The sequence below is a fragment of the Zophobas morio genome, unplaced genomic scaffold (genome assembly GCF_036711695.1).
Source record: "Zophobas morio isolate AGI-343-1 ecotype UQ-CSIRO unplaced genomic scaffold, CSIRO_AGI_Zmor_V1 ptg000322l, whole genome shotgun sequence".
Lineage (NCBI taxonomy): Eukaryota > Metazoa > Arthropoda > Insecta > Coleoptera > Tenebrionidae > Zophobas > Zophobas morio.
In genome coordinates, this window is record NW_026972426.1 from 1 (window position 1) to 59,394 (window position 59,394).

The following is a 59,394-nucleotide window of genomic DNA, read 5'->3' on the forward strand; positions in this document are numbered from 1 at the left end:
AAAAAAAAGTTTTATGAATTTTTTTATTTTATCTATTAATTTATAAAAAAGTTATAGATATAAAGAATTTTTTTATTATATTTCAAAGTTTTATTAATATTATTATTATTAACCATACTCATAAAAAAAAACTATAAGAATAATATTTTTTTATTAGTTTTAAAAAGTTTTATGATTATAATTATTTGTTTTTTTAAAAAAAATTTTTTATAAATTCTTTTATTATAATATTAAGTTGTTAAAAAAATTTATTTATAGAAAATCTTTATTTTTATAAGTTTTTTAACTATTTTTATTATTTATATATTTTCATACATAAAAAAAGTTATTAATATATTAAACAACATTATTATAATAATTAGTATTTTGTAATAATTTATCTTAAAGAAATTAATTTTTAAAACTATATTTTTTTTATTAGTTTTTTGAATATTTCAAAAAATTTATATTTTATTTTGAAAAATTATTTATATTATTTAATATCAATATTGTAAAAAAAAATTTGTTTATAAATTTTTTATACTTACTATTTTTAAAGTTATGAAATTATTTATTATTATGGATGAATGTAAAAATGAATGTAAAAAAAAAGTTTCCATAATAAAAAACTTCTTGTTATAATTATTTTAAATTGATTATATGTAAAAAAATATATATATAAATATTTTTTATTTTTCATTATCTAAAAAAGTTTTTGGAATATTTTTTATATGGTAAACTTTTTATTAACTATTTATATTGTAATATAATAAATAAATAAAAAATTATACATAAAAGACTTTTTCTTATATATTATTAAAAATATATTTAATAAATAAGCGAGGAAAAAATACTTATAAATTATTTACTTTTTATTTTATTTAAGTTTTTAGAAATTTTTTAATATTATTATAATAAACTTTTTATTTTATTCATAACTTTTTCATATATATATTTAATTATTTTATTGAAATTAAGAATTTAAATAAAATTATTTTTTTTTATTTTGATATGTTATGAATATTAATTATAAAAACTTTTTTATTAATTTCTTTTTGAAAATTATTATAAATTTTTAATTTTATTTCTTTTACTCTGCAAGTTTTTTAAAACTATGAAATATTACATATATAGAAAACTATATATAAAAACTGTTTATTTTTCATATTTAAAAAGTATTTCAAATAATAATATTAATATTATTATTATCTAGAAAACTTTTAATTTTTTTTTCATTTAAAAGTTTTTTAAAAGTAATAAAGTTTATATTAAGTTATTTAAAAAACTTAATCATTTTTGAATGGACTTTCATATTATTATTAGTAAAAAGATATTGTTTTTTAATTTTTTTGAAATTTTAGATAAAATATATTCCAAACTAAAATTTAGAAGAAATTTTTATTATTAATTACAATATTATCATGAAATTTTTTTTTATTTACTTAAAAATATTAAATAACATAATATATGCATTTATAAAAGTTATTTAGAAAAAATTTCTTTATTATTATTAATATTCATTAAAAAAAAATTAAAAAAAGCTTATTTTAAATTTTTTTATGTATAAACTATTTTTATTTTAATAATATATTATTGAGATTATAAAATTTATAGAAAATTTTTATTTTATTTTATTTTTAAAAGTTATTTAAATTTTTTATTATATTATTCTTATAGAAAAATTAATTATCTATTTTTTAAAAAGTTTTTATATATTTTGAATATAACTATTATTAAAAAAAATTTCAAAAAAACTTATAAATGAAATAATTTGAAAATATTTTGTTTAATTAATAAACTTTTTATTTAAATTTATTATTTTACTTTCTTACTGTAAAGGAAATAATATATAAAACTTTTATTTTAAAAAGTTCTTGAATATTATAAAAATATTAGTATATAATAATGATATTAAAAAAAACTTTAATTTTTTATATTAAAGAGGTTTTAACTTTTTTTTAATTTTATAGTAATATTTGCAAAAAGTATGATACTTTTCAATTTTTATTTTCTTAAAGTTTATAAAATATTTTTAGTATAATTATAATTTAACGAAAAAATAATAATAAAATTTTATATTATAATACTTTTTTTATATATAGTTATTTTTTTTTAAACTTTTTTATATTTATGATTGCTTTTTTGAGGTTTATTTTATTATTATTATTATTACTTATATAAATGTTTAAATATTATTATAATGCTTAACTTTATAAAGTTTTAATTAAATTTTTATTATTTTTTCTTCTCAATGTTTACTTTTTTATAAATTTTATTACTATTTTATAATGTTTTGTATATTTTTAAAAGTTTTATTATTATTAAAATATTTTTTATTAGTATTACTGCTATAAACTAAAGTTTTTTTATACTAATTATTATTGTTCACTTTTTTTAATTATTATTTATTATGTATATTTTGTATTGATATTATTTATCATTTATTGTTATTGTCTATTTTATTATACTTATTATTAAATTTTTTTATACTTTATAATTATTATTTTTATTAGTAATAATACATTTTTTTAATATTACTTTCTAAAGTTTTTGAACTATTTTTTAACAAAATTTATATTATTTCGAAAAGTCTTAATGTTAATATTTACTTTTAAGATTTTTAAGATTATTTTTATTGTTACTTTTTTTACATTTTAATAATTATTATTAAAGTTTTTTATATATTTTTAAATATTTATCTTATAGTATTATTTAGCTTTTTTTTTTTTTTAAATTTATTATTGTGTGTGTTTTTATTTTTATAATTAATAATTTTTATTTTATTAAGTTTATTATTATTGTGTATTTTATAGTATTAATTTATAGGTAACTAATATTTTATAAAAATTCATTATTTTTATTTACTCTTTTATTTTTTATAATCTCTTAAATATTTTTTACTTTGTTGTCATTATTTTTAGTATATTTAATATATAATTGATATTATTTAATCTTTTTTATTTACTATTTTTTTTATTACTTTTAATTTTTTCTTAATATTATTAGAAATATTATAATTATTATCTATAAAAATTTAAAAGTTATTATAACCACTTTATAGGATATTCTAATTTTGAATAATTTTTTATTTTTATTAATTATAATTCGAAGTTCGTAATATTTCATTAATATTTAAAAAACTTTTTTTAATATAATATTTGAGTTTTCTAATATTATCTTAATATTTTTGGAGTTATTATTAAAAAATTTACTATCTATAAACTTTTACGAGTTAATAAAACTTTATTATACCAAATTTTATATCATTGAACAAGAAATATTTTCATTATCATATATAATTACCAAAAGTCATAATATTTTATCACTACTAAAAAAACTTTTTTTATTTAATATTTTTTTAAGTATTTTTAATATTTTCTAAATATTATTAGAGGTTTTATAAAATTAAATTTAAATCTTTCAAATGTTAGTAAACTATTTTATAGTAAATTTTACATTATTCAGTTAAGTTTTTTTTATTACTTAAAGTTTGTAATATTTCACGAGTACTAAAAAAACTTTTATTATTTATTATTTTTGAGTTCTAATATTTTCTTAATATTATTAGAAATATTATATAATAATATATATTTTATTTAAAAATTTCAAAGTTAATAGAACTTTATTATACTTTTTATACTTAAAAGAAAAACTTTTCTAATATTTTTATAAACATTTATTTAAAACTTTAGACCATCCTCTCGTGGAACGTCAGTTCGGGCGAAAAAAAACTTGAATTTTGCGGACACGACCACGTGGTCGAATGTGTGGCCTTTGCGCCAGTAGCTTCGCTTCCGCACATCTCAACACTTTTTTGTAGTGAAAATAAAGAGGCCTATAAACTTAACGGCAGTATATTTGCAACCGGTGTTATTATTATTATCTTGATTATTACTATTATTATTTATTTAATATTATAATCATTACAATTAATATTATTATTATTATTTATTCTTCATTTTATTTACTTATATCTTATTATAATTATATATAACTAACAATATTATTTCTTTACTCATTATTACTATCCATCTTATATATTTAGATAATACTATTAACTATTAACTATTATTATTACCATTTTATTTTTTATTTATATAAAAAAAATTATTTTTACTATTTTTTAGTGTTATTATTCATATCAAATTTATTATTATATTTATCTGTTGCTATTATTATCCATTTCATTAATTTATTTATTATTTATTATTATTAAATCCAATTTTACTTATTAACATTACTATTATTATTATTCCTTTTAAATATTTATTTAATATTATTATTGTTTCTTTTACTTATTAATAATCTTATTATTATTCGTTTTATTTTTTACTTATATGTTATTATTTATTTAGTAATTACTAATAACTATCATTATTACCATTTTATTTTTTATTTAATTTTATTATAATTCATTACTATTATCATTTATTTCATTAATTTATTAATGTATTAAGTTTTATTATTAATTATATATGTAGATACTGTTATTATTCATTTCACTAGTAATATTAATATTATTCTATTATTCCTTTTAAATATTTTTTATTTAATATTATTACATCTATTTTTTTTTACTCATTTATTATTATTATTTGTTAATTACAATTATATTACTTGTGTATTTATTACTGTTATCACTATTTTATATTATTATTATTTATGTTATTTCTTTAATTATTTTATTGTTATTTAATATCATTGCTCTATCCTTTATTTTTTTTTTAATTGTTCGTATTTATTTCCTATTTATCATAAATAATATTATTTATTTTACTTATTTAATAGTATTTAGTATTATTACTTATTTTATTTAATTAGTTTTTGTTATTTATTTTATTTATTAATCATTATTAATAAATATATAAAACATTAAATTTCTTGTTGTATTACTATCAATATTCATTTTATTTTTACAATAATTATTTATTTTATATATTTACTATTTATTATTATTATAATACACGTTATTTATTTTTTACTTTTTATTTATTATTATTATTTATTTTATTGAAAAAATATTTATATATAATCGTAATTATTAAACTTTTTAAGGTTCCAGAGATAAGTTAATAAAGTTGTGGGAGCTTTCTTCTGGCCATTGCGTAGCCACTTTGGTTCGTAATAATAGTAATAATAATAAAACCTTTTAGTTTCCTATCCTTTTATTAAATTATAATTATAATAATAATACTAGTATATAATATTATTATATTTAAAAAAAAAAAATAAAAATAAATATATATAATGAATGAGTAAGAAAAACAGTAAGGAGAAAAAGGGTAAAGAAATACAGTCTGAAAAATAAATAAGTGATAATAATAATTATCCTATAAATATAAAATATAATAAAAAAATTATAATAAACTACAAACTAATACAAAAGAAACTTTAATAATAACTGCGCTGATATTTTTATTAAATATTTCATTTACTATTAACTTTTTACTTAATTTTTATTTTAATGTATTCTCGCAAAATAACGTTTTTTTACTTAATTTACTTTTAATTATTAATAATATTTTATAAAATGTGTTGAAAAAAACTTTTGACAACGAAGAAATGATATAAATATTTTACAAAAATAATATTTTTTTTAATAATTTGATGTTATTAATTAATATATAAGAAATTAATATAATAACTATAAATTTAAAATATTATTTTTATAAAAAAAAATATAGCATATGAAATTAACAATAATTATTTTAATAAATGGAAAAAAAAACTTTTTAAGGGTATTATTTAAAATTTTATTATAAATTTTGTAAACTTATAGTAACGAAAAATTGTATTTTATTTAATAATTTTTATATTTTAGCTTATTTTATATTATAAACTACTCCTTATTGATATTTTATTAATATATTGTTATAGATTTCTTAATTACAAAGAAATCACGTGTTTTTAAAAAACTTTTAGTCCACACCCAAGTCGAGATTTATCACGTGGGTGTATAGTTTACTAAATTTATAGCAATAACAGATAGCATTTACTCCATACTTGGTTACTATTATGACGCAGGTTATCCTTTGACTTACCAGTTTACGACAAATTTTAAGACAGGGCATGATAACTGGGTGAGAGGATTATGCTTTCATCCACTTGGAAAGCTCCTTTTTTCCGTCGCAGACGATAAGGTATTTCTTAGTGGTTGTTATTATTAATAATATGAAGATTATTACATAGAAGTTTTTAGTATATATTCATTTTTAATATATTTTTAGTTTTTAGTATATATTCATTTTTAATATATTTTTATAAAATTTCATTGCTTTTTAATGATATTAATATATTTATAATTATTTATATCTTTTTATTATTTTTTTGCTTTCCTTATATTTTTTTTAAAAATAAAAATACTTTATTTTATATATATTTTTTTGGGTTTTCTTTATTGCATATTTATAAATTTTTCCATTGGTGACTTTTTTATTATTTTTTATTATTTTTATATTCGTTATTTATTTTTATTGCTATTTCTGTTTTTTTTAAACTCTTAACTTTTTATACTGTTTTATTAATTTTTTTTTAAAGAACACTTGATTGAAAAAAAAACTGGATGAAAATTGATTAAAAAAAAAATTTGTTATAAACTTTTTTTACATTAAATTATTATTATATTATTATCAAACGTTTTTTTGTAGAAATTCATATAAGGAAAATAACTTATTTTTAGAAACTCTTTTATTATTATAATTATATCTCTTTTTATTATGTTAACTTCACTTTTTATATAAATTGTTACTTTATTATTTTATTTATTACTGCACGTTTTGTTTAATTATACTTATTCTTATAGAATATATTTTTTTTAAATTTTTTAATGTTAATTTATTAATATTTATAAATAAAAGTTTTCTTTTATGACATTTATTATCTTTTGTTATGCTAATTTTATAAAATAGTACTATTTTTTTTATTCTTACGTAAATTTAAATATTCTTTATGAACTTTTTAAATATTATTTATAGTTATTTTATTAAAATATTAATATTTTTATAATATTCTAAATAATTTTCGGTTAACTTTTATTTAATATTAATATCCTCTATTTTTTATATATAAATTAATTTTATTTTATAAGTAGAGATGAACTTTTTTAAACAAAAATTTAAAATTATTTTTATAATTAATATTTTATAATTTTTTAATATTTATCGATTAACTTTTATTAAATATTAATATTTTCTATTTTTTTTATATAAATTTATTATTACTTATAATTAGAGATGCACTTTTTTTATTGTTTTTAGTTATTCATTAAATATTAATGTTTTCTATTTAAATAAAAATTTATTTTTTATAAGTAGAAATAAGGATTTTTTAAATGTTTAGTTATTGTAAAAAATATTCATATTATAAATTTTTTTATATTTTAGTTTTTTTTATAATTTTACTTAAACTTTTTAAAACGTTTTCATTACTAAAATTATTTTTTTATATAAATTTAATTTTGATTAGATTTTAAAATTTTTTAGTTTTTTATATAATTTTATTATAAATTATCTTTTTAATAGGTTTTTAATTTTTATTGTGTATTAAAAAATTTTTATATAAAAAGTTTTCTATTTTTCTCAAATATATATTATAAATTTTTTGATTATTTTTTTTTACAAGTATTAATCAACTCTTTAAAATGTTTTTGATATAAATATTTTTATAAATTTTTTATATAAATTTATTTTTTTTATTATAAATTAAAACTTCGTTACATATTAATTTTTTTAAAACGATATTTTCTGTAGTTACTGATTTATTATATATTACTAACTTTCGTTATTTAAATTTAATTTTCTATAATTATCAACAAACTTTTATATTATATTGATTTTTATTATATTAATAAAGTTTTTTAATATCTATCATTATGTTTAGTTTTATTTTTAGTATATTTTTATATATTTATTGTTTATAATAATAAAGCTAACTTCAATAAAATATTATTTTATTTATAATTAATTAATTATTATTTATCCTTGAATAATAAGATTTTTACATATTTATAATACTAGTAATACTTATTATTTAGTTTGTTATTAAAATTTTATTTAATACTTCGATTATTTTTATTTATATAATTGTACTTATAAACAATTTTTTTAATATTAATATTTTTATTTTTATATATTGAAAATTTTATATTTATTATTTATTTTTACTGTACAAGTAAAAATTTTATTTTTTTTTATATTATTTATAATTACAATTTTATATATCTATTTATTTATTTAAGTAAATTTTATAAAAATTTAACTTCCCAATAAATAATTTTATTATTTTTTATTTATTTCCTATTTGTTTTGTAATTCTGATATAATTTATATTAAAAAATATTTGTCGTATAAATACTAATTATGAACTTTTTTTTCAATATTTTTTTATTTTTATTCACTATTTTCATTAAATTTTTTAATTTATTTTTAATTTTAACTTTTTATTAATTATTTATAATAACAAATTTTTATTATTTTATTTTTTTAATATAAATTTTTATAGAAATAAATTTTACTTTTTCAAATAATTTATGTTTCATTATTTTTTATTTGTTTTGTATTACAAATTTATCTAATACTAAAAAAGATTTAAATTTTTTTAATTATAAATAATTATTTTTAAACTATTTATATTTTTATTTTTAATATTTTTTTAAAATTTTTAAAATTTATTATTTAATTTTACTTTTTGTTATACATATAAAAATTATTATTATAATATATTTTTATATTTTTGTTTTTATTTATTTAAAAATAAATTATTTTAAAGTAAACTTGGCTTTTTTAAATAATTTAAAAAATTTTAATTAATTTTTTATTTGTTTTATAATACAAAATGGTTAATATCCAAAAATAATAATAATTATTTATTATAATATTAATAATGAACAATTATCTTTGAAAATTAATATTTTTATTTTTATATATATTTTTATATAATATTATACTTTATTCTTTACTTTTTACTTTTAGTTACTCAAATGAAAAAATTATTTTATTTTATTTTAATTATTTATAGTTAAAAGTTTATAAATATTAATAAATATATAATTTTTTTCCGGCTTTGATCTTATAATATTATAAAATATTTAAAATATATATTATATATACTCATTAATTATAAACATTACTATTTTTATATTAATTATTTTTATTCGTTACACAAATTTTACTAAAATTTATTATTTTCTTTCACATTATTAACCTCAACTTTTTTAGAAAATTTTATTAATTTTTTTATTTGCTTTCTTTACAAATTTTTATTAATAATAAAATTTATTTCTTTACTGTTTTTATGATTATAAATATCCTAATATATACTTTATATATATATATATATATTTTAGTATATTTAATATTAGCAATATTTCATCAATGAACTTTTATTAATTAAAATTAATTGAAAACGTTTATAGTAATAATTAAGTTTTTTTTTGTTATTAACATTTTGTTAAGTATTATTATTCTTTATGTCCAATAAAAATTAATTATATCCTATTTTTGTGTTTTTAGAAATTATAATTATTAATTTTTTTTTAATATTATTTATTTGGTATTACAGTTTTATTATTTAACGAATAAAAGTATATTAGTTATTACCTTTTGAATAAAATTTATACTTTTATTAAAAAAAATATTTATTATTTAGTATTATCAAATTTATGGTTTTTTTCTCATAATTTATTACTTTAATTTTTTATTAGTTAACTTTATACTTTTTTTAAAATATTTATATTATTATTAATGTCTTTAAACTTTTTTTTATAATTTCATAATATTCTTAATTTTTTGCATACATAAAATATATTAGTTATTACTTTTTTATTAAACTTTATAATTTTTTTTTTTAAATATTTATTTTATTTATTTTTATAAAGTTTTTAAACTTCTATTATAATTTATTAATTTTTTTATATATATATTTATCATTTATTACTTTTTTTTAATACTTTATACTATTATTAAATTATTTATATTTCTTATTATTAAAGCTTTTCCACTTTTTTGTTATAATTTAACTTTTTACTAAACTTTTGGAATTTCTTTTTTCAATAAATTTTTTTTTAATTATATATATTTTTTTTGTTATATTGTTAATTTATTTTTTTTTGAATATTGAAATTTTTGTTATATTACATTAATTTTTTTTACTTTTTTTTTTTAAATAAGAAAAATATTAAATTTTATTTTTATATTTGTTGTATTATACGAGTTTTTATATATAAGTTAAATATTTTCTTTGTTATTATAAATTTACTTATTTAAGTTTTTTATACGTTAAATACATTATTTATTCCTTTATTTATTATTAAACTTATATATATATATTTTTTTAATTATATAATATAAAATATTAATTATTACTTATTTAATTTTTTCTTAATATTTATATTTTCGTTCTTAAATTTTTTTTTATATGTAAAATATCCAGGTCGTTTTATTATAATTTTTTTATTTTTCTTAAATTTTATTATAAACTATAAAATTACTTTTTTATTATTAAACTTTTTTTATATATTCATTTTTTAAAAAAGATTTTTTTTAAAAGTTTTTAATATAAATTTCTATCAAATTTTTATATTTTATTTAAGGCAGTTCTACTATTTTTATATTTTTTAAAATATTCTGACTTTTTTGTATTTTGTTCTTTTAAACTTTCATATTTTGATATTCATATTTTATTATTATATAATTTTTTAAATATTGTTAGTTTTTAGAAAAAGTATATAAAGTATATATTTTTTTTACCTTTTTTTATTTTCGTATTAAACTATTTTATTATACACTTTTATATATATTGATTATTAAAATTATTAAATAATTTATATTTTTTTTAAACAATTTTTTTGTCTTTTTTACATTAATTTTATTACTTTTTATATTTATAATAATATTATTAATATTTTTACACTAAATGGTTAAAAAGATTCAAAAGTAACCCATGAATTACTTAATAATATTCCCTTTTTTAAGTACTTATATTACTATATAATAAGAATTTATTTTTAACAATTTCAAATTCTGGTTGAATTTAAATTTCTTAAGAAATTTAAAATTTTTTTTTTTAGTAATAATAAAGACTTTTCTTATTATTATTTCTGTTTTTTTATTATCTTCTACTCAATATTTTTTATTAAACATTTTTCCAAAAAATTGTTGCCATCTGACTGTAAAAAAGTTAAAATTTAAAATCATTTAATTGCTTCCGCAATTTTTTTTTATAATAACAACTGGAAGCTAAAACGATATTTTTTATTTAATATAAATTATTATTAATTTTTTTACTACTATCAAATTCTATAATAAAAATAATTTAGTTTCTCCGTAACTTAAATTTTATAATAAAAAATTTTAAGTCATTTGCTTTACAAAAGCTAAAAAAGTTTAACTTTTTTTTAATTATAAAAATTATTTTTCTACATTTTTTGCAATAAAAATTTTAAAAATTTAGAATTTAAAATAATTTAATTTTCTCCGAAATACATTTTTTTAAAAAGAATGTTAACTGCTTTATAAAAGCTCTATTAAATTTTATTTATTATTATCTTTTTATAAATTTTTTTTATTCTTTTCACTATCTTCTCATTATAATAACGAGAATTAACTAAAATATATTTTTAGTTATATTTAAACTTTAACCCATGTAGAAATTTCAAATAATTTAATTTTTTTTTTCGGAAATATATTTTTTATAGAAGTAATTTTGTTTTCTTTATAAATTCAAAACTAGATTTTATCTTTTACTTTTTTTAACAAATTATGAATTAAATTAAATCTTAATATAAGCAATTAAAATTATTTGCTCCATGAATCTACACTAAAGTTTATTTTTTAACATTTTGTAACAATTAATACATTTGATTTTTTTATTATTATTAATTACTAAATTTTTTTTTACTATTTTTTTATAATAATTGGTTAATACTTTACTTTAGACATTGCGCTTGTGGGATCTTGAAACTGGCAGAAACGTTAAAGCCATCGTTGCACATTCCCACTTTGTTACTTCAGTAGATATACATAAGAAATTTCCAGTGATAGTCACTGGAAGTGTAGACCTATCTACTAAAATCTGGGGTCCCCGGTGAAATTCGAAATTTTTAATCACAATAATAAAAAAATTAAAATTATGTCAGCCTTTTTAAAAAGGGACTCCGTTTATATTTGGTTTTTTTTAATTTCTCTTAAATTTTTTGACCTTTATTACTTTGAGGCAATTATATAATAATTTTGGTATGAAAATTTAAGAGATTTTTAATCAATTAAGAAAAGATTCTCATATTCATTACTTAGGACTTTTTAAAGTTCGGTTTTGATATATTTAATAAAAAAAATTATTAAAATTATAAAACTCGGTAAATTTACAGAGGTTAAATTTCCTTATCTAAGGCTATAGAATATGTCGAATTAATTCGCCTCGGCTTCTTTGCTTATGCTGATTGTTAAATAAGAAGTCACAAAATCGAGGGATATAAGAGAATGTAAAAAAAGTATAATAATGAAAGAGAATAATAAAAATAAAACAAATTTAAGAACAAGACAAAAATGCTTTATATGTTTATAACAATAGTATAAATATTTATATTATATTTCAAGTGTAAGAAAGCGATTCACTGTTTATGTAGTTTTTGCTATTAGTTCATTAATATTAATTTTTAATAGAGAATTCTAAAGACTATATCGTAAAACTTTAACTATATGAGTCGAATAGGAAGTAATTTTATCTTTGCGGTTGCAAGTTACATTATTTAGTACTAAAGAATTTCTAAAGCTTATAAAATCTCTGCAAAGTATGCTTTGGCCATCCATAAAGAAATCTGTTTTGGTCAACACTGTAGATGCCGTGGATGAGACCGCTGTGAGCTGGCCTATTCCTTAGCTTTTCGTGATCAAGAACAAGCCGATTGTCATACAACGGAATGATAGCGAAACCGCTCCCATTTTGCAATAAATAAGAAAATTAGTAACTGTGTTGAGATTAACGAGGTATTTAATCTATTCCTGGTAACGTCTTATCATTAGTTTCTCCGTTAGCCACTGTAAATTCTTTTAAATTTTCCTTCCATGATAATCTTCGTAACACATAAGGATAGTATATATGCAAGAAAAAAGCAAAACTATAGTAAAATACTAGAGCTCTACTTTAACTGCCGGCAAATAAAAGTCGTTGTCTAGGACGTTTTGGATATGCATAAATATATTTCGCGATTTAAGCAGGTTGGCATTATCATTGGGCTGATTAGTTACACTTTATGAGCCGGTAAGTCCTTGTATAAAGCTGAAACAAATATAGTAAGCTCTATTTACAAAAAATGTTATTAACAACGGTAGTTTGTAGTTGTAATTGCCGTGTAAAAAGCATATTATTTTTAAGCTTCTCTCTTACCTCTCATTGAGGCATGCTTCGAAATGCTGTATTATGCAAAAGTCATAAACCCTAATCGTTTGCTGACGCTACTGTTGATATCCTAACTGTTTTTCTTACTGTATTTATTTATTTTCCTAAGTGATAATAAGAATCCTTGGAATTAACATTGGTTCCAGTGAAAAAATTAGTACAATACGGACGATTTTCAAAGTGAGTAGTTGCATATGAAAGCTAAAAGTCATAGAGGTTATAGTAATAAGTAATATTTAATAGTACTGTTTGTAGGCAGCTTATGTTTAATAAGTTAGTTCGGAGTCTGGGCGTTGCTTAATATTCACTGTTCCGAATAAGCTAAAATCTCTAAATTTTAAGTACCAGTATATGTGTTATTTATCATAGCTTCCGTATTGGCTCCATGATTGCGACTTAATTTTATTACTGGTTAGATACTTAAAACTATCACACCAGAGTTAAGAGCATCAACGCGTCAACTTGACCTTTTGGGTTTTTGATGGTCGTGTAGCTAAACTCGCCCTAACTGAGAGCTGATTCTGTTGCATGGGGTCATGTTATTATTTTATAAATCTAATAAAATAATGCTAATACTAGACCTTTTGAAGATAATAATTAACCTCTATATATGAACACTTTTTTACCTCTACAAAGGGTTATTTTGAGAATTAATTCTGCATAAGGAAGGAATTCAAGCAAGAACGACTGTTGTTTTCCGATTCCTTTCAAGAGGCAGCATCCTAGCCAAAGCTGGGGCCACCGCTTTGTAAGCTGTAGTTATCATTCAAAGTTTCTTTTTTAGGTAACGGTGCAGGTCTCTAGGAGGGCACTGATCGTTAGCTATAGCTTCTTTAGTTTTCTTATAAGCTAGTTCATTCTTGAGCAAAATAAGGATTTATTCAGTGGTCTATTGCCGGAAAAAAGCGGTTTTGTACCATATACGCCTCTATCATGTCTGATATGCTTCATCGTTCTTCTATTCTGACTCTCCAAAATTGCCTTGTTAAAGGACTGTGCCTTCCTCTGATGGAATAGATGTTTACTAAAGACTCTTATGAGAGGCTGTCACTTCTATGACCCACGACTTTTTTTATATTACCGGCTTTTGAAGCTTAACCTATCATAGTAATGATTATCAAACCATCAAGTTAAGATTGTGTCTTCGATCGGTTTAAATTTAGGCTTAGGGTGAGCATGCATGCGTGGACACTGTCAGAAATAACTATTATTTCTATCGGAAATCTCCGAGGAGCTCTAGCTTACCTTTTTGTAAAGGCTACGTTTGTCCCTAATTCGCTTGTAGGCTGGTAGTACTGCATACCGATATATGTTGTGGTTTCCCAGCAGCTACAGTATGCGTGTAATATAGCTTCATTGCCTGCTATCTATTCTTATTGGTAACTAAAAAAAGCCAGTAGAACTAAATGTACAGTTTTATTATTGGTCAATTTGTGTAACTGTTGCACCTATCCCCATGTGAGTGAGAACGTATGAAAGCAACGGGTGTATTACCAAATCTTTGGCTCAAGTGTTAACAAATAACTCTTTGCTCGGTTTCTAAGACTTTAGAATAGTAACAATATATGGTGGCTTAAACGTAGTATAATGTAATAAATAACCCTCCATTGGATTATTCACTATTATTAAAAAACCGGGACCTGTTTGTGATTATGCTGAGGTACTGGATGCATGCACTCCCTCATAGTGCTATTTATCTATGTATACATGTACGCGCGCGATAAGCTTAATAGAAGGTTTTAATATTGCTTAATAGTCCTTTATAATATTTTTATAAAATTTGATTTTTTATTAAATTCAGATGCTTAGTAGTCGTCTTGGGCTCCCCGTGAACGTGTTGTACTGTTTCGTGGTTTAGAACGAAGCTGGTTATTCAACTGTAAAATCTCCTCTTCTTTTTCAGAGATTTCGTTTTGGGCAGATCGTAAGCGGTTGCGAAGGTTTGATATGTCGCCTTCGGTGTCTTCAAGTTGCTTTCTTAAGCTGTCCGCTTTTTTCTTCATTCGGTCGGCCTGCATGCGAGCATCGGCAAGTTGCGACTGCACTTCCTGGCTCTCATTCTTAGCCTCTCGTGCCACGCGATCGAGTTTCTTAATCTTTCTATTAGCGTCGTCTATTTGACGCCTACTATCATCCAGTTCCTTTTGCAGGGATAATGCATGGTTGTTAGACTGCTGCAGTTGTGTATTTAATTTGCGAAGCTTTTCCTCGCCTTCCTGTTTAACAGCTTCTACAGCCTCATTCGACTTCTTTACAGATTCACTCAAGCGTTTTTCAAGATTATCTGCTTTTTCCTGGAGGCCAGAAGTGGAGGCCCGAATGTTATCCACTTCGGACTGCAGTTTAGCTTTTGCAGCCAAAACGCTTTCGAACTCTTCTGTCTGCTGTTCAAGCTCTCCTTTGGTAGTTTGTAATTCCTGTTCTGCGCGAGAGGCTTTATCACGAGTCATCTTTAATTGTGTATTAATAGTATCCAGCTGAGCTGAAAGCTCGGTACACTCTGCTTCGACTTTCTTTCGGGATTTTTCAGAGGAGTCCAAATCATTCATGGCTATTGACAACTGCTGGGATAAAGTCTTGTTCTTAGCTTCCAAATCCTTTATTTTACCCTCCTGCTCCTGATTTACAGTTCTGATACTGTTCAATTCCTTTTGGACATTCTTCAAAACTTGTTCAGCGCGTCGTTGAGCCTCGAGGGCGCGACCATGAGTACGTTCGAGTTCCTCTAAGTTTTTGGTATAATCTTCAAGTTGAGACTGAAGCTGGAAGCACTTGTTAGTGAGCGTGTTCTTCACTTTTTCCAAATCATCCATCTCGTCTTGCATGTTTCTCTGCTTCTTCAAATAACTGTTCTTTAGCTCCTCTAAAGTACTATCAAGATTGTTTTCCGTTTGCGAGAGTTTATTACGCAAACTTGAAATCTCCACCTCCTGAATTTTATTGGTCTCTTCGAGCTTATACAGCTCGTCACTCATTTCCTCAATCTCTCTGTCCTTCTCAGACAACAAACACTTGAGCGACTGCACTTCCGACTTCAACGACGCAATATCGCCGCCGGACGTTCTTAAGGACTCGACCTCGTCGTTGAGCGTCTTCACTTTTGAATTCAACATGGCCTCCGCTGACTCGAGATCCTCAATAAGCTTTCTAGCTTCGTACAACTTGGTAGTAGCATCCATAGTTTGGTGAGCAGCGGACTCGGCTTCGCCTTTGTACTTATCGCACTCGGCTCGAAGGCTGCTCACTTCGCTCTCGAGCTGACGTGCTCGAGTAGTGGCCTTCGAGACCGAGTTGGACAGCCGAGTCAGCTCAGCTTCGTGGTCCTCCCGCTCACGCTGGTAGCGTTCAGCAGTAGCTTTGTGGGCTTTGCTACTTCGCTCGGCGGTTTCTAAGGCTTCTTGGAGATCATCAAGCTCTTTCTTTAGCTTAGCCTTTGAGCGTTCCGCTTCTTCAATAGTTTCTTCCAGTTCGTGGAACTATATTGATAACAAAAAAATAAATAAAAGTTAATACTAGCAACAGTATATAAAATATATAATAAATATTAAGCCCACCTTTGACTTATAGGAAGACAGCTGGCCCTGCAGATTCGACGAAGACTTCTTATACTCGTCAATAGACTCTTCTGCTTCACGTAGTTCATCCCGGAGGGACGCAAGCTCTTCTTCGTACTGGCGCTGGGAGGCCTTCAGGTTGAGTTTTTCACTATTTTCTGCCTCGTACTTCGAATTCAACTCAGCAATTTGCTCTTTGAGAGTTTTGCTGTCGCGCTCAAGCTTAGAAGCCTCCAGTTCTTTCTTCTCCAGTTCAGAGGAAAGTCGAGAGTTTTCCTTTTTGGCTTTGGCGTTTTCAGTCTCCAGTGACTGAATGCTATTTTGCTTCTCTGCTAGCTGAGAATTGACAATGTCCAGTTGTTCTTGCAGTGCTCGATTCTTCTTTTCCATATTTCTGGCGCTATCTGCACACGTTTATAGAAAGCATTCTATATATATTGTAGGAAGTTAAAAAAGTGACGTACTCTCTGATCTGTCCAGTTCTTCCTGCAATTCACTAACATTTCTCTTCAGCGACGACGCCTGGCCTTCTGCCTCTTTCTTCTGCCTTCGTAGGCCGTCCAGGTCGGACTCTAATAGGTTAATTTTATCCTGCAATGACTTTCGAAGGGCAGCGGCGGACTCTTCAGCGTCTTCTCTAAAGTTCGCAAATTCCTTTTTCAAGTTTTCAATCTCCATCGACTTATTTTTCAGTTCTTTTAATTTTTCCTCATCGCCCTTGAACATTTCTTCGTCCAATTCTTTGATCCTTTCAGCCGATGAAGAAATTTCTTTTTTGTAGCGCTCAACAGCAACAGACTACATTTGCCAGGAAAAAAAAAAACTTTTAATATAATAAAAATAAAAGTAAACATAAAATCTCAACTTTTTCTTCGAGTTGCTCTTTGAGGTCGTTAATCTCGCCAGACAATTCTCTATTCTGCTTCTTCAGTTGTGCAATCTCATTATCTTTAGCTTCAAGCTCTTCAGTTTTCTGCTGAAGCTCAGTTTTCGCCTTCTCAAGTTTACTTTCCAAGTCAGCTATTTTGGCCTCCAACTCGGCGATGCGTGAGTCCGAAGCAGCCAATTGGCCAGAGAGACCTCGCTTTTCTCCTTCTAGATTGGTTCTAACTTTTTCAAGCTCCGACACTTTTTCTTCGGTTTCCTTTAGAGCCTCTCCTAACTTTCCAGAATTCTTCTCGTATTTCTTGACTTTTTCTTCGAGCTTGTCAAAGTTCAAATTCTAAAAATAAAAAAATAAAAACGTATAACTATAATAAAAAAGTTCCAAGCAGAAAAGGTTGATTATAGTGAATACCAATTCGCTGAGCTCTGCTTCGAGCTTGCCCTTCTCTCTTGTAAGTCTCTGATTGGAATCTCTTTCCTGGTCCAGCTCGGAGTTTAGCGAATCAAGTCTTTCCTTGAGACCATCACGCTCAGCGTTGAGGACGCAAAGTTGGGACTGTGCAGACGATAAAGAGTCTCGCACTTCCTCGAGCTGCTGTTCAAGCAAAAGGCGTTTTTTGTTTGCTTCAGAAGCTTCTAACTCCGCAGTCTGCGTGTCATTTTCCATATCTTTTTACAAAATATATTATGAATATCCCAATAAAGTAAGTAATATTTCCCTTAAAGGTTCCAATACCTTCCAAATCCTTTAAAAGACTCTTATTTGTTTCTGTCAGGCGGCTAAGTTGATCGCTACAAAAGCCAATATCCGATTCGAGCTTATCTATTTGCTTTTTCATGTTGCTCCGTTCGTCTTCCAGACTCTTTTTTTCTTGCTGCAATTTATTGTTTTCTCCGGCAAGCGCCTCCTTCTCTTTAGTAAGCGAATCAACTTTACGAACCAAATCGTCCTGCTGGATTGTCGGAATTAACACGCGCACGGAGTTGTACAGAAACCACCACGGCCACTTTCGCAGCTGCAAGTACTTCCTAACATTGACCTGAATCCGCTTGACCGCCACCTCAAAGTTAGTCAGCCGCTGGAAGGCGCGCCGCGCTAGATAGCCTTGACAATAAGCCTGAATGGCTCTAATAAATTTAGATAACTTTTCGTCTCGCATTTCTTCCAAATGGCCCAATACGGTTGGACGAAAGAATATTTTAGATGTCCCGATGCGGTAGTTGTCCTGCTTAAGGTCACACGTATTCTGGAGTTCCTGAAGCATAAGCTCGCAAATTTTTCGTCCATCCATAAACCCTTCTGGAATCGCCTTCGGAGCGAGAATTTCGTACCGGTGTCTAAACTCTGCAAACAGCACGCGGTTCGGAAATCCCTGGCGGCAAATACGAATTCCCTCCAGCACACCGTTGCAACGGAGCTGGTCTAGCACAATAGGCACCGAGATATTGCCAGGTTTCTTTTCGTGGTTGGGGATAATACATCGAACGAAGTGTGGAGACGTTTCTTTAAGCGTATTCATTAAAGAGTTCAACGAGTCTTTATAACTACTAGAAACCGTTCGAAAGATCCCCCGGCGCCTTTGGGAAGAGAGAGCCTCTACCGATTGGTCACGGAACAAGGATGCTAAAAATTTGAATTTCGAAACGGCAAATAGTGACGTAATATTATCGTTAAGCGGGTCCTGGTTTCGCACGATCCAATTATCTACTGTATAATCGACGGTGCCAGCGTAGTGGTGGATCTGGAACATGGGCATATCGCTCTTAATGGACTTTGGACCCGAGAGGGAGCCATATTTGGAATGTGTCGCCTGCACTTCCTCAAGTTTATGCAGAAAAGTTTTTTCATTGGCACGTGAAAGCCGACAGCAGTCGTCGAGTAAATCCAGCACGCCGGAAGACTTGTCTGACTTACCGCCTTCGATCAACTCAATAGTAGGCTGAAGATCGAGCCCGAAGTCAATGAAGTCCCACTCAATAGACTCCTTGCAGTACTCTTCCTGTTCCACAACAAACATGTGGTGGTTGAAAAATTGTTGGAGCTTCTCATTCGTATAATTAATGAACAGCTGGTCGAAACCGTTGACCTTAAAAATCTCGAAACCCGCAATATCCAGAATACCAATGAAAGAGTGCCGCTCGACTTTAGTTTCCAAAGCTTCATTAATTTTTGCAACAATCCACGAAAATAGGCGCTCATAGGTGGCTTTGCATATGGCCTCAATGGCAGACTCCACTTGCGCCTTCCTTTGGGCACGCAGCACAAATTCGGAGCCTACTTTCATGCGGGGCTGCAACAGTGCCTTAGTAAACTCTACTATTGGCAAGGAGAATAGCTTGCATAGCATGTTGGCAGCGACGTCGTTCGGCTGTGAGAATGAATTCATGTTATTATATTTTAAATTCATTTATAAATTCAAAAAATTTAAAAGTAAATTAAATTATATAAAATACTATAAAAAAATAAATTAACTTAAATTATATAAAATGAATTAAACTTAAAAAAAATTAAAAAAGGTGAATAGTATTTATAAAAAAGTTGCACCATTTGGGCTTGTTCTTGCCGATTTTCCGTCAATTCAATTCTCGACATTTTCATAATTCCGGATATAATCTTCCAGCAGTCGTGCTGCTCCTCTTTATTAATGCCTACAACGTCCATAGCCTGAATAGTGTGACTAAATTCTTTCACATCGTCAATGGAAGGCACTTGCGATGACTTTTTGTCACAAATCCACTTAATGTCTTCAATTCTAAATTTTTTTTAATTAATTTTTTTTTTAAAAATTTTTTATGTAAAAAATTAACGTGTCCATAAGCAGCTCTTCTTTGACTGATTCGGGAAGAGCCTTCAAAAGTTGATAATATATATGAAAGCTTCGTTCTCCAGCTTGTTGACGGACAGCACGTGACTTTTCCAATAGGTAAGTATCGATATGGCCTCCAGAAATATTGCCAGAACGGCTGAACTCAATCTTGATAAACTTTCCAAAACGAGAAGAATTATCGTTTTTAGTTGTCTTCGCATTGCCAAAAGCCTCAAGAACGGGATTACACTGAAGAAGTTGTTCCTCAAGTTTTCCTTAAATTAAAAAAAAATTTGATTTACATTTGAATTAATATAGAAAATATTTAATTAGCAAAGGTGTGAAAATCAAAACCTTGCACAGCAGATTCGCCTGAAGCCACAATGGCGATGTATTGGATAAGCTTCTTGGTATTTTCCGTTTTACCAGCGCCGGATTCTCCAGTAACTAAAATAGATTGGTTTTCTCTATCGGTTAACATATTCTGGTAAGCGGTTTCAGCGATGTTGAAAATATGCGGTGGAACTTCAGATCTTCGACGGCCGCGGTAGAGATCAACAACCTTTAAAAAAGTAAAAATTTTATAGTGTATAAAGTTGGTTAGGAAACATCAATATAGTTTAAAAATATTAAAAGCGTACTAAAATAGTTTAATGTTTTAAATTGTTATTAAAGTATGACTCAACCTCTTTACTATAAATTGGAAGTTGTTTGTAGGGGTTTACTACAACACAAAACAGTCCAGAATAAGTATAGATGAGATCGGAGTAGTAGCGCTGCCTCAAATTTTCAAGCACAGCAGGCTCATTTAGATAAGCTAAATCCGCCATGTCTTCGACTTTGTCGAACTTCGGTGGATTCATCTTAAAAATATCATTTTTATTAACAGTTTTCTTTGCATTCGTCTCATAAATCTGCACTTCACAATCATCTCCTAATAAATACATAAATTTATCATAGTAATTTTTAAACTGCTATAAAGAAGTTATAAACACCTTTATCATCGATAATATTAGCTTTTAAAAATATATTTTTCGAGTCTGGATCAGTAATCCAAACCCATTTTCGTTTATTCCACTCTAGAAGAGCTTCAGAATCGCCAACGATCTTGTCATTATTCTTAACAGATAAGTATTTTAAGTAGTCGGTCATGCCGGTGTCTAGCAAGCTATTTTCGTAATATATATTATATTATTATATTAATATTATTTGGCAAGTATATATATATAAGCTTACAGAAATAAGTGATAGACAGTTGAAACTCTTTTTAACTATAAAAGCGCAACTAGTAAAGATATTATAACTTAAGCACCCTGTGAAAGTTTTTATAAAGAGAGCAAGCAATAGGGAGGGAACACCTGTGAGCTTTCAAAACTTGTTAGCGTCCAATAATTAATTGCTTGACATTTATTTATAGCATAATATAAGTATTTAAGAGCGATTCGTAGTTTTAAAATTGCGTGTTGCCAAAATTGAATATAAAAAATACATAAAAGTTAAATAGTTTTGTGTTCTTCACTAGTGGAACTAAAAGTGACACAAGTACTATTTACTTTTAACTTTAATAAAAGATTTAAAGGAAACCCTCGCAACAAAGTTGACCTTTATTGTAATGGCAAATACGCTGAAAACTATTAACGCTGTGTTGAAAATATTATTTAGCAATTTATACACAATGAAAAGAGCCAGCTCGTCACTTGCCTTATATTATGGTGGTTAGATTAATTGATTTAGATAACAAATAAAGCAATAGAGTAACTTTATAAGGCTAATTATCGAGAGTAAAAAGCAATATATTGTGGGCTAAAATAGTCTAAAGTGTACCTTAATAAAATTTTATATACTTAGCTTGGTGATCTAATTCATGTAAGAATTAAGTCCGTAACTACAATCGCACTATTAAATTTAAAAAAAAGTATGAAATTTATATTTAAAAGTTAGTAACTCTTCAGTTTCTCAAGGCTGATGGACTTGTGCCCCTTAGTTACTAACGCTGAGGTAAAACTGTAATTTAAAAACCTTCCCTCCCCAGCACATTAGCCTATATCGATTTTTATAGACACGTTGAGGTCTAATAATGCTCATCCTTTCAAACCAATATTTATTAAGGTTTAACCTGTGTAACTGTATATATACTAATGTATATATTATAAAAATTCATAAATAGGTCACTGGAATCCACCACTAAGTTAACGCTTTCCTTATGTATTATACACCACAAATTTATAGATATTACAGTTATATACTGGTTTATAATAATGCAAAGCCTGCAATTATGAAGGCACCTTTTTACATATGATGCTCTTTATTTATTTACATTTATCGTATTTAAAAAACATCTCTTACTGCCTGATAAACCCGTTTTTTCTAGCACGATACATACAATTGTTTGGTAGTTCATAATTTCTTTTAAATGTAGAGAGTTGTAATTACTTCACCAAAAAAACGCTTTAGTTTTGCTCGAGGAGAGGGATAAGACAACTAAAATTGAAAAGAAGTTAGTTTGGCACTAATAATAGTTCATAATCTATTAAAAAATTAAAATCGTTAATAGAATAACAAAAAGATATAAATTTGTGTGTTAAACCTGTCTTATTGGTCATTTGTACGTTGCTTTGTTATTTTAGTTTTTTTTTTGTTTAAAAAAGGCAACCGTATACTTTCTGGTTGGTGTAAGTGTTTATTATCACTGCTATTGATATTTTAAAAAAAGGCTTGATAAATAGATTAGTAATTAAATTTTTGTTTTTTATTCTAATTAAATTTTACTTCGGTTATTAAAAAAGAGTTTTACAGGCCTTTTTTAAATGCTGTTTACCCCAATTTAAGGTAACAATATAGTTCCGCCTTCACCTATTAGGAACGCCAAAAAAAAATTGTAGATAGTAATACTCTCAAAGGTGCGTTTCGCAAGGAAATGCTTGTGATAAATGAAAAAACCTCAAACGTGAGTGTTTCTATTTTCTCTAAGTGGTTAAATTCTACTGGAAGAAATTTAACCACATATATACACGCAAACAATGCAGATTTTATGAACGTAATGCTATATAGCATCTTAACTAACATTAAGGAAGAGACCAAGCGTTACATGTTGTTTACCGGTTGTTTTTATTGTTTCTTGCACGTTTTTTTCGATAAGATACCTATCCTATGTACGCTCTTATTACGTTATAAAAGGTTTTCTACATTATTATTTTTCACTTTAAAATCCTTTTTAAATTTTATAAAAATCAATACTCAGTACATAGGAAGCGCTTTAAAAAAATTTTTTAATAATACTAGATGCTCATAAGTGAAAATTATAAGAACGACTCTCTTTACAAGCCCCTTTAGCAAAAACATTTCTACATAGCTTTTTGTAACGTCTATAATAAATTTTATATTAAAAATACAAATAAATTTATTTGTAAATCTCATCTATTTAATAAAAGAAATGATTTATAGCAACTGTTTAGGCTTTATTAGGACTCGAGATCTTAAAAAGGGCGTTCTTTTTTTTCTAACGTGTTAGAAAATCTAACAAACCGGTATCTTGTGACAAAAAAGGACGCATGAGAAATATACTTATAGTTCACTAAAAGGAACTTAATTTTACGAGATGGTTAGGCTGTTTTATTTAACGTGTATAAATAAAAAAAAGTTTTTTTGTTCTTGTAGGGCTTAAAATCTTAATAAATTATATTTGCAGTGGAAATCTTTTGGACTTGAGGGAAATCTAACAGTTTTACCAAAAAAAAAACGGGCGTACACATTAGTTAAATAAGTTAATTTTAATTAGCTTACCTTAACAGATTTCTGCATTTATCTCGAGTCCGCTGAGCCGCTGGCCGGGTGTCTACTTTTATATTGTCATTATTAATAGTTACAACTAAAATCTTTGCTCAAATTTTATCAACATTTTTTTTCTTTTAATTTCTTCATGTGCGTTGGAACCTCGGGTTTATAAGGCCACTTGTTTTTAATACCACATTACTGTTATTGCTGTTGTAGGCCAAGGGGCTGTAGTTAGTAGAGAAGGAATAGTTAGCACGTCGTCTATAGAGATATTAGTTAAGTAAATTGTGTTAATACAGAAGTCTAACCGTAAAAATAGTTAATTAGCTAAAGGCAACGCAGGCCTATTGGTCTAAACCGATGTTTTAGCTTGTTTAAACAAATTTACTTAGCTTTTGTGTAAGAACTTACGAGTTTAAGCAGGTAATGTTCGCTAACTACTTCGCATGTTAATCCTACAACCTCAGTAGGTGTACTATTTTATAATTGTATTAAAAAGGTGTGAAGGCAATTATTTTATTCCTAAAGCTGCTTGTAATAAGTTGAACACCCCTTATTATTCTTTTTTTCCTTCTGCATTATAACTTATTGTTTTCTTCTCTTTTTTTATTATTGTAATACCTACTCTGACTACGTTATATAGGTGATTGTATACACACAGTTTTTCAAAATATAACTTTCTTTTTTAGGTCCGTTATATTTAAAAGATATGTTTCAAAAATTTTAACTTGGCTAGTTACTTTATTAGGATACCTTCACCAGACCCAAATTAAAATAGTGGGTATTAGTGAGAAAAATGTAGAAGTATTAAGTTGGTAATCTTGCAAGGACTCGGAACTATATAGTATTGTTATTGACAAGTACTAAAAGATTTAAAACTTTTGATTAGATTTACTTATTTACTTATGTTAAAAATAGTTGCGTAGCTTTTTTAAAGATTCGATTGCTCTCAGTGCCTTGTGAATTGGTACAAATATAATAGAAACTCTTGAAAGTAAGAATGAGTTAGCCTTATCTACAAATAGATTTAGTAACTTTACTTCTTCATTTGAACAAAGAAGAAAGGATGGTCTCAAGGCGGCTGACCCTTTCCTGGTTAATAATTTAATCCTAGAAAAAGGGTTTTTTATAGTTTTTGGTCCCATTTCTAACTTTTATAAACAATTATAGTTTTAGTTGTAAGCAAATTTTCATTGGTCTTTGAATCGTCCTCACTGTGCCGTTCGATACGTGATTAGCAATCTTTTTTCTCACCGGATTTATGAGATTTTATGAGATACCTTTTTTTTTTTTTAACATAAGAGATAGTATAGTTTAGGATTTTGAAGTTGCAGAAGTTTATTTTTCAACTCTTTATCATAAGGGGTTCGGCAACAGTCCGAGCTCCAGCTTGTTGTGCAACTAAAGTTGGGTATGGGCGTTGCCTCCTTAAATCAACAGTTAACATTTAAATTATTCTTTAAAAGAAGGTATCCTTTAACAAAAGACTTTAGAAGTCATTCCACTTTATTCTTATTAAATTTCTGCATAAAAGGCTTTAAACAATTTATTATTATAAGAGAAAGATAATTAAATAAGGTAGAAATTGCTTTTCTTAAATTGTCAATAAAAAAAAGTTTGGTGCCTTAAAAAAATATTATTTAATTAACACTACATACGTTCTAATTATTGCTAATAGCCTTTTAACTTCAACGGTTAGACGCTAATATAGTTCTATAAAAATCTTTACAAGCGAGGCTCCAAGAATAAGTAACTTATAAATTCTTCCTCATCAGAACTTTTTTGAATCAATTTTACTTCCTAGTTGCGTATTATAAAAAACTTTTCAGTGAGAATTAAGAATAATAACAACTTTAAAAATTATTTTTCATAGTAGTTGTTGCCTTCTCGTTTTAGTAAGGAACTATGGAGCACAAAAATGATTTCCTGCCGTTCCTTAAATTTTTTCTTTAACAAAGTAAATGTTTTTCAGTTATAAACCCGTGGCTGGTTTTATTATATTATAAAGCTCATCTTCTTCATAGCTAGTGCTTAAGTAAATAGTATCTTTATTTGTTTTTACCAATAAAAAAGTTCCCTTTTTTCTTAAAGAGCAATTTTCCAACGTCCTAGAAAATAAAGTAGTAAATAGTTTCACTATGGTAGTTCTGGTAAAACTTATAAGTTTAAAAATCTTGAACGAGAACCATTTAATGCACTGTACTTGTTTCCTTCCAGAATTTTTTGGGCTTATTTTTAACACTTCCTCCCTTTTTCTACTTAAGCAAACAAATACTGATTTTTCGCAATGCGCCAAATGATTGTCTATTATTTATATTTTTTCTTTGTTTATTTTTTGTTTTTCTTTATAATATTTGTTATAGTTACTAATTTTCTGGTTATAACCTTAACTTTATTTATTTAGACCTTGCAAACCTTTACCTAGGAACACAGGCAACGTACTATATTTAGTAAAATCTAAAGCAAAATCTTTATTTTAGCTAACCTTTATATACTTACATAAACGTGGTTTAATAATTGGCAATAACGAAAACATGCGTATAGTAAAAGTGTATAACACAGTTGCGCTTTTTTTTGTAGACTTGTTCCTCCGCTTTTTATAATTATTAAAGTGATAATAAACCTTTATCAAACAACTCAATGTGGATTCCGATTAATTAACAAAAAAACTATAAAATTTCTATTTAAATGGATGAGTATGTTCATCTCAATTATAAAGTTTATATATTTTAAACTTACTATTTTTACAAGCAGTATAAAAGTATTGAGACTTTTAAGTCCTCAGTTTGGACAACCAACTATGAATTATAAGTGGCCTCTTATAGTAACAGTTGCGTTAATTATCATTTATAACTTTTTCTTTCCGATAAGTGTAATTTTGTAGAGGATATCCTGTTTCTTCTTTTATTATACCATTTTATTTATCTTCGTTGCACAATTTTATATATTTCTGACTATCTTTTAACTAATTAACTAAAATAATACATTTATTAAACTTTATTTTCAATTTTTTCTTAAATTATTTACTCGCATTTGACTTTTTTTTAATTTACTTTATTTAATAATAAAATATTATCCTTAATCGAAGTTTGTTAAAAGTTAACTTGAAAGTTTAAAAAAATTGAAATTATTTTTCTATAAAATTTGTACAACGAGGATGAAATCAATCAAGCAGCAGAATTATTAGACACCGTGAAGTTAGTTTCAAGTGAGTTTGAAGAAATTGCAGATTTATTTTTAGATGACATTGCAAATATTAACTATAGCGGTTTTTTTTTTATTTTTAATTTCTACTTTTTATTCTAATAAATTAGTTTTGGTGGTTGTATTTTAGGTTTATTTTTCAATTTTTATTTAACGGCTATTGTTATAAATAAGATGGAAGTTTATTATTAATATATAATTTTAATAATCTTTATAACTACAACTTAAATAATAATTAAAGATAAATTTCGTAAATTTAGTTCACTAGTTTTATAAATAATTTTTTTTTATAATTATTTTATCACGAAAAAATAAACTTTTTATAATAAATTTATATTAAAATATTCAAGTTGACCAAACAAACTTTTAAATAAATTAATTTAAAATACTTATACGTTAATATTATATAATTTTAATTAAATTTATCCGAAACTTTTTTGGGTAATTTAATCTTATTAGCGAGTAAAGATATGAAAATTTAAAAATTATTTTATGTAAATATATATTTTATGTTTTTTTGGTTTAATTTATTTTTAGATTTAAAATTTGAATTAAACAAATCATATATATAAAACTTAATAACTTAAAATAAATTTATATATATCTATAAAGTTTTATAGTAATATTACTATCTTTTTAATTTTATAAAATATATATTAATAATATGAAAATAATCTTCATTTTTTTTAAAAATTTATAGTAGAAGCACTTTGTTAATTAAATTATAAATTTTCTTTTAAATTTGTCTAAAAGACTATATATACAGACTATAACTAAATAGTATAGTTTTACTATATATATAATATAATAAATTTTAGGTTTTTTTTTACTCAATTTTAGTTAGTAATTAATAAAAATTATTAATTAAAAAATTTATCATTTTTATTACTCCTTATAAACAAAAATATATATTTGAATAATTTTATTACTACAGCCCTATTATTTATTATATAATAAATATGAATTTTAAAAATTTAAACAATTTTTTTTACTTTTAATAAAGAATTTCATGATATTTTGTTTATAATAAATTTAAATTTTAATAGAAATAGTTAATGTATACTAGTCACAATTTATATAAATTTTTAAAAGGCTTGTAAAAAAATTTCATTATAACTAATTTATAATTTACTCTTTATAAAAATAAACTTTTTTATTTTAAGCAGAATTTCCTAATAATATATTTTTAATAAGTGTAAATTATAATAGATAATTAATATGCATTAGTCATAAATTAATTTATTTTTTTCTCTTGACATTATATAAATTTTTAAAAAGACATTTTTTTTATTAAATTTATTTATTATTTACTATTTTTATAAATAATATTTTTACTTTAAGTAAAGAATTTCAATATTAAGTTTAAATTATGATAATAATTATATATTACTCATAACTTTTTTTGTTTTTATATTTTAGCAAAGTTTTTATAAGGTTTGTAAGAAGAAAACTTGAAATTAATTAATAAATTATCTTTTTTAAAAAAAATTTATATTCATATACTTAAATTAAGTTTTATTTAAAAAAATAAAAAATAATGCTTTCAACTTTTAAATTTTTAATTAAAAATTTAATTTTTTGGATTATATTTCGTATTTACTTCATTTTTTTACTTTTTTAACTATTATTATTGTTATATATTTAGACTGGCATGCAATATCTAGTTTAGTTGACAGTTACAACAGAACTCTTGCCAAAGTCCTTCGCATGCGGCGCAAAGTAAAGAGAAAAAAGAACTTTTTTCCTACTTTTTTTGCAGTTGTTTTGCAGTTTTTTTTATAACTTTACCTTTTTTGTGGAATATGAAAACTTTTATAAATAAACTTTATATTTTTACTTTTTTTCATAAGGAAAGTAAATCTTTATTGTTGTACATAAAATATAAAACTTCTATCAAAATCTTTATTATGTATATTTATGAAATTTTTTTTAATAAACTTCTGTTGTTGTTTTTTTTTATATTACTTTATCATATTTTATTGTATTTAAGTAAAAATATTAATAAAAATAAAAAATACAAAAAGTTATACTATATATTACTTTTTTATTACTTTATAATTTTTTTATATATTTTTTATATTTATAAATTAAAAACGAAACTACCGTTTTTAAAAAAAATTTTAAGTTTTCATTATAAACTTTAATATTGTGTATTATTATTAGAAAAAGTTTCAACTTTTATTAATAAACTTTTAATTTTTATTTTATTTTATTTATTGTATTTTCTGTTAATTATTTTTATTTCTTTTAAAAATAAAGAAAAAACAAAAAATTGAGATTAATTTCAACTTTCTTATTACTTTATAACTTTTTTGTATTATTTTTTTAAACAGAAAAGTTATTTTTTATTATCCCTTAATAGAAAAAATAAAAAGCAATATTATATATGACTTCTCTATAATACTCTCATATTATTATTTATACTCGAATGTAGTTTTTTAATTATTCTTCAGGAGAAAAAATAAAAAAAAACTTTTTATATTTTTTTTGGCTTTTCTTTGTTTGTTTATTTTTTTTTATAATGAATTTTATTTAAACTTATTTTGATTGTAAGAAATTATGGGAAACACAATATAAATTATGCTAACTTTATATATAAAGTTTATTAAAAAATATTTATCTTCAAAGTTTAGAAAAACACTTCCAAAATATTAATAATAAAAAAGTTTTTTTTCTTTAATAAAGTTTTTTATAAAAATAGACGTAAACTTTTTTTTGTGGGCACTACAAATATTTTAAAGTAAAAAACTTTTTAAAAGTACTGCTTTCAGTGCTTTTGGCTATTATTTTTTAAAATATATTTATAATTTATAGGCTATTTTATAAGTATTTATATATATTTTTGTTTATTATTATTACATGGAAAACTTGTTATTAATAGTAGTTATTGTTATTGTGGTTATAAGAAATATTTAATGCATTTATATTTTATTATAAAAATTTTATTAAAATTCACTTATTATTATACTTTATAAAATATTTTATTTCTTAGAAATACTCAATAATTTTTTGTCTAAAAAAAATTTAAGTTTTTTGTATATATATATTTTTTAACTTTATTACTAATAATTTATGAGTCTTATTAATCAATATTATAGTAATTATTATTATTATTTCATAAAAAGTATTATAAATTTTTATATAATATTATAAAGTTTTGACAAAACTTCTTTTTTAAAGTAGTGCTTTAAATATTTTTTAATATAATTTATATAATATATAATTTTCATAATATTATAAGTGATTAATAATTTATGGTTAAAAAAAGATAATTAAGTCTCTTATATTATTTCTTTTCTATTTATTTATGTTTATTATTTTCTATGAAACTTTTTATTAATAATATTAGTTATAGTTATTATAATAAAAGATTTAAAAACTTTTATATTTTATTACAAAACTTTTTTTAACAGTACTACTATAAATGCTTTTATTATAATTTTAATGATATATTTTTATTATTGTTATCATAATAATTAATAATTTATTTCTATTATTTATATTTTTCAATGTTTATTATTTTTTTATATTAAGTTTATTAGATAATAATATAGTATTTACTATATTTATAAACGCTATTAAAAATTTCTATATTTTATTATTAATTTTCTGTAAACTTCTTTTGAAAAGCATTTTTATACTGCTTTTACTACCTTTATATTGTTAATGATTATTATATAATACATTTTTAATTATATTATTTATACATTATGTTTTTATAATTATTTATAAAAAAATTATATTATACATTTGTTTGAAAGTTTAAAATAAACTTTTTTATATATTTATAATGCATTACTATCAACCTTTCAAGTATAATATATTTTTATTATTAAAAAGTATTGAAAAAAAACTTTTTTTATACACATAAAGAATTACTATTAAATCTTTCAAGATAAAATATTATATTATAAATATTATAAAAATTTATATTACTTTTTTTTAAGTTCGCGATTATACGTTTTTATAAGTATTTATTTTTTATAAACTTTTATTATTATGGTTTTCAGTAATTATATTTATAAAAACACTTTTAACTTTCATTATTATTACTTTTGTTTTTTATATATAATTTTCATAGCTCATATAAATGCATTAAAGAACGTTTAGAAAATATAGTTTTCTTTATTATAATACTATTTTATTATATTTTTTGGTTTTATATTATTTTTACTTATTAAATATTTTGGTAAAAAAAAATAAATTATTATTTTTTAAAGTTTTTTTGTATTTATTTTTTTTTCTGTTTTTTATTAAATTTCTTTTTTATTAAATTTTTAATAGAAAATTTATAATTAATAATTTTTTTAATATCTTAAAAACCCTTTACAAAACTTATATAATTTAAAAATATTATTAAATATATTTATTAGTAGAAATGAATATCAATATTTTGGAGTTCTTTTTATAAATTTTTTATTATAATATTTTTTATTATCAAAAACTTTTTAGAGAATATAATTACTTTATTGTTATAATTTTTTATTATATTTTTTGTAAAACTTAATCAAAAATATTACTTTTTATATATATATTTATATTTACTATTTATTTTGTATGGAAGTTTATCATTTTTTATTACTTTTTTATATACAAAGAAAGTTTTTATAGTATATTTTTTGTAAAAACTTTATTAATATATATTTTCTGAACTTTTATTATATAGCAAGTCTATAATAGTTTTTCTTTTTCATAAGTAATTAATAAAATTTTTTAAAATATTATTTCTGATATTTTTAAAAATATATTTTTATTTTTTTTATAAAAATTTATATAAACTTTTCATCTTCATTATATTTTTAGCATCAACAGTCATTATTTTTCTGAAAACTTTATTTGTTGCTATTCTCAGAGTCATCAAGTTTTATTATAATTTTAACTTTTACTATTAATGTCTTTTGCATTATTATTATATTTTTTTTTCAAACTTTACGATTTATGTTATTATTTTAAAAGAAATTTTTTTTTTGTAAATATAATATTCACTATTATTACTATTTTTATTAGTATACTTTTCTTTAAAACTTTTATTATTTGCTTTTAATAATTGTTTAAAAGTTTTTATATATTTTATATTTTCAATATCTTTCGCTCTATGATGAAATTTATTTTTATTGTAAAATATTTTAAATAATATTGTACTTAAAGTTTATTATTTTTATTTTATGCGTTTATAATAATGAAGTTTAAATTTTATGATTTTACATATTTTATTATTATCATAATTATTAATACCCTCATATTTATACATAAAAGTTTTTCCCACTATTATTAATCATTTTTTAATAGTTTAATTTTTTATTATTGGTATATTTATATAAGTTTTTATTATTTTATTTTATCACTTCATTATTTTTTTTATTTTTTTAAAATCTTTTTCTTTATTTGCAAAAGACTATTCATATAATAATTTTATTTATGTCTTAATACTTCTATGATTTATTTCATTTTTTTGAAAAAAAGTAATTTTTTCTCATTATATTAAAAAGTTTTGAACAATTTTTTTTCGTTATATCACTGAATTGTGAGATGTTCTTATTTAATATATTTTTAAAAAAAATAAAGTTTTCTTATTATACTTTTAAATATTTTAATTTTATTACTTTTTATTATCATCATATTTATTACTTTCATAATTATTATTAATATATAGAAAAAAGAGCTCATACCAACAGAAGCATCGGATCTTCTTCTCTCGCATATAACGCGACACGTTTATAATAAAGCCATCGACGACATTTCGCGCTTAAATAAATATAAAAGTTTCTCAGAAGAAGTATTTTTTTATATTAGAATATTTTTTTATTTAGTAGTTTTTTAAAAGTTTTTGTAGGTAATTAAGAAAAGTTTAATATATTTATAAATAAACAGTAATTACATAATAGTTTTTTAGAAGTATTTTTTTTATTTAATATTTATTTATAGTTTTGTATGTAATAAATAAGAAAAGTTTAATATCTTTTTTATATAAAAGGTAATAACTGAAGTTTATCGTATATATATATTAAACTTTTTTTTGTAATAAAAGAATGTTTTCATCTTTAATATATATTATATTAAACATATATTGTTTATATTACGGTTATTGATAGCCTTTATATTAAAATAATATTATAAATTTTTTAGAATAAGAATAAATACAAATATATTTAGAACAGTTTTATAACTTTTTATTTTTAAGAAAAATTATAATTATTTATTTTTAATATGAATATTTTAATAAAATTTATTAATAAAGTTATGAAAAAGTTATTAATTGCAAACAAACTTATATCATAAACTTTTTATATGTAAAATAATAATTATATAAAAACATGTTTAGTCTTTATATTACAAAAAAGTTCTTACGCTTAATGAACTCGAAAAAAATTGTTGGATACCATAATTTACTATAAATTAATGACACGGTTATTTAGTTAATAAGAAATATAAAAATTTTTTCAATATAAAATAAATCCATTTGTTAGACCGTATTCTCATGTCTGTGAAATGAAATGGAGACCATTGGTGCAGTTTGTATTGATGGTATAAGATATATTAAAACTAATTATAAGTTTTTTTTGGCAACTAGTAAACTTAAAAAAAAAAAAATTTGGTTTACTTAAAAGTAACACGATTCTTGTATTCTTGACCCATAAAAATGTACGTATGTTAAAAAAATCTTTGTAATGACGTCAACTAATTATTCTTATGAGCAAATATTAATGATAAAATATATCATTAGAATTCTTTGCATACATAAAAAATGGGGGATTTGTTGGTACGTTTATGCACTAATAATAATGATAAATTGACACAATTTTGCGGAGTAAATATTACTTTTATAAAATTGGGAAGATGCAAACCAATGGTCAGTTTTACACCTACGAAAAAAGGGTTAAGCTTAACCCTTGTTATTGTCGAGTCGTTTTTGCAATCTCTTCCGCCTAACCATATGCTTTTCTGCCAAACCAGCTTAATATTTTTAATTGTATATTTAAACCTAATTAATCATTTTTTTCAACTAAAGCCCATAACTCGCAATTTGGAGCCGATTATAAATTATTTGGTACTCAAAATTATTTTTGAACCATTTTTATTTCGCGGGAATAAGCAAAGCTGATTTTTGATAGCCTAGTTTTTTCGCCTTTTTCGTGACTATTTTTTTTTTCGTATTTAGTTTATTTCTTAGTTTCTATATGATTATTTATAACTATTTTCCTATTATTATGACCTTATTCTGTTGTTTCCTTAACAATAATCGCCAGAAAAAATATACATACATTTTTTAAATAAGAAAAGAAAACTGATAAATTTGTAGGTCAAAAAATATATTATATATAATTATCGATTGTTTAATGGCGATAGTTGATCTATAAACTTAATAATTATAATAAAGCTTAAATAATAATAATATTCTGGATAAAAAAATTAATAATAAATAGAATAATAAAATTGAAATGATAATATTTATTATAATGAAACCAATAATAAATAAAACGTTAATAATAGTAAAACTTAAATAATAATAAATGCATCTCGCCAATGTTACATTATTACTTTGTAATAGTTCATGAAATATTATATAAAAGATAATGAAAATTTTACTAATAAGTATATTGGTAAGTAAGACAAACCTTTTATTTATTTTATATAAAATAATGTAAGAAAGGAGTCACGTTTTTAGTATGTAGAAAAGTACTGTTAGAATTTTTTTAGTGTTAATACGAAACATAAAATCCATTAATATTTTAAAATATTAATAATAATAAACTAACTTTTATTAAATTTTTCTTATAATAACGAATAAAACTTTTAACGTGTTAAACTTTTTAACGATAAAATATAAAATATATTGCTTATAATAAAAAAAAAAGGTTAAAAGTATTTATAATAAACCTTTTTTTATATAAACTGTTTGTTATTTATAAAGTGAGTATGATTAGTATATATATTCCAATTATAAAAAAATATAGTGAACATTATATATAACATCAATACTTTTTAAAATAAGTAATTCTACATATATTTTTATGCTAAATATATATAAATACTTTTTTGTAGTAAATAAATTTTTTTATTATAATAAACTAAAAAATTATATATAAAGTATTTGGAGTAAAAAAATATTTATTGTAACTTATTATAACTAAGTTTTATGATAATGATTTATAAAAGTTATAATGATTTCTAAAGTTAATAATTTTTCATATCATTAAAGTTTTATTTACTTTTTTTATTTAAGAAAATTATTTTAATAAAGATAAACTGAATATATTTAGTATCGATAATTATAAATTAGAAAAAATATAAGTATTATAATTATAATTATAAAACTTTCTTTATTATTTTATAAGAAAGATTTAAAAAAGTAGTTTATTTTTTTCTAATTAATATTATTTATTATATAATTTTTTTATAAAAAAAGATTAAAAATTTTTTTTAGTAGTAATAATTTTATTAATATATAAAGTAACAGTTTTTAATATTATTTTTATTAATATTATAATTATTATTATTAATCATATAATTTTTTTAATAGTAAAGAACTTTTTTATTTTTATAGTAACAAAGTTTTTTAATTTTTAATATTTTTTGCAAGTTTATAATTATTATAATAATTATTATTTATTAAATAAATTTATTTATATATAAAGCTTTTTAATAATAGCAATAAAATTTTATTAATATATGAAATAACAATTTTTTTTAAAAGTTTAGTAAAGTTTATTAATTTTATAAAAAAATTTATTATGAAATTTTTTTTGTTATATTTACTACTATTTATTTTTTATATAATATTTGGTATTAAAAGTATTAAAAAAAACTTTTAGAAGTTGTAATAAACTTTTTTTATTAATATGTAAAAAGTTTTATTTTCTTAACCTTTTGAAAAGTCAACAGGTTTATTTGTATATATTATATACTTTTTATTTATTTAGATAAAAGTCCAAGTAAAACTTTGTTATAAGTTTTTTATTATTTAACATTTTTATAGTTTAATAAGAATTATTATAATCATTATTATTATTTATTACTATCAATTTTTGGTGCTAAAAGTCTTAAAGAATAATAACATACTCATAGTAATAAAAATAAATATAATAATCACTAAAGTTTTTTACTTTTTTACTTTATACTAAAGTCAATATTCTTATAATAATTATTTTTATTATTTACTAGATATTTTTTTTAGCATGAAAAGTTTAAGTAAAACTTTATTAGCAATATATTAAAAATAGTCATTAAGTTTTTTATTTTTAGTATTATATATTTAAAGTTATCACTTTTATTATTATTGTTATATAAATAATTTCTTTTTACGAAAGGTTTTTAAGAGTAGTGAATTGTATACTTAATCAAAAATATATCAATATATTTATAAGGAAAATTAAAAGTTTTTTATTTCTTTTTAATATTTAATAAATAATAAAATAATAAATGTAATTATTTAAATATAAATTTTTTCATGTTAAAAATTTATTATATAAAAGATGGTGAAAGTATTTAATTCTTATAATTATTATATTTATATATTTTTATTGAAAAGGAAAATAATAGTTTTCAATATTTTTGTAAAGTATATAAAGTAATTAAGATTTTATAATAAAAAAAATTTTTCTGTTAAAAAATTTTTTTTTTAGAATAATAAAAGTGTTCGAGAAAAGAAATTAAATATTCTTTTACTTATTAATTATAGTATAATTTTTTGGTATTAAAAGTTTTTTGAATAAGCTTTTTATAAGTAAATAAACTTGTAAAAATAATAATATATTTGTTATCTTTTTAAAAATATATTTTTATAAAATTTTTTATTTATTATCTAAAATTATATTTTAAATTTTTATAGTATTAAAAAATTTACTTTACTTTTTTATTATTTATAAAAAAAAAGTTAATTCTATTAAATTTTTTCAATATATATGCTTTTCTTTTAAAAATTATTAAACTTTTAATATTATAATAAAACTTAAATAATAATTATTATATCTTTATTAATATTACTTATTATCAAAAATAATTTTTAGTTATAATATATACTTTTACTTTCTTATGTAAGTTTATTATTTTTAAAAAAATTATTTCAAAATTTATACTTTATATATCATAATCTGTTAGTTAACTAAATTTCTATAGATTTATAATGACAATAAATTCGTGTAATAAATTTTTTTATGTTTTTTTAAAGAAAAAGTTATTATCACGTATTTTTACTATTAAATACTATATAAAAATAATAAATATTAAAAATTCTTAAAAAACTATATAGTAAAGAAGATTTTAATGTTAAAATTATGATAAATTTTAAATTTTTATGATAAAATATTGATATTATTAAGTTTGTTCTTTTAGTTTGATCATGAAGAAGTTTTACAGAAGTTATAAAAATATAAAAAAAAAGATTAATATTAGCATAAATTATTATTTTTAAAAAAAATTATGTTATGTAGAAAAACTTTATAGATTAAAAATTTATATAATATTATATCATAAAATGTTAATTATTATTAGTTTTATTTTTTTTTAATAAATTTTAACCTTTCTTTATTCTTTTCTACTTTATTGTTAAAAAGTTTTAAGTTTATATTAATAATACACTTACTTTTTTTTAAAATTATTTACTTTTACTTTATAATAAAATCTACAATTTTTATTAGTATTCCTCTCTTTTTAATATATATTGTTTTACTTTTTTTTTCAAATTTTTATTAAAATTTATTAATATATTTTATACTTTACTAATATAATTTATAAATAAAATAATACTGAGTGTACATATTACTATTTTATGAATCATAAAAAATTTATAAATAGTAAAAATAAATCTTTTTAAAAAACTTTTATCATTTCATATTGAAAAAATTTGCTGTATAAAAATACTAATTATTTTAATAATTGTATTAAAAAAGATTTTTTTTAAATAAAGTTATATTATTATTTTTTGTTATTATACTTATATTAATAAAAAAGTTGTATTATCAAAATATTTATAACATATTGTTAATATATTTCACATATTATAATTGCCTTTCATTAAAAGTTTAGGTTTAGAAATTCTACATTATTAAATATTAATAAATGATCAAGTGTGCTTACGCTACTAAAGTAATCTGCATTAAAAAAGGTCACGAGGGCATAGCGAGACGAATAGAAAAAAAAAATTTAGTTGTTTATAAAGCTACTCTATGAGTAGATGTGCCTTTCCACGTGTTCGGAAGCAAAAAGATATTGATACGGTTTACTAACGTGGAGGCAAGAGATGATTTACGGAGTTATTATTTAACAATCAAAGCGTTGTCTAAGAATCATTATATTTTTTATTAAAAAAATTGCTCTTATTAAAAATTTACATATAATAAACACTTATTATTATATTAATGTTAATAAATAGTTAAAAAAAAATTATTTTATAGTGTATTATATTTTGTATTGAAACAATTGCTTTCATAAAAATTTACATATATAAAAAATTATATTAATGTTTTTTTATTTATTTTTTTATTAATATTTAATAGAAAAGTTGTAAAAAAAAATTATATATTATAATGTATTTTTTATATTAAAAAATTGCTTTTATTAAAAGCTTTCAAACTTTATTTTAATATTATACTAATGTTAATAGAAAAGTTGTCAAAAAAATTTAATTATAATATTTTTTTATATAAGTAAATTGCTTTCCATCAAAATTTTAAAAAACTTTATACAATTATTATTATTATAATTATATTAGTGTTAATAAAAAAATTTATAAAATTTTTTATATATTATAATATACCCTCTATATTAAAAAAATTGCTTTCTATAAAAAGCTTACATATAAATATTAATATTATTATTATCATTATGTTAATATTAATAGGAAGGTTGTATAAAAATTTTTATAATTGCTTTCTAAGAAAGTTGACATACAAAAAACTATATTATTATTAAACTTACATAATAACACTAAAATTAAGCACTTCGTTATTTTTATAGTTAATGTATTTTTAAAAAAATTTTTGTTTCCATATCATTAAAATATTTTCCTATTATAATATATTTTTATAAAGTTTTATTTATTTATTTAATCTCAATATTAGTTGAAAAAATTTTTTAAAATAATATTTTCTAAAAATAATCAAACAAGTTATTGTTGTAATATAGGAGCCGCTAAAAATCAATAACTTTATTATTATTATTGCAATTATTTTCCATACAAATAATGCTTGTCAAATGCTTAACTCTAAAAAATATTAATATAAAATTTTAAATTACATTTATTGTATAAGAATAAGTATTTTACATTAAAAAATTTTATGATTGTAACTATAATAGTTACTATGATAATCATAAATAAACAAACAGCTCATTTTTCATTATTTTTCTGGAAATTTAGGTTTATGGAGAGTTCAACTTTAATCTCATGCAAGAAATTATAGCCACTGTCCCTATTGGGCAAAACGACCGCTTTATTGATCTCGGTAGTGGTAATAATTATTACTAAATACAGAAGTTTACGTAAATTTGTGTGATATCCCATTGGGTGGTTAAAAAAATTGTTGTATGGCCTCGGAACTTGAAAATATTTTCATATTTTTTCCTGTAAATGTATTTTTATTATTAAGAATATTATAAAAAGCATACAACTTTCATGGTCTCACTATTATTTTAGTATTCTTTTAGTTTGTTATTATTCACTTTTCCACGTCTTATTATCTGTTTAAAAATAAATTTTAACTTTTTTTTCGGTGACTGTCAATTTTTTCATAATTTTTATTGGTCCTTTATTTATTATTTCCAATTCATTTCTCTATTTTGATTCTTTGTTTATAATAAATATTCAACAATTTTATTTGTACTGGTTTTCATTCTATTTATTAACTACTATTTTTATTATCAATTGCTCATTATTAATTATTTATAATTTTTTTCTTTACTGTAGTATTATTATAAAGTACTATTATTAAATTTAAATAATTATAATATTTTTACTTGATATTTATTAATAAATATTATATCAATAGTACACTTTTTGTCTCAGTTTTTTATTTCTTCTATATTATATTTTGTTTATTTTTTTCTTTTTATTATAGCCGTAAGCATTTACTATATTTATTATCATAATAATAAAAAAATATATAACTAAAGAATATTTTGATGAATAAATTTTTTTTGTGTGTACAGGGAAGGTGTTTATTTTTTGTTTTCCTACTTATAAAAATTGTTAAAAAATATGATTAAGTTTTTTTGGACATCGAAAATAATTAATTTTTTAATTTTTTTAATGCTGCTGTTGCATGTTTAAAATTTTCATTATCATTTAACTTGTCACCTTTTTCTTATAGGCGAGACTGTTTAAAGTTTGTAAGTTTTTAGAAGAACTATTAGTGTTATTATCATAAGTAGAACCAAAAGTTGTTACGGTTTAAAATTTGTCTAAATATTTAGTTCATTGGTATCATTTTCATACTGATGAGTACAAAAGCTGAAATATTGTGTCACGTGGTAAATCTCTTGATTATTTCCTCGTGATACCTTGAAGTTAAAATAAAATTTTAACTATAAATATTTTTGTTAATTTTTAATATTTTTTGTTTCTATATGAAAACAAATTATAAATTTTTTCATTTACATTTTTTTATTTTTGCCTAAAAATAAATAATATATATAGAAATAATAGTTAAACTTTTTTAATATTTTGATATAAAATCATTTGCCTAAGGATGTAATTAATATCATAGAAAGCAACTGCTTTATTTATAAATTTTTTTTACTTAGAAAACCTCATTCGTCCCTTATGATTTTTATATATTTTTTATTGGTTTGTTTTTATTATATCCTATTTGAGGTGTTGGACAAGTAGTTTTACAAGTGGCTGGTCAAACCCGCTGTGTAAAGTCCTATGGAATCGAGAAAAGAATGGATCTGCACAACTACGCCACAGTTTTATTATTATTATTATTATTATTATTATTATTATTATTATTATTATTATTATTATTATTATTATTATTATTATTATTATTATTATTATTATTATTATTATTATTATTATTATTATTATTATTACTATTATTATTACAATTAATATTATTATTATTTTTATTATTATTGTTGTTGTTGTCGATATTTTATTGTTTCTATTATTTACTTCTTTCTATTGATATTTCTTTACTTTTTGTAGTAATATTTTATTTTTTACCACTATATATATTATTATATTCTATTTTAATACATTATTTATGTATTTCTTTTTTATTATAATATACTTAATATTATTTGTATTTTTTTTACTTTTATGATTATATATTAAATTTATATATATTTTTGTTTAATATTTAATCACTTTTTTGTATTTTTTATTTATCTTCTACCATTTTATAAATATTGTCATATTGTATTTATTAATTCATTATTATCAATATTTTTTCAGTATGGTTATTTTAATTTTTTTTCTTTTATAGATAATTTAATTGATATATTTTACTTTTATATTTTATTTTTTCTACCACTTTATATTTATATTTATCTATTATCATTTTTTTTACTACTAATTATCATTGTTACTCTATATATTATATAGTAATTATTAATATATTATTAGTTTATTAATAATTATAATTATATATTAATTTTTATACTTCGATTTCTTTTTACTATTACTATTTACTATTTTTTATGAACTTTTAAAACTTTTTTAGATAAATTATTTACTTTTATAATATTTTTTATTTTTCATATTTTTTTTTATTAGAAAATGCAAACTCTTTTTATAGAATCAATGCAGTGGCATGGCAAAAAGTGCGGCAAGTTTAAGTTATTTCAAGTATAGAACTATTATTATTTCTAATAATTTTATAATACTTTATATTTTTTTAGCTTAAAATTTATTATTAGTACTAAACTATAAAAAAATAATGAATTTTTATAAAAACTTGTTATTATTGGTTGTTCTTTTTCATAATAAGTATTGTAAAATAAATTTATTAATCGCTACAGGGAAACTTTTTTGATCCAAAATGGCTTAAAACTATTGAGAAGTGCACCATATTATTTGTAAATAATTATTCTTTCGGTCCTACTGTCAATTACAAACTTAAAGAAATATTTCGCGAACTTAAAGATGGTTAATTTATTATTGTCCAATCATTACCATCCTTAAAGTTTTTTTCACAAATAATATAAGTACCCCCAATGATTAGAAGACATGTGACTTTTGCTTATTTGTCACAATTTACCTTATTTCTACCTTTTTATTGCTATAAGGGTTCACTATTTATAGCTTGACTCTTTTAGTTAAAAACGTGTTTAGAAAAAAATATAACTGAAAACTTTTTAACTTTTTCTTATATACTTTACCGAAATTTTTGTCTCTTTCATGAAATTTTAAAAGATATTTTCTATTATTTTTATGAATTTTTATTAAAAGCAGGATTTATTATTGTTTAAATATTATTTTTATTATATAAAAATAATATTTAACTCTATAAATTACCAAAAAGATTTATATGATATCGTTTTATCATTACTTTTCCTTATTAGTTTTACAGTTACTAAGAGACTTTCAGCCTTTTCATTAAATTTTTCCTACCATACTATTGAAAAGTCTACCAGTTTTTATAAAACGAGTCTCACAAAAAAACTTATTGGTGTTTTTATAATACTTCTGTTTTTTTTAGCGTCAAAATATGACCTAAGTTACCCGTTATTAAAATGTGTAGCAAAATAGTTTATTAATATAGTTATTATAAGTGTACATGTCAATTTATTTTTACTTTTTTATTTATTACTTAATATTATTGAACTTTTTCTTTTTTTTTATACTATCATTTTGTTTATAGCAATTTTTAACAGCATAATATTTTCTTAAAATAAATGAAACATAGCAATCGAAATTATATAAATACTTTGCCACATCTTTTATTTAAGTTGCTTATATTTCTATAAATATTTAGTGAAGTTCCTTACATTTTTTTTAATGAATAAAAAATTAATCAAGACATCTCTTTTAAAGACACTCTTTTTTTATTTAATAGTTTTTAATATTCCATAAAATTATCAAGATCATTTTTTTTTATTAGTAAATATATTAGTACTGCAGTAGAAAAAAAAGGTTAAAGCAATATAATAATAAAAGTTCCGTTTTTTCGGTATAATAAAAAAGTTGAAGTTATATTGTAATTAATAGTTAAAGTTTAATAATAAATATAAAAAATTCCTTAGTAAGTTTTTAAAAATAAAAATATTATATACTTATCAATGTAAAAGGTAAGTTTATAAAATAGTAATAGGTTTCACAGAAAATGTTGTGAATAATAGTACTCTTCTTCGTATGAACTTAAAATTTTTTAGGAAAAACACGAGCTTTTTGCATGTGTAGTGCCGCCATGAAGGCATTAGAGAATGTTCTGTTGTTTTAACACGCATTCAAAAAAAATTAATAAATTTTTCTGTGTAAGAGCATTACAAGCAGCTTTTTTGTGTTTAAATACTTCCTTATAAGCACAAGTACTGGACCACGTGCGCGTGGGCACGTGACTTTTCTTTTTATAGTAACTTTCCTCATAGATTTGTTGTTTTTTTAAATAACGCGCAACTTCAACAACTTTTTGTAACAAGAAAAACTTAAGAAAACTTATTTTATTAAAAATATATTTAAAATTTACAAACTTTTATTAATAGAAATAATAATTAATAATATAAACTACATTATACAAATTAGTGTGATTATTATTTACTCTTCATATATATATGTTAATAATTTATATTAATGATGTTATATATAAATTAAAAGTAATATTTACTTACTTTCACTTAATATAAAAAAAGGAAACTAACTTACTTTATTTTATATATATGAAATAGAAAAAAAATTAACATAATTTAAATTGCTAATATGCAGCCTTACCATCTAAATTTTGTTATGAAGGCACATGGCGGGTTGCTTTCTTGTCTTGCAGAATTATAGGCACCTTTTTTAAAGACCGCCCTATTAACATTAGCGAAAACTACTAGAGAAAAATTTTATTATTACCTTTAATTACTGGCCAGCTTTCCAAATAATCTTCTCGTTAATAATAAGTTAAAACTATATGTCGGCCTCCATTGGTTAACTAATTCTCATTATATTTCTTCTCTTAAACTTTTTTGTAGGGACTCGTATTATTTCGTCGCAAGCATTCTGTCCTATAAACTTGCGAGTTACAGAAAGAAACCTAGACAGTTACTTTTTGCTAATAATGATAATAATTTTATTAATTATTAAAATATATGAAAGATTTGGGAACGATTATGAACGTCCGCCGTGTAACATTTTCGGAGGAAGGTATTCTTAACGTCCCATCGTATGTTAAAAACTCCCTCATTGGCCGCATAATAAAATTATATACGGAACACCAATGAAGCTTTTACATTTAACAACATCAAACTTTACTAGGAGTTTCTTGGACGGGTAAACCGCTTGACTACTACATTCACGTGATTGATAGAAGCAAACTGGAGTATTTTTTTTTGAATCGAACTTCTGCGCGCACTTCTGTTCTTTTAAAAGAAAATGGGTCCAAAATATACACTGTTAGCAACTATATTGTCACTATATAATAATTCTTAGCTCATCTCCGCGTTCTCTCTCAACCAATCGGAAACGGCGGAAAGGAGATTCGAAGAGGGAAGATGCTAGTTCTGTGGAGAATAATCTATCTGATGCCACACGTGTTTCTGAGAACCACGTCAAACCTCAACATTCTTTAGCAGCTGATAGCGATTCGTTATTATCATTGAACGAAAGTCCATCCACCGCGTTGTTACTAAGCTCTAGCAGTTCATGCGACGAACAAATAAATACGCCTCTTGAATGCCACATCACGAATCCTAATGACTCCTTGAGAATTGGCGTTGCAGGAAGTTCTACGAGCTCATCATTTAGCATCTCTGCTACAAGTCCTTTCTCTCTCCTTGAATCACCTGTTTTGCAGGCTGGTAACAAAGTCTTTTCTGTGGACCAGTACTTGGGTTTTATTATTATTATTATTATTATTATTATTATTATTATTATTATTATTATTATTATTATTATTATTATTATTATTATTAAATTATTATACGCAGCTGCTCAAAAAAAAAAGTTAACAAACTATATGCACTCTCCCACAACTGACCCTTATGTGACTGATAAAAAGGTTTTTGCCGTAATAAATATTAATAATTTTTACAATACTAAACATATATATAAAAAATATTTAGCCAAAAATGGCGCCATCCCAACATTACGTTCATGAAATAGAGAGAAATTTATTAGCAATAAAAAGTAATATTAGTTCGCTACTGCTCCAACAGATATGCGAGCCTTTGCATGTTGGTACTTCTCTCCACTCGACAGGTTTGAATCTTATAATTATTATTATTACTATTATTGTGGTCATTATTAATTTAAAAGTCCCACTTTCAAATTTTATTAGAAATTATTTTAATTAAAATTAACATTAAAGTTATTATACTTTATAAATCATAATTATTTACCTATTATAAATTTCACTATTAATTATTATAATTTTCTTGTTTTCCTTTTTTTTTTAAATATTTATATTTGCCTGCCGTTTTTTTTAGATTTTTTAATCGCTTCGTTTTTATTAGTTTTTAATAACAACAACTTAACGGTTCCTTGAATGTTTACTACTATTATTTATATATTATTATTATTTCTTTTGAGTTATTATCTTTATTTCATGCTATTTACTTTTGCTTCTCTTCGAGAACATTACAGCTCCCTCTGTTATTCCTGAACTATTCATGTCGGTTGACCTACATGCTCTTCTATTAGAAAAAAGCAATTTACAAAAAGAAATTCAAGTATTCCAAATTAATTTATAAATTTAAGTGACTTTTATTAGAATTTTTTAAAAAGTTGCCTTTTTATTATATATATATATATATATAAATTAGTCCTTTTCTTTTTAAAAAAACTTAAGAAATTTTCTATTATTCTTTATTTTATTATATCTAGCCCGATTCTTATAACTCTGATTTAAAAACAAATTTGGTCGCGGATTCTCAGATTGCTAAAGAAATTTTAAGCTCTTGTGAGAATAATGTTAAGGCCTACGAGGATTCTGAACTTACAGACTTAATAAAAAACAACTTTTATAGATAAATCTCTTTAATTAACTTAATTAGAGCCTGTTCAAAAATAATGTTTTCTTGATTTATATAATAGATTAAGTTCTTGACTTAATTTCAAATATTGCGATTATAGAAGCTTTTGTTAGAGCCCGTTTAAAAATAACTTTTACTTAAATTATATAAAATAGTAATAAGCGTTGTAAAAAAAATAATACTTTTTTGTTATTTCTGTATTATTAATTTATAAAGGTAAATTTAAAGATTGTAATTCTTTCGAGCAAAATTTAATTTAATAAGGGTTTATTTTAAATTAAAATTTTTTAAATTCAGGTAGCATTTTATTTTTAAAATACTGCTGAAGCTTGTAATTTTAAAATTTATCAATAAATTATATTGAAATTATTTGATATTTATTTAGCTTATACACTTTATTTTCATATTTTAGTAGTTAAGTAGAACAACAAGTATTGGTGCTTCAACTATATTATAAGTTTAAAGATCTGCACAAATTCATAAGTCAAAGAGAATTTCTAAATAAATAATTATATATAATTTATTTATAGCCCCAAGATATTATGTAAACTATTACTCAGAAAATCTTTAAGCCCGTAAACGTATTACCTTTAATTATACAGATGCCATAAGAAAAGCCCAATATCAACAAGCTAAAAAGATAGCATAAAACTACATGAAGGTAGCTAGAATAAAAACAATAGGGTAAAACTAAATTTATATTTTTCACGCTTACTTTATAAAAATATATATTTTTGTTTAAGACGCCAATATTGCAAATGTTAAAATAAAAATTCAGCAAAAATAGTTGCATCAGTAAAATTTATGGTAAAAACTAATATCCTCACCCGACTAAGTATCAAAATTCGAAATTTTCAAAATAAATTATCCTTGAAAGATCACTCATATAGTAAATTATATCTATAAAAATAAGTAAACTTAAAAGGCTTTTGAAGGTAAAAAGTCAATAACGTTAAAAAAATAATTTATTAAAAAAAAAGAACGTTGAGCAACTTCAATGTAATTTTTAGAGACGACATAATATATAAAAATAGTTAAAAAAAATTTAGCCCATGCAGTATTGCTGCTAGAAAGTACGCAATGCGAACGCTGAAAACAAAACAATAATAAAAACTTTAAAATACACTAGAAGCTTACTTTGTGAGAGGTGGTAAAGAGCTTTAACTTATTCTGCAGTCAGCAGCCTGTTGAATAAAGAGTTACCTTTTACTATTAACTTATTTTATTTTATTTAATTCTATATTATTTAATAATACGCAGCCAACAATGAAATTGCTTTTACCGTTTCTTCTCTAGTTACAACTTAGATTGGTTTCAAAATTGCTATTATTGCCATTAGCAATTCTTAATTACGGAACTGCCCGTCTTGCTCAAATTATAGGCAACGGAAAGAAAGAATTAATTCTTCAACTGGTACAAAAGTTTTTTAATTACATGCAGTGGTATGTGGAGGTAAACGGTTTAAACATACCAAAGTTATGTCAGCAAATGTGTTGCATGTCTTTGTATAAATCCTCCTTTAGGGATTTACCATAATAAAAGTCCGAATTATATAAAAAACCTTTAAAAAAGTTCTGTCCAAGACCCCAGATTTTTCTGACTTAAACGAAGTGGAGCAAATAATTCACTAAATTGCTCGAGTCCTGCCGTTTCCAAAATCGCTAGACACCCCCCTTCCAACCGCTTTTCTAAACTGTGTTATTGTCAACTTTAAGCGTGAGAGCCTCCTTCTTGCGCTTAAGGCGCCCCACCTGAGTAGCTACGGCCTTTCAATGCATTAAAAATAAATTGGCCCTAAGTAGCTTACGCCAGCACATCAAAAAAAGCTGCACATAACCTGCCGAGAGGAAAACTAACCAAGCGAAGTGCCAAAGACTGTTAACAACGGTCATACCTCCTTTTAAAAAACCCTCAAGCGAGTCGGAATCGCGCGCATACACTTCGACCATAACGACTCAAGGGAGGTACTGCTGTTGAAAGCGATGAGAACAAAGGGAACTCTTTGTTGATGATCTTGCTGCCTGGTGTTTACTTCCTCGTCAACTCTACAGTGGCCTTCAGTTTATAAACCCGTGCGATGGAAGATGGCGGTAGTTGTAATGTAACAGTTTAATTAGGTGAGACCACCCCTCCTGGGACTGGGAATTGTCTAAGTAACTCAGCGGTTAAATGCCATTGAAGAGTCTACTCAAGTTCCTAGGTTCGGCCCTCACCGACGCAACTCTCTTTTTCGGTTTTTAATGGTCGCGTATTCAACCTCGCCCTCATAATCTTTAAAAGAGATTTAGTAAGGTAGAATAAAACCACTATCCTCAACAGGTGTTACACTTACTATACGTCTTTGGTGTCTGGGAGGTCTTCCATAAAGTATAGGAGATAGCAAGAAGCCTAGGCGTACTCCTCGGTCCTTCATGCACGCTAGAGAGATAATCGTTTGACTTTTGTATGTAAGTAAACAGTTCCTTTATACCTTTGTAATAGTAACAATAAAAGATAAAGGTAATAATTTTGTGTGAGATAAAACTTGTCTTTATGGTAAATATATTTAACAATATTAAACTTTGTGCTTGAGAGCGTTTCTGGAATGGAGAATTACATTCCTGGATCTGCCAGTTTGCTTAGTGATGTCGATAGTAAAATTTATATTCTCATAATACGTTACTGTGAAACGCTATTTTTACAATTTTTTATACAGAAAAGTTTTTAATTGTTTTACGCGACAATAGAAAGTTTATTGGCCACTTAAGGTCTATAGATCAGTTTGGTATTATCTGATATTTTTATTAACTATATTTTTAAACTAAGTCATGTTCTTTTTTAGTATACTTTTTTAATAACAATAATATCAACACAAATTTCATTTATACAATTATTTTAACTTTAGCTTGCATATATTACCAGCCTAAAGATTAATTTTTTTACCCAAGCAAATATTATATTGCAAGATACTGTTGAAAGAATTTATGTAAACTCCTTCTTTAGTGATATTTTTCGCGGCCTATTAGTAATTCGCGGTGACTCTATTATGTTACTGGGAGAAAATTGTTAAAACTATTTTTGTGTGTATATAAATCGTTAATATTTTTAATTAAGGATCCTAAAAAAGAAGATCTTGTACAATTTTCAGAACTTTCTCTGGAAAATTTTATTGAGATACAAAGAAAGCAAGAGGTAAATTTATGTAATTCGATGTAAATAAATCTAAAGTTCAACTTTATATCTTTTCTCTCTGGTATAATTAAAACTTTGTTTTCCCTTGATTCCGTCAAATTTTAATTTTTCTTAAAAGAAAGAAAAACAAAGAAAGTTGCAGTTAAGAAATAAAATCATGCAAGAGATGGGCTTATATAGAAAGAGAGGCCCAACCCTAGATGAAATTTTTAGCTTGGACTTAAAATAATTAATTTGAAAGCTCTTTTTATTTATACATACTAAATAAACAATTTTTGATTTTTTAACTCACTTACTAAAGTGATTTATACGCAAGCAATTATTATAGATTAAACATTAATTAACGCTTCTTTCAATACGTATTATTAAAAATTAATAGAAGAAATCTTAAATTTTTTGGTTAATATTGCTGCAAAGAGTGTTTAATATTTTTGTGGTGTGCACAAAGTATCTATATTTAGACATTATCTGTATTAATCTTAATATTATACTCTGAAACTTTGAATTTATCAATTATTTTAATGTGTAAGCACCGCCTCTATGTATATATTATTGAGTATCACCATTGTATATGTCCCTCTACATAGTAACTTACTAGAACGCTATCTTATATAAGTAGTAAGCTCTACTCAGTCCACCACAACGAATTGTATCAGTGCCAAGTCAGACTTAGTTTAAGCCCATTCTAACAACCCAAAGAGAAACCTCTCACAAGGGCAAGGTATGCATTCTGGAATGATACTTGAAACGAAACCATAAAAATATACTAAAAAATCACTTACTTCACTAGTAATATGATAGCGTAATTTGTAGAAAACAAATTTTACTTGTAATTTTAATAATTTATTAACCATAAAAAAACCAGTTTTTTTAAAATTTTTAATAGTTCTAGAAGCAGCTTCTTCTCTAATACAGTATCGTAAAAAGCGATAATTAATATTTCATGTTATAACTCTTTAACACGACGGACGAGGAAGGATGGGCTCTTAAATAGCGCTTATATATAATAATTGAAACTTTTTTATAATATTTGTTATATGATTTTCCTATAATGGTTAATATTTTGGGTGATTTTAAATTGCTCACTATTAAGGACTACCATGTCACCTTAACTTTGTCCTGCTTATCTCCTTTATATGACAGTATCCCAAAACCTTGAAACTAAATAAAGTATCGATAGATGTCGCTTCTTAGCGGCAGTTCCGCTTACCAAAAGCATTAAGTATTTTAACTCTGTTAGTTTAATAGTGTTTTGCATAAAAGCAAATGTTTACTTCGAATAAGCCAGTAACGGCTTATGTTACATGCGGTAGTTACGAATAAATAATACGCCAGACGGAATTAGGTTAGTCAATTTTTTTTAATATGGCGTTCCCTGTTGTACTTAACAACACGCTTTACCAAGCTGGCTTAGTTTATATTTATCTTAATTTTTAAGTATTTTCTCAAAATGAAGATTTTTGCTAAGAAGTAAGATCGTTATAAAATGAGCTTAAACGAAAGTAGTCCTACTTAAGCAACTCGCATTAGCTGTTAGTACTGGTCAAGACACATATTTTCAGAAGGTAATTATCCACAATGATTTGTTACTATTCTGTTAAAACAGCTTCAAGCCCACTGCAATAACAAAGGAAAGAAAAAATTAATAAAAAATAATTTAAAGCTAAAAAAATTATTTTCGCGAGGAAAAGAGGACAAAGTTCGGTCTATTATACTTCCCACAAAATTTCACAACGACTAGAGAGTAGTTTTGCAGTAGTGAATAAAATGAAACGTTTAAGCTTCGTTGGGTCGCATATATATATTTATTTATGTAAAAATAAGTTTGTACTCTCCTTAGGACCTCGTAAGACTTTTTATTTGTAAACTAACTCAAGCCCCTCAGTATCAAGGCAATGATTAACTAACAAAAAGTCATGCGTCCCTCAGGGTTACATTAAATATTTCCCTAACCTCTAAGTACTTTAAATAAGGTATCAGTCAAGCCCTAGAGACATCAGGCAGAGGCCGCAAGATTTGATTCTGAGTAACCGCTGCATACATATGTATAATTTAAGAATGTACATATAGTACGAAGTAAACACTCTCAATAACCAATTACTGAGTCAGTCAAAAGGTTAATAGCACAGTCGTCCACTTAGGAATAACTAAGTGTCAGTTAGAACTTAATGCATCCGGGGGGCTCCGCATTATGTAATGTATATACTGGGAAATAACTCTATTTAGTATGTATCATCAAATAAAACTATACCCGAGCCGTGTCAGTAAGATAATTGCTGTAAAATAAGCCTTAGAACCCGTTGACAGCCCTACAATGGTTAATTGTTGACTTTGAACAAAAAAAGCATGATTAAGGACGGCACCAAAGTTCGTTGCTCGCCCCCGCGCACTTTCTTATCTTGAATTTCAATGTTAAGCAGGATCTGCACGGGCAACCTTCGTTCAGTCATGGTTTAAAGTCAAAGACTTATTTCTAGCCCTCAGCTGTCTACATAACGCTGTCAGCTCATACCTTGCGAACTACGTTAAATTCTTGTATACTCTTTAATAGAGCGAGGCTACATCGGGGTGCTTGTAAACGAGAACCTATAGTAAAGTACAGCAACCAGCTGTCGGTAGTCTACTCACTGATCTCGAATTTCGGTGCACTGTGGACGTATCCCGGGGTAGTTGTTCATCCATGGGTTGATTATCGGCAGAGGGTACGCTGGGGTACCAGCATTGTCATGGTTAGTACCCCTTTACGAATTTGAAGGTTAGTAGCAAAGACGAACGCCGCTTTAGCAAGAGCTTGTAACCAGTGAGGTTACTATAGGAAACTTCTTCCTTTGGCTTCATGCTAGGTGAGTTTGAATCATCGATTAAAATTGGTTGCTCTGTCCGGAAGAGCTGCTCTTAATAATGGTTAATCCGGCGCTGACTAGAAGCCTAAGGAAGGTCCATCTTAGTGTCTTCCAGAGCTGGGTGAACTATGAACTGGTCATACTTTATTCTAGTGCATTAATGTGCGCCTCCTAGCTAACTGTATAATCGTCTCTATTGTTGTAGACTTATTAGTGCTGGCTTAGGCCTTCGTTTGGTAAGTTTAATTGAATAAATTTCAAAAAAGGTTGTAGCTATGTGCAGTAAGTTAAGATAACTTTAGTAACTAGTTGCGAACAAAAACTAAGGTTATGTCTGTCCTATCTTATGAGTCGCAAAGTTTAAAATACTTTTAGCACTTAATCTCGGTGCTGTTTCAAATAGTTGAAGACCGGTTTATTTTATTAGTAGGAAGTTTCTGAGTTTTAGTAGATTATTAGGGCCTTGACTCAACTCTTTAGTGCCAGCGGTAGCTTTCCGCTAGGGCTTCAAACTTTCTTGCCGCCCTTTTCAGCATTAATAATAGTGCTCTCTTCCTATAATCCCTACAATTCTAGCATAGTGCTATATAAACAGACTAATACTATAACGTTATTTTCTAGTATATCCTATATTTATAGATGTGACGGTTATAAAATTAGAAAATTGTCTAAGAAACCCAAAGCATAATACCCCGGCAGCTTTCTGAGTTAGTAAAGTGGCCCAAATAAACCATATGTAAGAAACCAGTTTTTGGATGTAATTAGTTCAATAAAAAAACTCCTCGTTCCAATCTTGGTGTCCTGGGTTTTACAAAAAATTGGGAAACCTTTTTCAAGCTTTCTAGCCTCTATCATTAGGAACACTGACTTTAAATATTTCAAAGCAGAAAACACGTACACTTTAAATAAATTATTAACGGGTAACTATCAAGGTTAAGGGAAATTTTGCTGCAAAGCACACAACAAACGATTTATTTCTTCGCCTTTAATCGTGGTATTGTACTCGTCTGTTCTAACTTTGTTTTGAAGCCTGTTAAGTTTTGAGACTCGGGGCAAGTTGTGCGAGATGCTGCCCTACCACAGCCTCACCACGCGCTGTAGTCACGTATTTTTGCACATGTTGATTTTTTAAACATTTCTTTAATACACTTCTATTATATAATTTGTGTAAATGCTCAGTAAAATCAAGAGCAGACTTCTAGTTTTAATAAAAAAAATTAAACTATTTTGGGTGTTCGTATTCAGTTTCCGCAAGTCAGCTCCTTATTTATGCAAATACGTCAGTGTGTGTAGAGATTACAGACTATAAGTGTGTTATTAGCCAGAATTTGTACGTAAGTTCTTAGTTCACTTGTGGCTTGGACTTCCAAAAGCTTACATAATAAGGTGCGCTTTATACATGCATTTGCTAACTACAGTGGGGAGAAAATTAAGATCATATTTAAATACTGTATTTCTTTCTGATTGGTCTATTTATATACTATTTTTCCTGTAAAAAATTTAGTGAGGTTACGTTTTTCTGTATGTCCCGTATGTGTTTCTTGGTTGTTGGTTGTATGGAAGTCTGTTAGTGGTTTAAGTATATGAATAGTTTTATTTATTAATTGTTGTAATATTATTAAAATTATAGATATTTGGTTAAGTGTATTGCGATTTTGTTATTAGACGTTTTTTTTACACTTTTTTTTTTAATGTTAGATTAATAAAACGTTTAATATATGTCGAACACTTAATTTTTTATTTTAATGCAATAAATTTTATAGTAATAATGTTTCTTCCGCCAAAGAAACTAACATAATTGCGATCAACTCATGACAGAAATGCGTATATACCAGAATTATTCGTAAATCGATGGATCCTTCAATATAATTAGAAATATTTTTTCCGTGACGTCTAATAAAATAAATAATAATAATAATAATAGTAAAAGAAACAATAATAATATACAAAGAAAATTATAATAATGAGAGTAATAACAACCATAACAATAACAATAATAGTAATTATAATAAATATAAGCACAAATAAACACGATAAGATCATTTTTTTATATTTATGAGACAATTATATATGAACTTTTTATTGAAATAAATATTGATAATAATAAAAATAATGATACATAAAATAATTAATTATTGAACAAATATTAATAAAAATTCCTGAATAAATAAAAGTTTTACTGTAACCAATCTCATATAATCTACATTAATAATTTGTTTACTTAAGCGGTTTAATACTTTACTTTAGTGATGATAAAGTATATCGTTATCATTATTATTATCGTTACTATTTTCTTCCCTTAAGTGGTACTTTTTTAATTTTTGTTACCTCCCCCCCCCCCCCCCCCTCCCCCAAAAAAAAAAAAAAACTTTTATTTATTAAAGTATAACTCCATATCAATATTTGTAAAGATATTAAAGTTATAAAAATCGCCTATTATTGCTCGCGTTGATAAATTATTATAAATAATAATAATAAATTTTTAAATTATTTTTTATTTTTAATTACCTTAAAACTTTAGAAAAAAAATGATATAAAATAATACAACGAATCCTGCAAATTCAACAGTTTAGCTTCTACATCTTGACAGTTCGCCACATGCTTTTGTATTTTTTCAGAAAGACGTTTCATTAAAAAGTAAAAAGAATTTGGAGAGTCTTTTTGCATTGGTACAGTAAAAATATAAAAACGATTATAAATAATAAAATACAAATAAATTATGCTCACTATAAAAAGTAAAAATTAGTATAAACTTTGAGAATATATTTTATATAAATGTAAAATAAAGGAATCAAAAATTTTTACACAAACACAAATAATCGAGTTCTTTTGGTATCTCCAAAACGTAAAATGCAAGCAAATAAGAGGCATGAAGATCAAGTGCAATTGCATAAACTGTTATATTATTGCGGGTGGTATAAAAGCACATATAGAAGGTGTCACGTGTGAAGCACGGAGTATGACTTTGTTAACGCAAATATTTACGTACAATAATAATATGTTAATATGAAAGTCATAAATTATAAAGAAAATAATAAAGATAATATAGAAAGTTAAAATTGTCATGAAAAATTTTAATGAAGTATACTATTACACTATAAATACATATAAATATTAACAAAAAAATTATATGGATAACGCCGTTTACAATAAATATTGCTATTAATAAATATAGTGGATTATAATATAATAAATAAATGTTTAAAAAAACGTCAAATATAAAAAGAAAGCTTCATAATAATTTCAAAAAGAGCTCCCATTAAGAAGTCAGTAATAATAACTCATAATAAACTTAAGCCGGTTATAAACGTTGCTGTAATTATTTAATATCTTGTAATAATATATTAACTCCAAAACTAAACAACCTATAAGAAAAATTTACTATTCATTATATAAAAACCTTCGGTACTGAAAAAGAATTGTTGTGACTCCAAAACTGGAAAGGAGGCAAGAATAGTTATAATAGAAGTTATGAGAAGCGCCTCTTCTATAAAAAAAGGTAAAGTTTCCTCTTATGGCTAATTATTATAAACAGCACTATTACTAGTATTAAAAGCATTATTAATACTAATTATAATTACTATTATCTATTGCTTTTTGACTTTTTTTCCATATGAAATAAACAAGAAACAATAAAATTATGATGAGGAAACCTTAAAATACTTTAAAAAAGAAAACCCTCATTTTTAAAATAAAATTGGATCTTATTAATTAACGAACCAAAACTCAACGATAAAAAAGATTCCATTTTAGTAAGCAGCAGAGGAAGGAGGGGTTGAGCGTCAGGAAGCCCATCTTGCGATTGGTAGTTCAGTTTCACTGTAAAACTTGGCCTTGACCTCGCCTTATCAGCATTAATAACGGAAAAACGCCTCAAATTCCTTTTGTACTAAAGTTAGTAATAAACAAACAACTTGCAAATATTTAAAAACTTATAAAAAACCAAAAACTCCATTTCTTGAAAGACTAAATAATAATCAGCATCAATATCTTTAAAAGCTACCAAACTTTCCCACCTTGATGATCCAATTGCGTAGTGAAATTTAACATATAATAAATTTGATATTATTTAAAGCTGGTTGCATAGAACATAAGGAAATAAGAGTTATACTTACATAATTATAATATAAGTTTTTTAAAAATTAGAAAAACATATTTGAAAAGTAAAAAGCAAGTAATGGAACTACAATAATACTAAGTAAAAAAAATGAGTAGATTTTAAAAAATATTATGAACTACTAAATAAAAATTAGCATAACTTAAAAAAATATAAGTAATAGGAAGAAGACATAAAAAGTAATGAAAATATACAAAAATATGTTCCGTTTCTCTAAAGAAAAACTTTGAAGACTTGACACTTTATTAAAATTTCCGTTAATAATATTTAGTAAAGGAGAAGAACTGCTTGCTTTTTTGATAATACAGTCCAGCAAAAGAAGAAGAACGAAGGAAAGCTCAAATATAAATAACAACGTTTATATAAATATAAAAGAAGATAACAAAAAAAATAAATTCGGTTCGGTAAAAGTAATAAATTAAAAATATAATTATGTAAAAGTTAAATATATAAAAAAAAACAAATCATTTAGAAGGTATAACATAGATTAAAATATTCTATAGTAAAATGATTTTTGCATAAAAGTATATAAAAAACTATATTATAACAAAATTAAATTGACAAAATCTTTTTAAAAATAAAATATAATATAAAAATAAATAGTATATAAGTATTACGAAACGTTATTATGAAAAAAAATATTTTATTAAGTAAACTCATATATATTTAAATATATAAAAATTTATAATTATTAGTATATGATAGTAGAAAAACTTTGGTAGACAAGTATTTACAAAAAAGTAAATATTTATAAAATGTGTATATAAATAACTATTCATACCAAAAAAAAGGTACGCTAGACATAAAAAGAGCATTTTAAAAAATAAAAAATGCCTATTAAGTGCAAAACCTACTTAATAACCTCGCAAACTACTAAACTGATTTCCTTATATAATGGTCACCACGTGGCCTCTGGTTGAAAAAAAATTACGCCATGCCGTAACGTGGCTTTGAGGCTATAAATGAGGAAGTTAAATAACTTTGAAAAATAAAATCTTTAACCAAATCGTTCCTAATAAAAATTTTTTTATATAAAAATTATTAAACCCAGCCAAAAGTTACAAACAGTTTATAATATATAAAACTTTCTATAAAATAATTATAATTATTCCCCCTTTTTTTATAGAGTAAAAAGAATATTTTATATAACAAAATAAATGAAATATTAATTTTAATATTTAAATATAAACTTCATAATATATAATATACTTCCCAGAGCAATTATATATATATTTTCTTAATTGTTAGTTCAACCTTTCCTACCCCATGAATCTTAATATCAGTAATAGAAGGAGAACAAGTGGGGCCTCGCGCTCTTTCCTAAAGACTGAAACTGTCGTGGGAGAGCGCATGACAAACATATATTTATTGGTCTTGGAACTACTCTTATAAATCCTTAGTAGTTTATATTCACTTACATAGGTGATGATCACAAAATTTCTCAAGGAGATTTTTTAAAGATAAAGTTATAATTTAAGTTGTCTCTCTATTAGTGGACATATTTGTCCATCCTCTATCATTGGACCTTGAGATTGCATCGTTAACAATATACAAAATATGAAAAAAAAAACTATATAGTCAAACAGTGAAGTAAATTTAAATTATATTTTATTATGTATTAATATAGAAAAAATTTAAGTTCTTTTATTAAATAAATAAATTTTTGTATAAAATGAAATATATTAAAAAAATAAATATATCAATATGAGCACAAAAAATATAAAACATATATAATAAAAGAACGAAAATATTAAGTAGTATTAGATAAAAAATAAAATATACAAAATAATATAAAATATTTAAAAGAGAATAAATAGTAAAAATAGTAACAAAATAAACAATATAATTTATAAATAATAAAAGTTCATGAAAATTTATAAAAAAAAAGTTATTAAGAAAATTGTATATTCATACTATAACAAAATTACAAACAATAACAAACTTTAAAAAAATTCATTAAAAAGGAAAACTTTATTTCTTATATAAGTTTACTTTTTACATTAGAAGATAAATAACTAAACATAACATTTAAAGTTACTTTCTTTATTATTATTAATATATATTAAAAGTATAATAGAGCTTATATCAAACATAATAAGCTTATAGAAACTTTGTTACTTCCTACGATTGTAAAGTTTTTAGCTTTATATAATAAATTTTTATGTACAAACTTTTAAATAGTTATAAAATACTTTGAGTGGTCAGTAATAATAAATTTTATACTTTTTGATAGCAATATAAATATATATATAATAAAAAAATTGAACTAAATAAAAATTTAAAAAGATTTAAAGTTCTACAAAAATTTAACTTAATAATCATAATAATAATTACTTCATACGAATTTTTAGTAATACAATTATACACAGCAGAACCCTCAAGAAAGACTAAAGCCGTAAAGCAATCCGAAACAGCGTCAAAAAGCAAATTCGTATTGATCTATTTGTTTATAGTATTAATAAAATAATAGTATATATAAAAATATTTTATAAAAATTAAAAATTATTATAAAATGGTAAACTAGTAAAAAAATTTAATAAATTTGTTATTTATAG

At 23.3% G+C, this 59,394-nt stretch overlaps 3 protein-coding genes and 3 long non-coding RNA genes across 6 annotated transcripts; 4 read left to right on the forward strand and 2 right to left on the reverse strand.

Moving 5' to 3' along the window:
• The first annotated feature begins 3,679 nt into the window (after nt 1-3,679).
• LOC135119931 (uncharacterized) lies at nt 3,680-12,048 on the forward strand. Its single transcript, XR_010278431.1, has 4 exons — nt 3,680-3,846; nt 5,035-5,096; nt 6,042-6,119; nt 11,912-12,048. It is a non-coding gene; the product is annotated as an uncharacterized LOC135119931 (long non-coding RNA).
• A 3,131-nt stretch (nt 12,049-15,179) lies between these two features.
• On the reverse strand, nt 15,180-21,900 carry LOC135119939 (myosin-11-like). Its single transcript, XM_064044309.1, has 12 exons — nt 21,857-21,900; nt 21,616-21,788; nt 21,307-21,554; nt 20,975-21,182; nt 20,622-20,895; nt 20,359-20,566; nt 18,550-20,182; nt 18,226-18,482; nt 17,794-18,150; nt 17,393-17,726; nt 16,929-17,332; nt 15,180-16,850 (listed from the first exon to the last, which is right to left on the reverse strand). The coding sequence occupies exons 2-12, from the start codon at nt 21,770-21,772 to the stop codon at nt 15,180-15,182; spliced, it is 5,751 nt and encodes a 1,916-aa protein (XP_063900379.1). The 5' UTR covers nt 21,773-21,788; nt 21,857-21,900.
• Nucleotides 21,901-27,575: 5,675 nt separating this feature from the next.
• On the forward strand, nt 27,576-43,254 carry LOC135119932 (histone-lysine N-methyltransferase, H3 lysine-79 specific-like). The gene is made up of 6 exons (XM_064044304.1): nt 27,576-27,602; nt 29,244-29,317; nt 33,252-33,374; nt 39,954-40,044; nt 41,406-41,500; nt 43,237-43,254. Exons 2-6 carry the CDS (start codon nt 29,306-29,308, stop codon nt 43,252-43,254), a joined length of 339 nt encoding a protein of 112 aa, XP_063900374.1. The 5' UTR covers nt 27,576-27,602; nt 29,244-29,305.
• A 1,456-nt stretch (nt 43,255-44,710) lies between these two features.
• Nucleotides 44,711-46,706, forward strand: LOC135119946 (uncharacterized). The gene is made up of 8 exons (XM_064044317.1): nt 44,711-44,779; nt 44,835-44,882; nt 44,994-45,114; nt 45,168-45,568; nt 45,665-45,735; nt 45,800-45,935; nt 46,320-46,405; nt 46,560-46,706. The coding sequence occupies exons 2-8, from the start codon at nt 44,849-44,851 to the stop codon at nt 46,704-46,706; spliced, it is 996 nt and encodes a 331-aa protein (XP_063900387.1). The 5' UTR covers nt 44,711-44,779; nt 44,835-44,848.
• A 1,139-nt stretch (nt 46,707-47,845) lies between these two features.
• On the reverse strand, nt 47,846-48,539 carry LOC135119929 (uncharacterized). The gene is made up of 3 exons (XR_010278429.1): nt 48,180-48,539; nt 47,991-48,118; nt 47,846-47,892 (listed from the first exon to the last, which is right to left on the reverse strand). It is a non-coding gene; the product is annotated as an uncharacterized LOC135119929 (long non-coding RNA).
• A 532-nt stretch (nt 48,540-49,071) lies between these two features.
• LOC135119959 (uncharacterized) lies at nt 49,072-50,112 on the forward strand. The gene is made up of 4 exons (XR_010278447.1): nt 49,072-49,341; nt 49,404-49,472; nt 49,802-49,879; nt 49,998-50,112. It is a non-coding gene; the product is annotated as an uncharacterized LOC135119959 (long non-coding RNA).
• Nucleotides 50,113-59,394: the final 9,282 nt, after the last annotated feature.

Bases quoted from the DNA above. Each gene is read 5' to 3' on its own strand.
- LOC135119939 (XM_064044309.1), bottom strand. From the start codon at position 21,772: ATGACCGACTACTTAAAATACTTATCTGTTAAGAATAATGACAAGATC. The intron at 21,183-21,306 runs GTTGAGTCATAC...ACTTTTTTAAAG, and splicing joins TTCCAATTTATAGTAAAGAG to GTTGTTGATCTCTACCGCGG. The intron at 17,727-17,793 runs GTTGAGATTTTA...TGGCAAATGTAG, and splicing joins AAGAGCAACTCGAAGAAAAA to TCTGTTGCTGTTGAGCGCTA.
- LOC135119932 (XM_064044304.1), top strand. The intron at 33,375-39,953 runs GTATTTTTTTAT...CTGGAAATTTAG, and splicing joins ATAAAAGTTTCTCAGAAGAA to GTTTATGGAGAGTTCAACTT. The intron at 40,045-41,405 runs GTAATAATTATT...ATCCTATTTGAG, and splicing joins CTTTATTGATCTCGGTAGTG to GTGTTGGACAAGTAGTTTTA.
- LOC135119946 (XM_064044317.1), top strand. From the start codon at position 44,849: ATGAACGTCCGCCGTGTAACATTTTCGGAGGAAG. The intron at 45,569-45,664 runs GTTTTATTATTA...TATTATACGCAG, and splicing joins TTCTGTGGACCAGTACTTGG to CTGCTCAAAAAAAAAAGTTA. The intron at 45,736-45,799 runs GTTTTTGCCGTA...AAAAATATTTAG, and splicing joins CTTATGTGACTGATAAAAAG to CCAAAAATGGCGCCATCCCA.